Here is a 65329-nt window from a genome sequence, read left to right as displayed (position 1 = left end):
CTTTGCATTTTCCTTCACCCTTTTCTTTCCCTACCACAATGCTGTTTTCACTGAGCTCACTGAGGATACACCTGACCAGAGTTAATGTTCTTGGTCTATGTTTGTGTATGTATCTCTGCTACATTTAAGATTCTTTTTGTCAAGGTATTCCTATAGCCCTCCTTCCCTAACCCTCGGTGTTTTTTTTTTTTTTTCTTAGTTTTTCATAGTTTTTATTCTTAGTTGTATATCTTGGAAGTGAAATATATATATATATATATATATATATATACACACACACACATATGATATATATGTCACTTGGTAGTGAAATATATATATTTTCTGAAATACTTTCAGAAAACACTTGAATTTCGAACTGCACTTGGAAGGATGAGCAGAATTTTTTTAATAGAAAGCTTTTATTTAATAAATATAAATTTCATAAGTAAAACTTTTGGATTATAGCAGTTCTTACCCCATACCCACCCTCCCACCCCCACTCCCATCCCACCTTCTGTTCCCTCTCCCATCCCATTATTCATTAAGATTAATTTTCAATTATCTTTATATACAGAAGATCAATTCTAAGATTTCAACAGTTTGCACCCACACAGACACACAAAGTATAAAGTACTGTTTGAAGACAAGTTTTACTGTTAATTCTCATAGTACAATTCATTAAGGACAGAGGTCCTACATGGGGAACAAGTGCACAGTGACTCCTGTTGTTGATTTAACAATTGACACTCTTATTTATGATGTCAGTGATTACCCAAGGCTCTTGTCATGAGCTGCCAAGGCTATGGAATCCTCTTGAGTCCACAAACTCCGTTAGTATTTAGACAAGGCCATAATCAAAGTGGAAGTTCTCTCCTCCCTTCAGAGAAAGGTACCTCCTTCTTTGATGGCCCCTTCTTTCCACTGGGATCTTACAGAGATCTTTCATGTAGATCATTTTTTGCCACAGTGTCTTGGCTTTCCATGCCTGAAATTGAGCAGAATTTCAATAAAGCCAAAAGAGGAAAAAGGAACAAGAGATACAAACACATGAAAAGTACAGGCTATGTATAAGAACACAGAAATACTTAACGTTGGTAGGAGATTTTTTATCAAAAACAGATTAGGGGCCGGCGCTGTGGCTCACTTGGTTAATCCTCCGCCTGCGGTGCCAACATCCCATATGGGCGCCAGGTTCTAGTCCTGGTTGCTCCTCTTCCTCCAGGAGGTCAGTGGAGGATGGCCCAAGTGCTTGGGCCCCTGCACCCATGTGGGAGACTAGGAGGAAGCTCCTGACTCCTGGCTTCAGACCAGCACAGCACACGTCGTTGCGGCCATTTGGGGAGTGAACCTATGGAAGGAAGACCTTTCTGTCTCTCTCTCACTGTCTATAACTCTACCTGTCAAATATATATATATATATATATATATATATATATATATATATATAGCATGGTTTCAATATTGACATTTTCAGTATGTGTATTCATCTCCCTTACTTAATAAGATCAACTGAATAGCCACATATTTTCTTACCCATGGCAGTTCAAAATGCTTTATCTTCTTTCCTTTGTAGCTATATAAACTCTTTAGTTGTAAAATGGAGAGAATGCTAACATTCAGAGTTAACTCAGGTAGAACAATGGTTGACACAAGATATGTAATATCTGTTGTTAGGTAACAGTTACACAGGGTCAACTGGAAGTTGATCTTAATAAATGTCTCTCTAGCCGGTGCCGTGGCTTAACAGGCTAATCCTCCGCCTTGCGGCGCCAGCACACCGGGTTCTAGTCCCGGTCGGGGCGCTGGATTCTATCCCGGTTGCCCCTCTTCCAGGCCAGCTCTCTGCTATGGCCCAGGAAGGCAGTGGAGGATGGCCCAAGTGTTTGGGCCCTGCACCCACAAGGGAGACCAGGAGAAGCACCTGGCTCCTGGCTTCGGATCAGTGAGATGCGCCGGCCGCAGTGGCCATTGGAGAGTGAACCAACGGCAAAAAGGAAGACCTCTCTCTCTCTCTCTCACTATCCACTCTGCCTGTCAAAAAAAAAAAAAAAAAAAAAAAAGTCTCTCTAATCATAGTAGTTACTTTAGCTTCTAATTGTTTTTCTGCCTACATAAACCTTTTTAGGGGGCAAGTGTTGTGTAGTCAATCCATGATAAAACCCTGAAAATTAGATCAGAGACTAGTAACTACACATTTTGCCCTACAGCCAGCCCCTGGCCATTTTGTAAGAGGTGGCTATCTCTGACGCAGAGACATCCTCTGGTTTCTTTGTGAAGGTTCAGATGAGTAGAATTAGCCCCACAGAAGCTTAAAATTTGCCATTTTAAAGAAATTCACTAACAAAACTCTAGAGTAAGCAGTTACGTTAAGAAACTTTCACCCAAAGTATATCTCTAATGATACTTTTTAAATTGAGGTTCAGCTAATGTATCAAATAAATAAATAAATCTTTTAAAAAAACCATGCATTCTTTGGAAAGAAAAAAGAAATTAGCACTATTGTAGTTGCAGATGACAGTTATAAACTAGACACATTCCTCAGTGTCTGAGAGGAATTGGTTCCAGAATCCCCAAAGATACCCAAATCTTCAAATGCTCAAGTTCCTCCTATAAAATGGCTTATTTGCTCACAACTCATGCACATCCTCCTGTTTACCTTAAATTATCTCTAGATAGCTTATAATATCTAATAAATGTAAATGCTGTATTACATTATTGAGCATGTGTGTGTGTGAAGTTGTACATGTTCAATGCAGTCATTTTTTTTTAAAAGATTTATTTATTTGGAAGGTGTTACATAGAGGCAGAGAGAGAGAGGTCTTCCATCTGCTGGTTCACTCCCCAGATGACCACAACGGCCAGAGCTGTGTCTATCTGAAGCCAGGAGCCAGGAGCTTCTTCCAGGTCTCCCATGCGGGTGCTGGGGCCCAAGGACTTGAGCTGTCTTCTACTGCTTTCCCTGGATTGGAGGAGGAGCAGCTGGGACTCAAACTGGCACCCATATGGGATGTCAGCACTGCAGTCGGTGGCTTTACTGGCTATGTCACAGCGCTGGCCCCGCAGTCATGTTTTCTTAAACATTTTATTTGAAAGGCAGAGATCTCCCGTTTATTGGTTCACTCCCAAATGCCTGCAACAACTGGATCTTGGCAAAGCCAGAAGTTGGGAACTCAATATGGGTTTCTCACTTGGGTGGCGAAGACACAATTGCTGGAACCGTCACCTGCTGTCTCCCAGAGTGCAATTTAATAGGAAGCTAGAATCAGAAGAGGAGCCAGGACTTGAACCCAGACATTCTGATACGGGATGTGGGGCTGTGCCAGCATGCCTACGCTTTGCAAGTACTTTTGGTCTGCAGTTGGTTAAATCTGCCGATGTGAAGCCTGTGAATTCAGGGGGCTGACTGTATGACTGTGCTCATGTCGGGGAGGAAAAAAACAGGTCAAGAATATTTACTACTGGCTCTGCTCACCAAGACACGTGTACCTACGTTACACCTTAGCAATTTCTGGTTCATCCACGGGAGTGTTTAAGATAGTTTTTCATTATGCCAGTTAATCATGCAAAGTCATTATGTGAATTGGACAATAACAGTTCATTGGCCTGATAATGGGGAGGATTTGAGTTTTGAGGTCAGCAGCAGCAGAATCTTCATAAAGTAAGGAGAAGGCATTTTGACCAAAGTGTGTGGATAGATCACTCCCACTTATTCTAGTTATTTATTTTAGTCATTTGTCATGTAATTATGGTGTTTAGTGGTTGTCATTAGGATCAAAAAGTTCTGAGGGACAGTTATGAGCACGCTGTTATTTTTAAACATAATGCTTTAGCCATTTTGCTTTGTTTGTCGCTTTTGCTATGTCTAGAAAATGCTAGTCATTTATTTAATAATTATAAACCAGACAGTGACCTTATACACAGTGCCAGAGGATATAGTAGGGAGTAAAAGTAAATGTGTTTTTCTCTTTTTCTTTTTTAAAGATTTATTATTTGAAAGAGCTAGAGAGAGAGAGAGAGAGAGAGATCTTCTATCTACTAGTTCACTCCCCAGATGGCCACAACACCCAGGGCAGGACCAGGCCAAAGCCAGGAGCTTCTTCCAAGTCTCTCATGTGGGCAGGGGCCCAAGCACATGGCCATCTTCCACTGCTTTTCCTAGGCCATTAACAGGGAGGGAACTGCATGGAAAGTGGAGCAGCTGGTACACGAGACACGGTAATGGCATTGTAGGCAGCAGCTTTACCTTCTATGCCACAATGCCACCCCGATTTTTCCTTTTCTTGCCAGATCTCCTTGAAGTAGTTCTATTTGAGGTGCAAAATCAAGGCAGCCAATAAGTGTAAAGGAGATTGGGCAATAAATTGGGCTGAGTATTTGGGGCCCTTACCTCAGTGATCCTCACCAAGACTTGAGATTATCTTCATCACCAGTAGCAGCAGACTGAGGAAGCATCCTTTTGTAGTTGAGCTGGTAACACCTGGAAAATTAGCCCTATTCTGCCAGTTGCCAGGCTTAAGATAACAAATACAGACATACTCTTCTTGTGGGTCAGTGGGTGCTGTTAAACCAATGTCTTTGTTCAACATTTCTAGAAGTTTTAGGAGTTTGGAAAGTCAATACTACTGAGATGACAGAAAATAGCTTATTAACTAAGTGTCATACTGTAATAGCAATATTTAAAAATATTTTAAAGTATGTCACCAAAACCAACTTTTGTGATGAAGAAATACTTGTTGAGTAGTGAGCATTTGCTCTAGTGGTTAAGATTTTGTTTAAGACACCCATGTCTCATATCAGAGTGCCTGGGTTCAAAATCCAGCTCCAGTTCTTGACTCCAGCTTTCTGCTTATTTAGACCTTGGGAGGCAGCAGTGATGGCACACATAGTTGGATTCCTGTTATTCACATGAGAGACCTAGATTATGTTCTCAGTTCCTGGCTCCAGCCCTGACCCAACTCCAGCCACTGTAGACAGTTGGAAAGTGAACCAGTGAGTGGCAGATCTCCTTCTCTTTCTCTCTCTCAAGCAAGTCAATTTTTTAAATATTGTTGGATAAGAGGTTGGGTAATATAGAAATTGGTGATGATGGTGCTAGTATCTATTATTTAATATGAGTAAATAGATAATTGTACATTTCCCTCATTCATCTGAGATAATTATGTCATACCTTTTCTCAAATTTTCAGGGGTTTTCCTTTAAAAAATTGTTTTAGATTGATTCGAAAGAGAAAGAAAGATACAGAGATTTTCCATCTGTTGGTTTACTCCCCAGATGCCTGCAACAGTTAGGCCATGGGTTGGGCCAGGCCAAAGCTAGGAGCCAGGACTCAATCCAGGTCTTCCATATGGGTGGCAGGGATGTACCATGGGAAGAAGCTGGATCAGAAATAGGGCAGCCAGGGTTCAGGGGTGCCAATATGGGGTGCTGGCATCCCAAGCAGCAACTTGTTATACCAAACACACACCCCAGTTCCCCTTTTTGACTTTCAGTTAATCATCTTTTTTTTTTTTTTTTTTTTGACAGGCAGAGTGGACAGTGAGAGAGAGACAGAGAGAAGGGTCTTCCTTTTAGCCGTTGTTTCACCCTTAAATGGCCGCTGCGGCCGGCGCACCTCGCTGATCCGAAGGCAGGAGCCAGTGCTTCTCCTGGTCTCCCATGGGGTGCAGGGCCCAAGCACTTGGGCCATCCTCCACTGCACTCCCTGGCCACAGCAGAGAGCTGGCCTGGAAGAAGGGCAACCGGGACAGGATCAGTGCCCCGACCAGGACTAGAACCCGGTGTGCCAGCGCCGCAAGGCGGAGGATTAGCCTATTGAGCCGCGGCGCCGGCCTCAGTTAATCATCTTAATTTTTTTTTTTTTTTTTGACAGGCAGAGTGGATAGAGAGAGAGACAGAGAGAAAGGTCTTCCTTTTTGCTGTTGGTTCACTCTCCAATGGCCACTGCGGCCGGCGCATCTCACTGATCCGAAGCCAGGAGCCAGGTGCTTCTCCTGGTCTCCCTTGCGGGTGCAGGGCCCAAACACTTGGGCCATCCTCCACTGCCTTCCCGGGCCATAGCAGAGAGCTGGCCTGGAAGAGGGGCAACCGGGATAGAGTCCGGCGCCCCAACCAGGACTAGAACCCGGTGTGCCGGCGCCACAAGGCGGAGGATTAGCCTGTTAAGCCACGGCGCCGGCCCATCTTAATTCTTTCACTAAAAAGAGGCAATAAGATTAGGACCTGTGGAACCTCTCACCACATCTACTTACTATTCATATGCCCATATATAAGGAATCCTAAAAGAGTTTATGGGCAATGAATATTGTGGAAAAAAAAAAAAACAACTACATGGATTTCAAAATTTTTTCACCAAATAAACTTATGTTTTCATTTCATTTCATTTTCTATGAACTTTCCATAGGACTCTGTTACTTACCTTCTTTACTATTTCAGCTCAACTGTCTGTTTCCAGAGTAAAGGCCAGCCCCACTTATGTGTTAAATCTAAGTGCCTTCTCAATGGTGGCACTACAGCAATTCTCCCTTGTGTATCATTAGATTTTCTTTCTCCAGTGGATCTTTTCATCAGCCTGCAAACAAGCTGTCATTTTTCCCCCCGACCTAAAAATACCTTTGTTGACCCTACATACCTTTCTCTATATAGACTAACACTCAATAGCAGGATTGTGTGCACTTGCTGTTTCCAAATTCATTTCTCCATTCTCTTAAAGCCCCTTCCCATTTGCTTTCACCATTCCTCTTAATCCAGGAGGAATTCCCTCTTATTTTGCCTTTCTGTGCTGATTGGACAAAGCCCATCCATATTGGAGGGGACAGTCTACTTTGCGCAGGCTACAGATTCACAAGTTACTCTCAGCCAGAGACACCTTCACAGACACCCAGGATGTCTTAGATGTCATTGGCCAAGTGGCCAATCCAGTTGACACATAAGGCAACCATCACCATCAGACTTTAAAAACAGAAAAGATTCTGTAGAATGACACCAGTCTGTTTCTTTGAAGGATTGGCATTAGGCAGGCTACTCAGAACAATAGAGGCCACTGCTGTTTTAGATATTCAGAACCGGTAAGCCTTTAAGGACTATCTATGTTTGACATGTGGTAAGATTAAAAAACAAACAAACAAAACACTTCCTTGTATCAGTTAAAACTTTCTTATTTGGCTTTCTTCCTGAAATTTACTGAGTTTGTAACTTTAATTCCTCTAGCTCATATGTGAAAATGAGGGATGTTTTTCTTGTCTTACTTATGGAGAGTGTCAGGAATTGTTTCTGGCTTATTTCAGGTCAGTGGGCAAAGCAGTAGAAAAATCACTCCAGCTTCATCTTTGGCTCTGATCTCAGGATTAGTGACCTCTAGATATTCCCTGTTTCATTAACTAAATGGCATTCAAAATTATTTATGGGGGAAGGGTAATTGGTCTAGAAGTTAACATGGCCGCATCCCATATTGGAGTAAGTGGGTTTGAGCCCTGGCTGTGACTCCTGACTCCAGCTTCCTGCTAAGGAGGCAGTGGTGATGGCTCAAGTAATGAGGTTCCTGCCACCGCCCACACAGGAGACCCAGAATGCATTCCCATCGCCCAGCTTTGACCTGATTTAACCTCAGCCATTGCCAGCATTTGAGGAATGAAGGATAGGAGCTCTCTCTCTCTCTCTCCATGTCTCTGCCTCTCAAATAAATACATAATGATTTAGAGAGGAAAAAAATCACACTGACCTATTAGCCCACCAAGATGACAAGACCTAATTTTTTTTGTCAAATAACTTGCTTCACCAGTACTTTTTTTTTTTAAAGGTTTATTTATTTATTTGAGAGGCAGAGAGAGTTACAGGCAGAGAGAGGGAGATACAGACAGAGTGGTCTTCCATCAGCTGGTTCACTCCCTGAAATGGCCTCAATAGCTGGAGCTTCTTCCAGGTTGCCGACATGGGTGTAGGGGCCCATGCACTGGCCATCTTCCACCTGCTTCTCAGGCCATCAGCAGGGAGCTGGATTGGAAGTGGAGCGGCCAGGACTCGAATCAGCACCCACATGGGATGCTGATATTGCAGATAGAGGCTTAACCTCTCCCACACCACAGCTGCAGTCCCTGCACCAGAACTTTTACTGCACAAGTGGATCAGGGAAGGCAGAAAGACCACAGCTGCTTATGAGCGTCTACATGATTCAAAGGCACAGAAGCGCTTGACTTCTGTGATTAAACACTGGCGAACAACCTTCCAATTGCACATATGAAGCCAGTGTCTTCCATGTTGGTAGAGCCCAGCTCACGTGACATCTCTTGCTTAATTGCCCTTTAAACTGTTTTATGGCTTTATAGCAGCCTATAAAAGGCGGTTTCCAAATATGACAAGCTATGAAAGGCTGAAGGGGAGAGTTATCCAGGAGTTGTAATCTCTAAATCTGTGGCTTCTCCCCAAGAGTTCAGCCTTGTCAAGAGAGGGAGCGGAGCTGCCGCGCACCGAGCCGCCATGGGGCGATACTCTGGGAGAAGCTTCCGTTTAATCCTCATGTGCGTCCTCAGTATCCTCCTTTTTGTGATGGAGCTGGTGATCGCCAACGTAGGCAACTCCCTCTCCTTGGCCTCTGATGCTTTTGCCGTCTTTTCCCACTTCTTGTCTATGGTCATAGGTTTGATTGGAGTGAGGGCCAGCAACATAAGACGGCACAGGAAGAACACTTTCGGCTTTCTTCGGGCAGATGTGTTAGGAGCATTTGGCAACGCCACTTTTGCTGTGGCTCTGATGTTCAGCATCCTGGTGGAAGCCATCAAAAGGTACATCAATCCCCAGAAGACAGAGAAGGCCCTCCTGGTGCTTAGTGCTGGAATTGTCGGCCTGTTCTTCAATGTTCTTAATTATGTCATCTTCTTGGACTGCTGTTATTGCAAAACCTGTGGGTCCCCGGAAGACAGTGAAACAGGTAAATAGCTCATCGAATGGTGGCAGTAAATTTGATAAGAGGCCTGGCAGGTGCTATCTGAGGGGGCTCCTGTTGGCACTCTTTGGAGAGGCCCCATTCAGGGGTGGGCCTCTCATCCCCGTGACTTTACAATTGGTCTTTTGAGATTTGCCGTCAGTCAAATCTCAAATTTGTCAGTTCCATGAGCAGAGTGACAGCAGGACCTTTTCATGTTGGGGGACAGAGCTTATTCTGTAATTTTCTACTCACAGAGAATGAAAAAGTGTGTTCAGCCAGGACAGAGCCGTAGCCAGGCCCCAGGGGGAGCAATTTGTAAGAAAGTGAATGTGGCGTTGAAAAGTCTCCTGTACATGAGTCACTTTTGTTTATCCATATGTGACATGGCGGTGTTTGAGTTTTTTAAATTGACACATAATATTTGTATATGAGAATGTGCTTCAGAAAATTTGTGGAAAATAAAATTCAAAGATAAGTTTATTTTGGTGCAAAGAATTTTGAAATCCATGCATAGTTTTTTCATGATTCATATTTCCCACTCATATTTATGGGGTACAGTTTGATTATTTGATACAAGTACACAATGTATAATGATCAAATCAGGGTGATTAGCATTTCTGTCTCCACACACATTAATTATTTCTGTGTGTTGGGAAGCTTTGGACTCTTCCTTCCTAGTTGTTTAGAAATAGATCATAGATTGTTGTAGACTAGAATTACCTTACCAGCTGTAGAACACCAGAAATGATTCCTTCTATCTAATTTGTTTTATGGTGCCCCTTAGCTAACCTGTTTCTATCCCCCTCCCAGTTTCTAGTGACCATTTATTCTTTTCTTTTTATGAAATTGAAAAATAATATTCTAGTGTCTTCATAAAAGGTATTGGACTATAAGCCAACTCATAAAGAGCAAATTATCAGACAAGTGGCCAGAGTGAATACATTCAGGAATAAATCCAAGGAATGCTACATAAGACTGAGAGAGAAAAGATAAAGAAGATCATCTAGTAAATTTAGCTCTTTTTGGAATGAAAGTATTTGCACTCATTTATTGTATGCATCTGTTCTATTTAAGAAGAGGGTAAATGATTTATCTGCGAATCTTCAGAGACACTTAAGGGCAGTGCCAAATTTACTAAATCATCTGTCACAAGATCAGATTAAATCTTGGAAGACAACAAAATAATCTAAAATATGCTTTTTTATTAGATTGAATCATGTTTTTAAAATTTATTGCCACAAGAGTTTGGCAGGGACCAGTGAGCACTTACTGCCACCCAGTATGTGTTAGCAGGAAGCTGGATTGGAAGAAGAACTGGGACTAGAACACAGGCCACTCTGATATGGGCTGTGGATGTCTCAAGCAGAGGCTTAACTGCTACACAACACCTATCTCTCACATAAATTTTATGTTTGAATTTTTAAAAAGTTATTTTTTGATACTAAATTTTCCATAACATTTAAATACTACAACCCTTGGTTGTCTTGTACTGGGACATATACCTGGCTGTACATTGGCCTTTATTTTATGCTAATGGTATTATTATGCAGTCCACTTTTCCAGTATGATGGCACTTGCTCCATGTTGTATCTTTTGTCTAGGGTAATCAGGCTTGCATTTATATAATTTATAAATGATAAATTTATATATGAAATATTTGCTTATTTTAATTTTTAAAATATGTATTTATTTATTTGAAAGGCAGAGTTAGAGAGAGAGAGAGAGAGTGAGAGAGAGAGAGATCTTCCATCTGCTGGTTCACTCCCCAAATGGCCACAACAGCCATAGCTGGGCCAATCCAAAGCCAGGAGCCAGGAGCTTCTTCTCTGTCTCCCACGTGGGTGCTGGGACCCACGTACTTGGGCCATCTTCTACTGCTTTCCTAAGCACATTAGCAGGGAGCTGGGTTGGAAGTGGAGCATCCAGGACTCAGACTAGTGTCCATGTGGGATGCTGGAGCCACAAGCAGTGACTACCTGCTGTGCCACTGCGGTGACACCTACTTTTAATTTTTTGACAGTATGCCTTTCCTTAGGATTTAAAGGTCATCTTACTTTGATTCCAAACTGTATGCATGCTTGCTCTCTCTCTTTCTCTCTGCTACTCAGCTCCCCCTTTGATATTATATTTCCCCAGCTACCTGGTGAAGGATAGTAACAACACAGCAGTCAGCATCTGTTCCTTGCTGTGGATGGTTTTGACAGACCGCAGATCAGTTGCTTTCACAAGCTTCTAGTAAAATGCAGTGCTTTAGCCTAATGAGGGCCTTGCCCATAGAGAACAAGTTAAGTTTCTCTTTCTTTTAGAGGAAATTTTACCTAGAGCTTGTCTACGTTTAGACAAGGCTCTGAGAATTTTGTGGGGGCGGGGAGCAGCATTGTTGTGCAGTGGGTTAAGCCACTGCCTGTGATCCTGGCATCTCAAATGGGTGCCAATTTGAGTCCCAGCCGCTCCAGTTTCAATCCAGCTCCCTGCTAATGTGCCTGGGAAAGCAGAGGAAGACGGTACAAGTCCTAGGGCTCCTACACCCATATGGGAGACCCTATAAGAAGCTCTGGCTCCTGGCTTCGCTCTGCCCAGCCTGGCCATTAAGGCCATTTGGAGAGTGACCAGTGGATGGAAGACACATACTCTCCCTAACTCTTCCTTTCAAATAAATAAAATAAATCTTAAAAATCCCATAATTTTAAGAGAAGCAAGAGGGAATTTCCTGTTTCTCCCCCAGTTAGCAAACACTCTGGAGTGAATACAATATAAGAAATGCAGGATTCCTTTCAACCTGGAATGGGAAGTTTTTCTAGGCAAAAGTTATTTGAGTTTTATTCCTCATTCAGAGACAGGATTGAACTGATGGGGAATTTGTAATAATTATTATATAATTTTAAAAGCATGATGCTATATTCTGAGAAACTATTACTTGTCAGTTTATCTGAATTTGACATTACCATTGTTTTCCAAGCACCAGCCCAGGTTTTAAACATTAACTTTCACATGAATATTCAGTGATAAGAACACACACACAGATCACAGTACCTGTCCCTTAGTATACACTTAACTAATTCTCTTTTTTGTCTTCCGTGTATTCCTGACAGTTTGCTATGGTCTTACCTCTTGTTGCCCAGCAAGGGTTCTGGATCTGACAGGGAGTGAATAGAAAGAGTAAAGGAAGATTGAAAAATAAGTGTCAGTTCACATTTGTAAAATCAAACTCCACTGCAGGGAAAGAATAAAGAGATCAGCTTCTTGTTCTCTGCCATTTTCTTTTAACGTGCGAAGGCTGTTCAGTTAGATAGCTGAGTTAAGTATTTTGTTTAAACAAGTGTTTGTTGACATCTGTGAGAGTGCAGAGAGGAAAATTCACACACCACCCCATATACGTTTGGGGAATTGATGTTTTGTCAGATAATTAGCCAGAAGGAATACTCACTATTTCCATTTTTCATAAAACAGATTTGGAGTCAAATCCACAATCATACAGGTAGTTAACGTTAGAGTACAAAAAATTACAGCACTTGGCTGGCGCCACAGCTCACTAGGCTAATCCTCCGCCTGTGGCGCTGATACTCTGGGTTCTAGTCTTGGTTGGGGCGCCGGATTCTGTCCCGGTTGCTCCTCTTCCAGTCCAGCTCTCAGCTGTGGCCTGGGAGTGCGGTGGAGGATGGCCCAAGTGCTTGGGCGCCTGCACCCGCATGGGAGACTGGGAGGAAGCACCGCTCCTGGCTTCGGATTGGCGCAGCACACCAGCCATGGCAGCCATTTGGGGGGGGTGAACCAACGGAAGGAAGACCTTTCTCTCTGTCTCTCTCTCTCACTGTCCACTCTGCCTGTCAAAACAAAAACAAAAACAGCACTGAGTCCAGCCCTTTAATTAAATATTCTGCTCCATATTGCCAACAGAAAGAAAAAAAGTCACAGACAGTAGAAAGAACAAAAGAACACATAAAAAAGTACAAACCTGTATGCTATACCATAAATGAATCCTAATTTCAGTATCTGGGTTACCTCTAAGACAATTCTAAATCTTGTAAATGTCAGCTTCTTCATCTGTAAAGTGGGTAGTCTCTATCTCAATGGATGTTATAATCATGAATGTATAGATTCGTTGTACAGTGCTTATCATAGGGCTTGGCATGACTAAACACTCTATACATGGAGACAACAGTGGTAGCAGTTAGTAGTGATTGGCCAAGAGCTGAAGAGACAAGGAGTCGACATTAGTAGGATCCCTCTGTGGACAAGTCCCTTGTCCTATTCACAACCTCAGACTGCAGCAACCATACCCTTTGTCAACACTCCTGTAATTGTTTGCTGTTAGTCCTACTGTGACCAAGATAGATGCATGACTGTTCCTAGAAGCCACACAGAATGTGTGTCTCAATGATCAGTTAGTAGCATTCCTAGGTGAGTGAACCCAAAGAAGACTAATAACTGAAAAATGCATGTTCTAGAACTTCCCTCAGTTACTGCATCTGACCCTGGAAAAGATACTTAGCCATCTTAACCTCATCTCAGGTATCATCTCATCTGTTTTAAAAACAACACTATGCTTTTCTTCAGTTAACAATACTTTCATGAGGCTATGTTTTTCAAAGGGTTCTCATAAATGCTACCTTTGTCCTCACTGATAGAATTTTAGAAAGGCATTAATTATGTTTTTAAACTGTTACAGTGACATAAACTGAATGGCAATGCAATGTCAATATGTCACTCATTAAAATGATACAAATATGTCCCATATACTAGACTTATGAAATGTAAATACTTATAATATGTAAATATTTCCCAGTTACAAATTAAATATTTTATGGTTAACCCCACAAATATGATGGGAAAACCAGAGCTTTCCATTTCCATACCTCTCTTCTGCCATAAGACAGTTTGTCTTTTTTTTTTTTAAGATTTATTTTACTTATTTGAAAGGCAGAATGACAGGGAGAGATGGAGAGAAAGAGAATGAGAGAAAGAGAGGGTGGGAAGAAGGGGGAGAGAGAAAGAGAGAGAGAGAGAGAGGTCTTCCATTCACTGGTTCACTCTCCAAATGGCCTCAACAGCTGGGGCTGGGTGAGGCCAAAGCCAGGAATCTGGAACTACATCTGTGGCTTCCCACATGGGTGAAGGGGGCCAAGGACTTGCGCCATCTTCTGTTACTTTCCCAGGCACATTAGCAGGGAGCTGGATAGGATGAGGAGCTGCCAGGACTTGAATTAATGTTCCAGTGTGGGATGTTGACACCCTAAGCAGTAGCTTAAGCTGCTCTTCTACAATAGTGGCCCTGACACTTTGCCTTTTAAAATGTTTCTCTATGGCCAGCGCCGTGGCTCAACAGGCTAATCCTCTGCCTTGTGGCGCCAGCACACCGGGTTCTAGTCCTGGTTGGGGTGCCAGATTCTATCCCCGTTGCCCCGGCCGCAGCGGCCATTGGAGGGTGAACCAATGGCAAAAAGGAAGACCTTTGTCTCTCTCACTATCCACTCTGCCTGTCAAAAAAATTTTTTTTCTCTATAGTACTGTCTAGTGAGTAATGATATCCCTATGTTTCTTACTGGGAAACAATTTTGTAGAAAGATGGATTTTGTAGAAAGCTTAGTATTTTGGATTTGTAATTTGCCATATGCTTATAAAATGTAAAGATTATATTTGTCATTTCTCTCTTGCTCTTTTCATAGAAATGGTAGTCATGGTAGCATTTCAAAAACATTGTATATAATACTGTCTTTGATGACTTTAACATATACCACTTTTGCCATCATTTTTTATGAGGCAATAATATCTAGAGCCTCCTTTCCCTTAGAATGTCTTCCAAAGTCCATGTCCTGGTATTTATTGTCTGCACCTGAAAGATATCTTTTTTTTTTTTTTAAGATTTATTTATTTATTTGAAAGGCAGAGTTACAGAGAGAGAGGGAGAAACAGAAATATCTTCCAACCACTGGTTCACTCCCCAAATAGACAACAGTGGGGCTGGGCCAGGCCAAATCCTGGAGCCCGGAGCTTCTTCTAGGTCTCCAACATGGGTGCGGGGGCCTAAGTACTTGAGCCGTCCTCTGCTGCATTCCTAGGCACTTTAGCAGAGAGCTGGATAGGAAGCAGAGCAGCTGCAACTGCCTATATGGGATGCTGGCACTGCAGGCGGTGGTTTAACCCACTGTACCACAACACTGGCCCCATGAAATATATCTTAAGAGAAAAGTCTGAGGAAGTAATTTCTGATGAAGTTATGTGTGATATTGTATTTGCCATGACAAATATGTCATCCTTGTACGAAATAGAAAAGAGAGGATCCTTAACTCCGGTCAATGAAAAGTAGCAGCTGGTTCTTTAGAAGGAAAATAGAGTTCAGGTTGAAGGAGGAACTGGCTGGGTGAGCCGTCTGTTTTCTGTAGAATTCTTTGCTTGAAGAAACTACCTTGAGATTTTGCAGGAGAGAAAAAGAGGAGAACGAGCAACTAGGTCTACATTTGCTGAGCAGAGTCAATTGACAACAGTGTTTTGTTTGGTTGTTTGTTTCACCTATTTATCAATCAGTGTAGTAAACTCCAATAAATCAACACGACTGCATGCATTTAGAGGAGCAATGTTTCCTGGTAAAGTGAAAAATTGTGCAGATGGCTTCTGGAAGACTTCATTCTAAGCAGCTTCGCAGTGAGACATTTCATTCAGAAGTCTGGACCTTTCTTCTCCAGGTTGCTGTAATCCAAATTCACTGATTAGAACTTGTATTGATCATTAGGACCCAGTTTGTTTCAGGGTTCTAGGTTATTCTTTCTGTCCCAAATGACACCTGGATTGAACACTGCAAAGGTGCATGACATGGTCTGGCGTTGGACATCGTGTTTTAAGCCCCCACAGTGATGCTGGCATCCCTTATGGGTGCCAACTTGTGTCCCCACTTCTCCACTTACAATAGAGCTCCTTGCTAATGGCCTGGGAAAGCAGTGGGAGATGGCCCAAGTGCTTGGGCTACTGTACACATGTAGGAGATCTGGATGAAGTTCCTGGCTCCTGCCTTTGGCCTGGCCCAGGCCTGGCTGTTGCAGCCATTAGGGGAGTAGATCAGCAAATGGAAGATCTCTCTCTCTGTCTCTCCTTCTCTCTGTAACTCTGCCTTTCAAATAACTAAATAAATCTCAAACAAAAACGAGATGCGTGACATACAGTGCTGCTCCAGTACCTCCTGCTCAAATATGGAAAGGGGTATCAGGCTTGGGTGTTTCTTAACCTGACCAGTGATCTGGAGTTCATTTGTAGCAGAGGTCTTGGGTCTGAAATGAGAGACAAACTAATGTTCCAGGCCTGAGAACAGGCAGTCTCTACATCCAGACTATGTGGATGTCCAGAGTAACCCGGGACCTCTTTGACAACATCGTTGAGGCTTCTGGGAGCCAATAAATAATTTTCACTTATGAGTCTAGAACAAGGTGAGAAATAAGGGATAAAGGATAGTGATAAAATATAGTAGCTCAGTTTTTAATAAAAGCTAGATTGGAGAATGTAGCTCGGGCTTCACAGTAGGCTTCCTAGTACTTATCTCAGGAATAAACATACCCTTCCTCTTACAGGCAGAACAGTAATGGAGAAACAGAGAAGGGCCTGGGAACAGGGAGAGGTTACATTCTCTATGGGCAGGCAGGTTTTTTTTTTTTTCTTTTAGATTAAAATTATTTATTAGACTCAAGGGCCTCCAGCCAGAGTGGAATGGAGGGAGGCACATCCAAGAGAGGAGAAACCCAAAAGGCATTCAGTTATGAGGTGGGGTAAAAAAAACGAAACAAGACCTCATTTACAATTCTCCATCCTGACCGGCCTGCTAAGGGTGGGGTCGATAACTTGTTTTCTCAATTCTGGAGGAGCTCCCTTGCTATTCTCACGGTAAATTTGGAGATTCCAAAGGAAGGAGGGGGGCCTGTTAGTACTTGCTAAAGATAAAATTTTGGGGAAGGAAGCAAGTATTTTACACCCCAAATTCCACTGGGATCCCCTGACTAGACTATGATTAACTCATCTGACTCCTCACATTCCTTCCTCCCGGATGAAAACCCTAACATCTGTTAGGGGGAACTGGGCAGATGATCTCTCTGGCTGCTTCATGCTGCAAAGGGGCGACTTTGGGAAGGGGAATCGAGACAGGGTTGCAGCAGGAGGTGGCGTCTCAGCAGGAGGAGGCTTCTCCAGGGGGATGCGGTGCCAGCGTGCAGAAACTGCTTCCAGGTTTCATGTTTCATGTGCATGGCCACCTAGAATTTTACTTTTTAAAAAAATTTTTAATTTTAATTTTTTTTTTTTTTAAATTTTTGACAGGCAGAGTGGATAGTGAGAGAGAGACAGACAGAGAGAAAGGTCTTCCTTTGCTGTTGGTTCACCCTCCAATGGCTGCCGCGGCCGGCGCATCACGCTGATCCGAAGGCAGGAGCCAGGTGCTTCTCCTGGTCTCCCATGGGGTGCAGGGCCCAAGCACTTGGGCCATCCTTCACTGCACTCCCAGGCCATAGTAGAGAGCTGGCCTGGAAGAGGGGCAACCGGGACAGAATCCGGCGCCCCGACCGGGACTAGAACCTGGTGTGCCGGCGCCGCTAGGCAGAGGATTAGCCTGTTGAGCCACGGCGCCAGCCGAATTTTACTTTTTTAAGCTCATAGAAAATTAACCTAACAAACAGTTTAAATTAACAGGATCTAAAATCACAGGATATAAACAGAGGACAGAGGCATTATTAGAGGCCCTAAGAAAAATGTCTAAACCAGGAGCAAGTTTTTTCATTGAAAGGCAAATACAAACTAACAGAAAGGGCTTGAAAAACAATCAGGTGGGCTCGAGGTGTTGTCAGTTATGAGGCTCAGACCTATCCATATCTCTTTACGTGTGGTACATCATAAGGGATGCACCCTGTTGACTTCCATTACCTAGCTGGCCTGGGAAGAGAACTGGCTTGAAAGAAGGTAGGTGGCATTTCTAAAAGGAAGACATTTATTAATTAATTTACAATTCTGCCTGCCTGGGCAGGCAGTTTGAAGGAGTGTTCTCTCTCCCCCTTTTTTGCTCTGCCTTTAAATAATTTTTTTTTTTAAAGCCACAGGCTGTGATAGAATTTTTTTAAAAGAATATCTTGATGCTATCATTTATGTCATTTCATAATCTGTTGTGAACAGTCTTGAAATTTTGTGGGGCTTCCAAGCTAATTTTTTTAAAAAGATTTTATGTATTTATTTGAGAGGTAAACTTACAGAAAGAGGGAAAGACAGAGAGAAAGGTCTTCCATCTGCTGATTCACTCCCCGAATGGCTGCAAGGGCTGGAGCTGAGCTAGGCTGAAGTCAGGATGCATAAACTCCTTCTAGATCTCCACATAAGTTGCAGGGGCCCAAGCACTCACACTGTTTGCTGCTGCCTTACCAGGTGTATTAGTATGGAGCTGGATTGGAAGCAGAGCAGCTGAGACTTGAACTAGCACTCTGAAATGGGATGCTGATGTTGTAAGCATTAATTTAACCTCCTGTCAGCAATATAAAAATATCCCACATATGAATCCTCTCCTAATATTAAGATATTAAGCAAAAATTAAAATTCAAAATTAAATATCTTTGACCCTGTGAGTTAATATCCAAAGGAATCAAAATCCCTAATTATTAACTTACAGGATAGACCAAAAGTGAAGTCAAAATAAAACCATAAAATCCCAAATTTTTCTGCATGTTAAGGATGGTCTCAATTTGAGTATGGTCTGATGCCTGGTAGAGTTAAGCTTCTATCAACAGATTCAGCCTGGATTGTTTTCCAGTAGAATGGATGTCATCCCTTCAGGACAACAAAAATTGTACAAGTTTGGCATAAACACTTTCATATTCTCTACCTTATAAAAATCTCCTCTTTGTGTTGATGTTCATCAGGTTTTCTGTAAAATTTCAATGTGTAAATTTCTTCTAGGAATCATTGTCATTGTATCTTTTTTAAGTTCCCAAAGATTTTCAGATACAAGCCCTTCTAGTTTTCCCCATTCCTTCTGTTTTCTCCTTCTGCAATGCTAATTAGATAGTGTTAGAGCTTATTCTCATCTCTGTTTTGTAACTTCTTTTCCCATATTTTCCACATAGAAAAATATATTGTAATCTAGTTTTTTTTTTAAAAGATTTATTTATTTGAAAGGCAGAGTTACAGACAGAGAGTTGGGGTGGGGGTGGGGGGAGAGATCTTCCATCCTCTAGTTCACTTCCTAAATGGCTGCAACAGCTGGAGCTGGGCTGATCTGAAGCCAGGAGCAAGTAGCTTCTTCCAGGTCTCCCACACAGGTGCAGCGGCCCAAGGGCTTGAGCCATCTTCTGCTGCTTTCCCAGGCACATTAGCAGGGAGCTGGATTGGAAGTGGAGTGGCCAGGTCACGAACTGGTGGCCACATGATGCAGGCCCCCACATCACAGCTCCAACCCCTCTAGGTTGTTCTTTCACTTATTTCTTTCACTTATTTTTCTTTTTAGCTTGGTGTTCATAACTTGCCCATTAGGTTTTTTGAAATTCTATATTGAAATACCTTTAGATTCATAGCAAGTTGCAAAATAAAACAAAGGTGGGGCTGGTGTTACGGTGCAGTGGGTTGATCCTCTGCCTGCGGAGACGGCATCCCATATGGGCGCTGGTTTGCATTCTGGCTGCTCCTCTTGCAGTTCAGCTCTCTGCTGTGGCCTAGGAAAGCAGTTGAGGATGGCCCAGGTGCTTGGGCCCCTGCACCCACGTAGGAGATCTGGGAGAAGCTCCTGGCTCCTGGCTTCAGGTCGGCACAGCTCAGGCCACTAAGGCCATTTGGGGAGTGAAACAGTGGAAGGAAGACCTTTCTCTCTGTTTCCTCTCCCTCTCACTGTGGCTCTATCTCTCAAATAAATAAATAAAATATAATTATGTACACATGGGCTGGCACTGTGGTATAGCGGGTAAAGCTGCCACCTACAGTGTTGGCATCCCATATGGGTGCTCATTTGAGTCCTGGCTGCTTCACTTCCAATTCAGCCCTCTGCTATGGCCTGGGACAGCAGTGGAAGATGGCCCAAGTCCTTGGGCACCTGCACCTGCGTGGGAGACCCAGAGGAAGCTCCTGGCTCCTGGCTTCAGATTGGCACAGCTCCGACTGTTGCGGCCAACTAGGGAGTGAACCAATGGATGGAAGACCTCTCTCTCTCTCTCTCTGCATCTCCTTCTCTCTCTGTGTAACTCCAACTTTCAAATAAATAAATAAATAAATAAATAAATAAACCTTTAAAACAATATGTACACCAAGTAAGCAAATGCACTATAAAAATAATACAAAGGTGTCCCATGTACCCATTATCCAGTTTGCTCCAATGGGACTATAGTACCATATCAAAGAAACTGATGCTCATACAATGTATACATATAGCTCTATGCCATTTAATCACCGATTTTGATTTGTGTAACCACTGCCAAAATCAAGATATATCACCACAAAGACATCTCTCGTATTCCCTTTTGTAGTCATATTATCCTTCAGCTCCATGCCATACATCTGTTTAATTAATGTGATTGAAATGGAATATTTATGTGCAATTTTTGAAACTGTTTTTTTTCTTTCAGCAAAATGATTTAAAGATCCATCCAATTGTTGCATATGTCAATAGTTAGCTTCTTTTTATTGCATGACATGGATGTAGTTGGGTAATTTTTTAGCCACTCTGCTAATAAATTAATTAGTGTATTGGACCACTTAAATTTAATACAATTATTGTAGTTAGGGCTTGAGTCTGCCATTTAATTTTTAAATTTTCTACTTGTTCCTCCTATTTTTCATTCTTCTGTTGTCCTTTTCCTGCCTTTCTTGAACACTATTTAGAATTCTATTCTGATTTTCTTCTTGTGTTAATAGTTACTCTAGGTACTATATTACACATACATAACTTATCACAGACTACTTGTGACAGTATGTTATCAGTTTGAGTTAAATGTAGAAACCTCACCTTCTTTATATTCCTTTATCTTTTCTCCTTTATAATTGTTTTGATCACACAGGTCTTTGAGACTCTGTTTTATTTTTTATCTTTTTCTATTTTCTCTTTTGTTCAGAATACTTTCTACTAGTCTGTCTTCAAGTTCACTAACTCTTTCCTCTATCTATTTTGCTACTGAGCCCATCCATTGAGTTTTTATTTTTATTTTTTTAGAATATTTATTTATTTAGTTAGTTAGTTATAAGTCGGGGTTTACACAAAGAGAGGAGAGGCAGAGAGAAAGAGAGAGAGAGAGAGAGAGAGAGAGAGAGAGAGAGGGAGAGAGGTCTTCCAATCACTGGTTCACTCCCCAACGGCTGGAGCTGCGTTGATCCGAAGCCAGGAGCCAGGAGCCAGGAGCCAGGAGCTTCTTCCGGGTCTCCCATGCAGATGCAGGGGCCCAAAGACTTGGGCCATTTTCTACTGCTTTCCCAGGCCATAGCAGAGAGCTTGAATGGAAGTGGCACAGCCAGGTCTCAAACTGGTCTCAAATCCCATATGGGATGCCAGCGCTTCAAACCAGGGCGTTAACCTGCTGTGCCACAATGCCGGCCCCAAGATTCATTTTTTTTTTATTTGATCACATTTTTGTTTTTTTATTTTTATTTTTAAACTTTTATTTAATGAATATAAATTTCCAAAGTACAGCTTATGGATTACAATGCCTTTTCCCCCCCACCAATAACTTCCCTCCCACCCACAATCCTCCCCTCTTCCACTTCCTCTCCCCTTCCATTCACATCAAGATTCATTCATTCATTCATTCATTCATTTCAATTCTCTTTATATACAGAAGATCAATTTAGTATATATTAAGAAAATATTTCAACAGTTTGCACCCACACCGAAACACAAAGTGTAAAATACTGTTTGAGTACTAGTTACAGCATTAAATCACGATGTACAGCACATTAAGGACAGAGATACTACATGAGGAGTAAATGCACAGTGATTCCTGTTGTTGACTTAACAAATTGACACTCTTGTTTATGGCATGAGTAATCACCCTAGGCTCTTGTCATGAGTTGCCAAGGCTATGGAGGCCTTTTTGAATTCGCCGACTCTAATCATATTTAGACAAGGTCATAGTCAAAGTGGAAGTTCTCTCCTCCCTTCAGAGAAAAATACCTCCTTCTTTGATGACTTGTTCTTTCCACTGGGATCTCACAGAGATCTTTCATTTAGGTCATTTTTTTTTTTTTTTGCCAGAGTGTCCCAAGATTCATTTTTAATTATCTTTATATACAGGAGATCAACTCTATACTAAGTAAAGATTTCAACAGTTTGCACCCACACAGACATACAAAGTATAAAGTACTGTTTGAAGACAAGTTTTACTGTTAATTCTCATAGTACAACTCATTAAGGACAGAGGTCCTACATGCACAGTGACTCCTGTTGTTGATTTAACAATTGACACTCTTATTTATGATGTCAATGATCACCCGAGGCTCTTGTCATCAGCCGCCAAGGCTATGGAAGCCTCTTGAATCCACAAAAGAACCAGAATCTCACTCAGGGTCTCCCACATGGATGGCAAGGACCCTACCTTTTTTTTTTTTTTTTTTTTTAATTTATTTGACAGGTAGAGTTATAGACAGTGAGAGAGAGAGACAGAGAGAAAGGTCTTCCTTCCATTGGTTCACTCCCCAAATGGCCACAACAGCCGGTGCTGTGCTGGTCCGAAGCCAGGAGCCAGGTGCTTCTCCTGGTCTCCCACGCGAGTGCAGGGGCCCAAGCACTTGGGCCATCCCCCACTGCCCTCCTGGGCCACAGCAGAGAGCTGGACTGGAAGAGGAGCCAGCAGGACTAGAACTCGGCGCCCAAATGGGATGCCGGTGCTGCAGGTGGAGGATCAACCAAGTGAGCCACGGCGCTGGCCCCCAGGACCCTTCTTGAGTCATCACCACTGCCTCCCTGGCTCTGCATTAGCAACAAACCAGAGCCAAGAGCCAGGAGCCAGGCCTGGATATTGAATCTAGTTATCGGCCGGCGCCGTGGCTTAACAGGCTAATCCTCCGCCTTGCGGCGCCAGCACACCGGGTTCTAGTCCCAGTTGGGGCACTGGATTCTGTCCCGGTTGCCCCTCTTCCAGGCAAGCTCTCTGCTATGGCCCGGGAGTGCAGTGGAGGATGGCCCAAGTCCTTGGGCCCTGCACCCGCATGGGAGACCAGGAGAAGCACCTGGCTCCTGGCTTTAGATCAGTGAGATGCGCCTGCCACGGCGGCCATTGGAGAGTGAACCAATGGCAAAAAGGAAGACCTTCCTCTCTGTCTGTCTCTCTCTCACTATCCACTCAGCCTGTCAAAAAAAAAAAAAAAAAAAAAAAAAAAAAGAAGAAGAAGAAGAATCTAGTTATCATATTCTGATATGGGACATGGGCATCTTAACCAGTGTCTCAGATGCAATGCCGAACAGCTGTCCCTCTGAAGCCATTTGGAATTTTTGACCCTTGACTTCTTGTACCTGCTCCTATTTTATGCTGCTCCAGATGTCTTTCCGATGCTTTTGAATGCTGCAAGTATATGAGACTACTACTTCTGTTCTGAAGCTTGAAACGGGATCCTGGAGTTTCATTTCCTTCTGTGTTCTCTGGGAGATTGTTGGGTTGTTAATAGTTTAATCAAGTCCTTTTAAGGTAATCCTTCTTCTCTACCACATGTATGGCTGGTGTTTTTTGTTGAACTTTCTTCCTTTGACTTTGTACATTGTTTTCTGGGTCAGACATTTGTTTTTCAAACAGATTTTTTTTTCTTATCACACAGAGAGAAATGAAGTCAGTGTTTTATAAGTCTGCCAAAAGCAAACACATCTTGTCAACTCTCACCTCTCTCAGTTGGATAATCTCACTCGAAAGGCATTTTCCAACCAAACCGAAGATCTCCCCCAGGCCTGGACTCAAACTGTCATTGTCCTGTCTCAGTCCCTCTCAGGATGTCACATCCTCCTTGTGCCTGTCCTTAGAGTCCTGATTGGGTTTCTTAACCTTTTTGTTTAGAGAATGGGAAACCTCTGTCCAACAATAAGTTTTATTTTGCATCTCATCTAATAATACCCTAAATATTCTATGCTAGTGTTCCTGAGCCTCTCCTCTTGAGTATTTCCAAATTTTATAAACACTTCATATGGCTGTTCCACAAGCCTTCACACAGCGGTTCTATCTTCCAGTTACTGTATAACAGCCACCTCAAATGTAATGCATAAAGCAATAATCATTTGTTATACTGAGAGATCCTGTGGGTTAGAACTTGGAAAGGCCACAGTGGGAAGATCGAGTTTCCTTTCATGATGTCTGAGGCTTCTGCCAAGAAGACTCAGAGGCTGGGGTGACTTGATGACTGGGGTTGACTTGATGGCCCAGGTGATTTCATGACTGGGAGTGATTTGGTGGCCAGTGGCTACAGTCACTTGAAGGCTCATTTACTCTCACATATCTGGCACCTGGCTGGAAGGTCTCAACATCCTAGGACTTCTGATTAGATCACTACATGACCTCTCTGTGTGGCTTGTATGTGATTCACACACATGATCTCATACTGGTGTAGCCGTAGGGCATCACACGTGAGTGAGTCTTCCATCACTGCCTTTCCCGACTCAGCCTCAGAGTCCATGGATTGCAAGTAAGTGACAAGATGGAAGGAATGTCAAGGCAGAGGCCTCCCCTCCAGATGGAAGGAATGTCAAGGTCATATAGAACATATGGAATAGGAGCTATGGTAGTGGTTGTTTTGGAAAAACAATAACAAAAATCACCTGCACAGTTTGCCCTCTGGGCACCATATCACATCACTTTCATATGCAAATACACTAACCTTTCACCCATACTCTTAATATCCCATTCCACATGGCATCATCTCCATGTCCAGGATCTCATCATTTTTCTTTAAAGATTTATTTCATTTATTTGAAAGGCAGAGTTACATAGAGGAAGAGACAGAGAGGTCTTCCATCCACTGATTCATTCCCCAAATGGATGAATGGCTGGAGCGAGCTGGGCCAGTCCAAAGCTGGAAGCCAGGAGTTTCTTCCAGGTGTCCCATGTGAGTGCAGGGGCCCAAGCACTTGGGCCATCTTCCACTGCATTCCCAGGTGCATTAGCAGGGTTGGGAGTGGAGCAGCCAGGACTCCATATGGAATGCTGGCACTACAGGTGGCAGCTTAACCCTCTACACCACAACACCTGCCCCCAGGATCTTGTCATTTTAACTGGGCCCTCAGGTGTTGTTCCTTAAGTACCTTCCCAATGACTTGAGGATCTGTGAACTAAAGAAACAAATGATCTTCCCTCCACACATCCAACATACAATGATGAGACAGGTGTGGGATAACTACTCTGCCCCACGATTATGTTTATTTTGGATAACATTCACAGCTTCAAGAGGATGACTTTTAACAGCTGCCTTAGTTTGGTTTCCTCCTGTACTGGGGGAGGTACATTCCAGATTCCTTTGGCCAGCTGAAACCTTTTTGCCTCTGAAAGCATTCTTGGGTTCCCAGTCCCTAATTCCCCTTTTAAGAGTATTTTGATAAATGTGCATTTCCTTTTCTTTTTTTGCATCTTTGTAGCTTCAGGAAAACTCGCTTTTCCTCTAGCTCTCATTTTCTTTGCACAGTAAGATCGAAGCATATAACAAAACCCAATATTAAAAACCCACATGCATGGCAGCACTGTGGTGTAGTAGGTTAAGCATCTGCCTGTGGTGCAGGCATCCCATATGGGTGCAGGTTCAAGTCCTGACTGCTCCACTTCTGATTCAGCTCCCTGCTGGTGGCCTTGGAAAGCAGTAGAAGATGGACCTTTGCATTCATGTAGGAGACCCAGAGGAAACTCTTGGCTCTTGGCTTCGGATCAGCCCAGCTCTGGCTGTTGTGACCATTTGGAGAGTGAAACAGTAGATGGAAGACCTCTCCGTTTGTCTCTCCCTCTCTCTGTCTATAACTGCCTCGCAACTAAATAAACCTTAAAAAAAAAAAACAAAAAAAAAAAACACACCTCACATGAAGAGGTGAGCCATGTAGTTAAGATGCTAGTTAAGATAACCACTTCCCACATGGGTGCACCTGAATTCAATTCTTAGCTCCATCTCCTAATCCAGCTTCCTGCTAATGCAGATTGTGGGAAGCAGCAGGTGATGGTTCAAGTAATGATGTCCCTGCCATCCACTCAGAAGAGAATTGGATTGAATTCCCAGCTCTAGGTTTTGGCCTGGTCCAGTTCCAGCAATTGTAGGTATTTGGAGAGTACTAGTAGATGGGAACTCTCTCTCTCTTCTCTCTGTGTCTCTTTACGGATCTCTGCCTCTCAAATAAAAGTAAGTAAATAACCAGAAACAACTCCTGTTACACAAAGGCCTGTTAAAATAGCTCTTTTTCTGTAGGCAGTAAGCTGCTGGGTCTCCTGCTGAGGTCAAAATAGTGCCTGGTTCCCCCTCACAAGAGCATTTAAACCGATAGCGCTTGCCATGGCGTCACTGAAAGCTTAATCTCCATATTACTTTGGCCTCTAGATATTCATTTTTATCTTTCTCAAAGTTCCTGATACCTCAGCATTACGCTAGGGCTTGTGGAACTCATAATACCCCTTTCTTATGTTCCTAGGTTTGGAAGCAGGATAGATAAGGTATAGATGGCAGTTGAGCATTAAATTTCAACTTTCTTAAAGATATTGAAGGATGTGGCTAGGTGTGTAGTAGCAAAGACTTTCCTAATAGCTCACCCAAGAAGTAAATTCACCCACCGAGTCCTAGATCTCCCTCCACAGGGCAGAGCCTACAGGTCTCTGTGGGATGGCAAATGTGAAAAAGAAATCCCAGGAGATATTGGCAGAGCATGTTACACTGTTTCTTCCAAGTTTACTAATCTGAGAAGTGATCCCATCTCTGGGAAAAGTCAGAAAAGTGGCAGAAAAAGAGGCCAAGAGTTCTGTTCCTGAGGAGGTGGCCTAGTGGAAATGTGAATCTTTGGTAATAGAGGGTCCTTTTAACACAAGCAAAACTGTGAGCTGGGTAGTTCCAATGTGAACCATGTAGGCCACTTACCAGGGTGACTTATTTATCTCAATGGAAAGAAGCATGTTTGTTAAGGAAGTTCTGAGGCAACAGAGCTAATCTGAAGTCACCAGATACTTATACCTCGGGTCACTCACCCTATCCCTTCCTTATCCGAGTAGCAGACTTGGATATATGTACCCCACCCAAAGAGTCATAATGAAGAGCAAAGGTCCAGCATGGGAACTATATGGAGATACTACATAGATAGTGTTAAAAAAAATGGAATCAGCCAAAAGGCAGTTGAAAAACTACATGGGAAAGTAAAAATTACCTCAGGAAAGAGAAGAAATTTTGAGATAAAATGATTAACATGAACTGCCAGAGTGCAGAAAGGAAAGAAACCAAAGATGACAAAACATTACAGAAATGAAACCCATAGGGAAAGTAGTGAGACATATAATATGCACTATTGAAAACAATCAATGGTACTGAAAGCAGACTGGTGAAATTGACCAAAGCATTTAAAGCAAAAAGAAGAAAGAACAACAAATAGTGGACTCACAGCATATACACAGTAGGTGTTTACTAAGGTAGAAGGCAGACAAATGTGCCAGAAAAATAAAGACATAATAGAAGACCTTGTCTGAATAAAATGAAGATAAAAGTCTGCATATCAGAGGGAAAACTGATATCAAACAAGTAATGTAGGTATATGTAGAAGTTTCTGTCCCAAGGGTAAGGAAAGAATCCCAAAAGTAAACAGACAGAGGAAAACCTGTCCTCTACAAAAGAACAAGTATCAGGCCAGGTTCTGATTTTCCCACGTATGCTGCCAAGATATGATGAATAGATGTCTAGACATAGACATCATCAGAGAAGACATAAACTACAATCCTAAGTTCTAAACTGCATTTTGTTTATTTGTAAATGGCAATATGAAGACATTATCAAATATAGAATGGTGTTTTAAAAAGTTTGTGGAAAATGAAATTAAAAATGTTTATTATGGTGCAAAAACCTTTTGAATTCTACATATAGTTTTTTTCATATTACATGTTGCCCATAAACTTTTAAAGGCCCTTCCTATATGTAGGTAAAACTCAGGAATCCTTGGAAAAAAGGACAAGATGAAATCCAGTCAACCAAACTGAATAAAAATGAACTCATAGATATGAAAACCATGTGTGAAAATAGATGGTGGTCACCAGGCTTACTTAAATATAGAACTATAGCTAAACCACTAAACCACTTTTATAACTATAGATATAGAATAGAATGTAAATATTTTAGATACTATTGAGAACATCTGAATTGAGGAATAAGCTTAAATCATCCCCACAAAATGTTTTTTTTTTTTTTTTGACAGGCAGAGTTAGACAGTGTGAGAGAGAGACAGAAAGGTCTTCCTTCTGTTGATTCACTCCCCAAATCCAAAGCCAGGAGCCAGGTCTCCCATGCGGGTGCAGGGCCCAAGCACTTGGGCCATCCTCCACTGCACTCCCTGGCCACAGCAGAGAGCTGGCCTGGAAGAGGGGCAACTGGGACAGGATCGGTGCCCCGACCGGGACTAGAACCCGTCTTTTTCTTTTTTTAAAGATTTATTTATTTATTTGAAAGTCAGAGTTACACAGAAAAGAGGAGGAGGAGGAGGAGGAGGAGAGAGAGAGAAAAAAAATCTTCCATCTGCTGGTTCACTCCCAGTTGGCTGCAAAAGCTGGAGCTGCATCAATCCAAAGCCAGGAGCCAGGAGCTTCTTCCAGGTCTCCCACTAGGGGGCAGAGGCACAAGGACTTGGGCCATCTTGTACTGCCCAGGCCATTGCAGAGAGCTGGATTGGAAGTGGAGTAGCCGGGACTCGAACTGGTGCCCATATGGAATGCTGGCACTGCAGGCAGTGGCTTTACCTGTTACACCACAGTGCCAGCCAGGTCTTTGTCATACCCTGATCCGTTCTTCCCTCCCTCCCTCTCTACAACTCTCTCTCCATTTCACCCTGCCTCCCTTACTTCCTTCTTTCTCTCTCTCTCTTGCTTTCATTCATCCTTTTTTTTTTTTTTACTCCTTCTATTCCTTATAGATTTTAAGATCTGCAAGAACAGTGTTCTTTTCTGACTTGTTCTTTGCCATATTCTTCTTTTGAAACACTGCCTAGAATAGGATTTGACCAAATAGCTTTCACTTCCTTGCTTGATCTTTCAATGGCTTGCTAGTCCCCTAAGATAAAGTTCCAGTTCTCTCTTTTTTAAAATATTTATTTAAGAGTGAAGGAGGTAGGGAAGGAAGGCGAAAGAGAGAAGGAGAGGGAAAGAGTGAGAGGAGAGAGAGAGAGAGAGAGAAACTCCTAGCTCTTTCACTCCCTAAATGCCCACAAGAACTGGAGTTGGGTTGGAGCCCGGAACACAATCTGGATCTCCCACATGGGTGACAGGAACCCAGTTTCTTGAGCCATCACTGTTGGCCCCCAGGGTCTGCATTGGCAGGAAGCCAGAGTCAGGAGTTGGAGCCAAGAATTGAACACAGCTCCCAACTATCCAATTCTTTACCCTTCTTATGAGATTCTCACTCGTCCATTTCTTGCTTACCTGAAGCCTCATCTACTTTGACTCTATCAACTCAAATTCCATTCTCTAGTCCTGGTGAATTTGCATTTATACCACTCGCTATCACCTCCAGGACTTGGTTCATGCCATTCTCTCCTCCTGAAGCATTCCATGCCCACTGACAGCTCTGTGTCCACTCTCCTCATGCCATAGGTTTCCATCACCACTTCTTTAGGGAGGCCTTCCCTGACACCCAACCCTAGGCAGATGCTTCCTCTTTGTGGTCCTATCATGCCCTCACGTTCCCTGTCACAATGCCTCTCCTTTCAGGGTAGTCAAGTGTTAGCATCCCTGCAGGAGACAGAGTCCATAACTGTTTCTTTCAGTGCTCTATCCAAGTTGACGTATAGTGGGTACTTGATACATGCCTGGTGAATGAACCATTGAATGAATGTCTATGAGACAATTTCCGAAATCTGCCTCCTCCTCTTCACTCTGTGCTAATGATGACATTGCACTGAGTAACCCACAACCTACCCCTGCAGACAGCCTCAACTCTTCCTCTCCCCCAACTTCCAGTCTAGCACATCCATTCCATTTCTAAGCACTGTAACTTCTCTCTATAATGTCCTCTGGTCTGCCCTCTTCTGTTCATTTTCACTAACAGAGGCTGTTCCCATCTCTTGTCAGCATTGTTGCAAAGCTGCTTTTGCTGGTTGCCACCTTTTTAAAAAATTTTATCTATTTATTTACTTATTTTAATTTTTAAAAGGCTTATTTATTTATTTGAAAGTCAGAGTTACACAGAGAGAGAAGAGGCAGAGAAAGAGAGAGAGTCTTCCATCTGATGGTTCACTCCCCAGTTGGCTGCAACGGCCAGAGCTGCCAGGAGCTCCTGAAACCAGGAGCCAGGAGCTTCTTCTGGGTCTCCCACATGGGTGCAGGGGCCCAAGGACTTGGGCCATCTTCCATTGCTTTCCCAGGGCACAGCAGAGAGCTGGATCAGAAGTGGAGCAGCCAGGTCTTGAACCGGCACCCACATGGGATGCCAGTGCTTCAGGCCAGGGCGTTAACCTGCTGCCCCGTAGCACCGGCCATTTATTTATTTATTTACTTATTTTAGGCAGAGTTATGGATAGAGAGAGGGAAAGACAGAGAGAGAGGTCTTCCATCTGCTGGTTTGCTCCCCAGATGGCTGCAACAACCAGGAGCCAGGAGCTTCTTCTGGCTTTCCTTGCAGGTACAGGAGCTCAAGCACCTGGGCCATCCTCTACCACATTCCCAGGCCATCAGCAGGGAGCTGGATTGGAACTCCAACCAGTGCCCCTAAGTGGTGCCAGTACCGCAGGCAGATGCTTAATTTGGTACACCACAGTGCCAGCCCCTGGTTGCCCCCTTTCTTCAATTGTGTCCCCTCAACTCATCCTTTGTGCTGGTGCCAGTCTCATCTTTCTTGAAACATAGATCCAATCATGGCATTCTTATTATTATGATCCTTTTGTGGCTTCTCTTAAGTTCCAAAATCCTTAGAAAGGCATGGAAAGCCCTTCCAAGATGTGGCCCCTGAGTGTTCATAAATGTTACACATATTCCAAGGCATTCAACTCATATTTATCATATCTTAACTATTACAGTAACTATCAAGATGAATAGAATGTACTTGTTTATTGTTCCCTCAAAGGGTCTGTGAACAAGAACACTGGCATTTACCTCTGTGTTCCCCAGCACCCAACACATAGCAGGTACCCTCAAATATTTGTTGAATTGAACTCATTGAGGCAGGGGAGGAAGAAATAGGCTATTTGGTTTAACTTGCATGTATTTGCTCTTATTTATTCAGTGATAATGTTGGGTGTTATTATATCATAACATCATTTGAAGACTGCAAACTGTACCTCTTTTTTTTTACTCTCCACAGTAAGTAGATGAAATATAAGACTCATTCATTCTTTCAGTTTTTCCTTCTTCCAGACCTGATTATTGAGTACCTGAGTGTGTCTAGCACAGTTTCAGGAGCTAAGAAGATAATGGAAAGAGAACTAAACAGAACAGTGACATCAGGCTGGTCATTCAGATGCAGTGGTCAGGGAAGGCTTCAAGAGGGAGAACTATTCAAACATGGAGAACAGGGAAAACATTTCAAACTGAGGGAACAGCAAGGGCAACTACTGTCAGAGGGATGAGTTAGACATTTGAGAAATAGGCAGAAGACAGGTGGTGAGCAAGAGGGAAGGTGAGAGACTTGAGGTTGGAGAGGTAGGCTGACCCACTTTTAACTCATTGGCCAATTGTGTCAGTTTCAGTTAATCTGTGTGAGACTAAAACTCCCGGAATATTAGTAACTTAAACATAATGGAATTTATTTTCTTTTGTGTAAACAGTGTTTGGAAGTAAAGCATCCTTGGGCTGGTATATGGCTTTTTTTTTTTTTTTTTGACCGGTAGAGTTCTAGACAGTGAGACAGAGAGACAGAGAGAAAGGTCTTCCTTCTGTTGGTTCACTCCCCAAATGGCCGCCACGGCCAGCACTGCACCGATCTGAAGCCAGGAGCCAGGTGCTTCTTCCTGATCCACTGTCATCCTGGGCCACAGCAGAGAGCTGGACCGGAAGAGGAGCAATAGAGACTAGAACCGGCGCCCATATGTGATGCTGGTGTCGTAGGTGGAGGATTAACCTAGTGTGCCACGGTGCCAGCCCCTGGTATATGGCTTTAAGGTCATGAGGTTTTCCCTCATCAACCACCCCAAAGTGTTTTTGCCTACTCTAGAATGTGGTCCCTATCTTATAGTCTAAGATATTTGTTAGAGCTCCAGCCATCACATTTACATTCCAGGAAGCAGGATGGAGAAGAAGGCAAAGCACAGCATGTCTTCTCCACTTAAGGAAATCCCTGAAAGTATCCCATGGCATTTCCTTTTACAACTTCTAGGCCTAAACTGAGTCAGATGGCCACAATGTGTTTAAGAGAAGATAAGTGAAGACAGAAATTGTAATATTTAGTTGAGAAAAAAAAAAGTGAGGAGAATACTCAGTAATGTACTATACTAAAAATCAGTGTTCAGTTGCTAAAAGAGAAAATGGATACAGGTAGTTCATGAAAAATCTGTGGTGCAACAAGGTAAGACGTTTGGGTTTTGTGGAATAGAGGAGGGTTTTAAACAGACGAGTTGCATGATCAGACATACATTTAAGTTTTACTTTTAAGATTTATCTATTTGAAAAGCTGATGGCCCAAGTACTTGTGAGAGATCTGGATGGAGTTCCTAACTCCTGGATTTGGGCTGACCCAGCCACAGCTGTTAGGGACATTTGGGGAGTGAACCAATGGATGGAAGAGCTCTCTTTCTCTCTCTTTCCACATCACTCTGCTTTTCCCTGGGGACAGAGTATCTTCCTGGAAGGAAGCAAAGAGCAGGTTTCAGGCAGTCTTCAACCTTAGCTGACGTATTTCAGCTACTGGTGGCTACAAATGTAGTGCTTGCTTTCTAGGTCTCATGTAGATTGTGGGTCCCTGGCTTCCTGATTATAATAATGTCTTTTATTTGTCTAGGTGTTTGTACCTTCATTATCTTATTTGATGTTTAAAATAATGACATGTACTAAGTAGTATGAGTTTCTTATTCACATTTTACAGACTGGGAAACTAAGGCTCAGAAATTTAATGTACAATAACTTTGTGTAACAGATCGAGACTCTTATCTCCTCCAGACCTCCTGTCAGTTCAACACAACCTCTCAATTTTTGAAGATAACATCTCTCTGAAACATAGCTACCCTAACTCTCTCTAGGCTTCTGCCTAATTAGTCTTCTAACTAACAGATAATAAGTTGCAATGAACGAAGAGGTATAGCAATGGTAACTGAGAGGTTTTGGATTGAGATTTGTAAAAGATTTTATATTAAATATCTTTATATTTGTGAAATATGTTGATAATCAATAGCTAATTAGTTCTAAGATAATTAAGCTTATTGGACTATCTGGATCAAAAAGGAAATACATGATCTTATTAGAAATAGGATGCTCATTTTTAAATAACTGTGAAAGGAATCCTACATTGTTACTCCCTAGAGGTCAATAACAGTTCTGGAAATGAAGTTAGAAGTTTATGGAAAGAGCCACCACTTGTCAGTACTTGTATACTGAAGATAGCACGCAAGGTCCTTTGCACATGGTCCTTCAGTTGACATTCACAAGCACTGTGTGTGGGAGTGATAGCTCTATCTTTAGAATATAGATGAGGACACAGAGGCTCAGAGAAGGTAAATGACTTGCCCACTTGCTAATCACTGATGGAGCCAGAATTGGATCTGTGTTGCTCCAAAACCTGTGTCCAGCTTTTTGTTAATACTTTTTGAGCTTTCCTTAAGAAACTGGCACTAAGTTAATCAATTTACATACATTTTCTCATTTAAGTCTCATAACTACTCTAGAAGGTAGATACCATCATTATCCTTACTGCACAGTTGAGGAAAGAAAAGCCATAAGGAACTTTTCCCAGGACACATGAGCACTGGTGAGCAGCAGAGCTTTAGTTTAGTCCCCTTGTCTTACTCTAGAACTCAAATTAGTAACTGCTATGCCACTCTGCTTTCCACACTTTCCTAAAAAGACTGCAAAATTTAAAATCACCCAGAGGCTAGTATTTTCTCAATAAGCAGGTTGTATTCATATGATGTTACAGGAGGTATTTTGTTCTTACCACTTCTAGGTACAGTGCTAGGAATTGACATACCCTTTGTCACAAGAACAGATGGAATTGTAGAGAAGTCGTGGAAGTATCTTTAGGGAAGGACACTTGGCAAGTTGATGGGCACAGCCTTAAATCACATTACAGCTGCTTCTTTCTCTGTCAGTGCTGCTATTTCTTTTATCCACAACTTGTTTAAGATGGTGTTGACCACTAGCTACTGTATATTGTCTTTTTCCTCATCTCCAGATTCTAGCATTAACAAAAAAGGATGTGAAGTCAAGAATCTCTTAAATTTAATGTGAAATATATAAAAAATCTTCAAAACGTTGATGGGAAATGTATATTATGAACAAAATATGCAGGGGCTTACAGTTTTTCTGCACCAAAATAAACTTGTCATTTAACTCCATTTTTCCATTAACTCTTTGAAATGTCTTCATATTCTGAAAAATGTTGAGGAGCAAATGTATGCTTTTACGGCACAAAATGTACCTCTGTACACAGTGCTACAAATGTACATAAATGCCATATAAATTCACCAGAGAAGAACTGACTTTGTACATGAGATTCCTCGGCTACCTCAGGAAGGGGTTTCCTTTTGTTCAAGTCATCTCAGTGTTTATGTGCTGCATTTTCTGGGCTGAGCTAAGACGAGAAATCGCCAACTTCTGATGATGTATATCAAACTTGGAAGCTGTTGCTATTGGGAAAGAACTTCCTTTTCTTCTGAGTAAGAATGTGGTGCTTTGGACAAGATGTCCATTCTCTTCCCTAAAAGGAATATTGTCTCTTGTCATTAGAACCAAAACATGAAACAAAAGCAGCTACTTTCTCAATTACTAAAACACAAAACAAAACAACCTATAATCTTCTGGGTCAAATCCCAGTGTACAAAGAATATTTTAGCATCATAATCTCTGAATTTATGACTTGTAAAATATCAAGTTTGGCACCAATAAAAAATGAGCTAAAAAAAATCCCTTGTTTAGAACAAAAGCATTAAATATAATCAACTATCTCCCTGCTAATGTACTTAGGGAAGCAGTGGCAGATGGCTCAAGTACTTGAGGGCTTGCCACTCCTCTGGGAGACCTGGATAAAAATCCTGGCTCCTGGCTTCCACCTGGCCCAATATCTGGCTGTTGCAGCCATTGGGGAGTGAACCAACAGATGGAAGATATCTCTTTCTCTTTCTCACTGTTGCTCTACCTTTCAAAGAATAATCTTAAGAAACATTCAATTAAAGAAAGATAAACTTACTCTAATGTGGGGATAAAGAATATAAGGTGTAGGGTTTGATGCCTACATCATATGACATGTCTTTCACTTACTGATTGTGTAATCTTGGGCAAGTTACTTTAAATGGGTTTCAGGTTCTTTATTTATAAAATTATACTTATTTTTATGGGTTTATTGAAAGGATGAAATGAGATAATGCCTATAAAGCACTCAGCATAGGGCTAGGCCCAATAAGAGTTCAATCAACAAAAGCTATTGAAATGCCATAATTTTTATAAGGTATGAAATGCAACTTAAATTTCTGTCAGTCACTTAGAGCATATCTATATCTGTATTTCTATTTACCTTTCATTCATGCATTTTGTTGCCACCATCTGGCAATATTTATCTTTTCTGAAAGTCAGGCGACCTCAGACACTTGCTGCTCCTCCCTGGACTTCCTTATGTCTGGCTTTCTAGCTCTATAGGCTGTACGCCCGAGGCAGTCATACAGTTCTTGTTATCTGCCTTTGGTTAGGACAAGGACTGGGCATTAGGCAACAGTGATATATTTTTGCTGATTTCAGGCTTTTCCTTTCATTTGTGAATGACAAAGAAACACAATTAGCAAGGGATACATTAGCCCCACTGGGTGAGTCTCAAAAGGTCTCCCTCTCTTACTTTGATTGCTTTGCTTGCTGTCATATGTTAAATGTTTCAGAAGTTCTTCAGTTTAGGGATAGCATTAGCCAGAACCTGGGGAGGGTACAGGATTCATGTATATCTCTTGTGTATTAGAGTGTGATCTATGTTGTTCAGTAGTAGTGATTCTATTACAATGTGTTGTAGTACTAACAGTAATATAAATGGTAATAATAGTAGCTAACATTGATGGTACCAGGCATGGTTATAAGCACTTTCCACATATTAACTCATTTAATCCTCACTATATTATTATTATTCCCATTTTACAGTAGTGAAAGCAGGCCCAGGTGATCAAGGAACTTGTCCAATTCCAGAGAGTTTCAAAACTTTCATCCAGTCTCTATCTTCTTACTTCTACATTATTATAATTTTTATATTAATTTTTAGAGAATACTTTAAATGATCACTTCTTCAAGTTCTCAGTGTAGGAGTTTTCCCTGGGGATGGAAAGGGAAAGTGTAATAAGCTCCCCTCGCATGGAGCTCATCTGGTCTAAGGCAGGACCTGTGGATCACTGGTGCTTTAGCACAGATGTTCAGGGTCCTCAGAGGTTGTTAAAAGGGGTTCTGCTTTACAAGGCTCAGGCAACGAACAGGGCTAGAAATGGGAATATTCTGCTTCTGGGTTCTGTGGCTTTTTTTTGAGTGGGATATTTTATTCATTTCCAAGCCAAGAACAGATTGTGTGTGTGTATGTGTTTAAGAATGGTTAAAGTTCAGGGGTCAGAGATGAGGGAGAGAGACTAGAAATGACCAGATTAATCATTTTAATCCCTGAGCCTCCACATCGTTTAAAAAAAAATATTTGAGTATAAAACCCGTGAGGAGCCCCCATCAGCATCCTGAACCGACCCACGGCCAAAACTCCTCTTCAATGCTGTGGTCACCAGCTTCTTCCATTGTCCTGGAACCAGTTCCCTTCTGGATAATTTTCACTTGGAACAAAGCCTTTGTCAACAGGAGAGTCTTTACTTGAAATAAACCTTCACGGAGGTCAGTCAAGTGGACCAAGAGGGTGAGGGCGTGCTGTCAGGGGCACAGTGGTGAGAGCAGAATATGCTGTCCAGTGGAGACCAAGACTTTTACACGGAGAGGGCCAGCCTGGCTGCTCTGGTGGCCAAGTGACTTGTGACTGTTGTAGCCTTGGTGTGCTGGGCTGGAGCGCCAGGCTCCCCAGTGTGACCCGCACTAAGGCTGGAAGGTTGCCTGCACTTCACATGCTGAAGGAGCCCGGGAAGGTAGAGATCCGGAAGAAGGGGAACCGGAAAGATGCTGTGCCTCGAGGGGACAATGGAACCAGTCCACCAGTCTGGGAGGAAGCGGAGAGGATGCACCCGCTTTGCCACGGGTGGCAGTGGAGTGCAAGCTCCGAGAGGGATGAGCTAATGCTGTACACGATGACAAGCAGGAAGCTCCTGCAGGGGCAGGGTTGGCCCTTTAGTGCTTTGGGGCGGTGCGCCGGGTTAATAGGAGATCGGCACGGTAGCCAGTGTAAAGGTGTCCACGTCCGCCACAGCGAGCACACCCACGGCTGTCAGGGGTGCTGGTCATTGCGCGGGGTCATTGAGGGAACGCCTTGCGCTCGTGGCTGCGTGCAGGCGGCTCTACAAGCACTGCAGGGCATCCAGACTCGCCCCTGGGCCTTGCAGCTCGCCGACCGAGGGACATTGGCCCTTGGCCACCGGCCAAGTCAGGCCGGGGCCACGGGGTAGAGGAAGGGCCGCGGAGGTGGCGCGAGGGTGCCTCAGATACCACCGCAGCCGCGGCCACTCCCTTAGACTTTGGCCTCGCGAAGACTGGGGGCGCTGTGCCTCCGCCTCATAAAAAGCGCAGGGCAGGGCCGGCGCGCCAAGCCGGGGAGGCTGTGCCGGGCCCCTGGAGTACGCGCCAGCCCGCGCCCCAACCTGTTGCTGCGGCTGTGGCTGCGCTGCGGGCGCGCCCGGGTCCCGCTGGCCGACGGCCGCCGCGATGGGCCGCTACTCTGGCAAGACGTGCCGGCTACTCTTTATGCTCGTGCTCACCGTGGGCTTCTTTGTGGCCGAGCTGGTGTCGGGCTACCTGGGCAACTCCATCGCGCTGCTGTCCGACTCCTTCAACATGCTCTCCGACTTGATCTCGCTGTGTGTGGGCCTGGGCTCCGGCTACATCGCCCGGCGCCAGCGCCGGGGCCTCGGCGCCACTTACGGCTACGCGCGCGCCGAGGTGGTGGGCGCGCTGAGCAACGCCGTCTTCCTCACCGCGCTCTGCTTCACCATCTTCGTGGAGGCCGTGCTGCGCCTCGCCCGGCCCGAGCGTATCGATGACCCAAAGCTGGTGCTCATCGTCGGCGCCCTGGGACTGGCGGTCAACGTGGTGGGGCTGCTCATCTTCCAGGACTGCGCCTCCTGGTTCGCCTGCTGCGTCCGGAGGCGCCGGGGCCGCCCGCGGCCGCCGCTAGCCGAGGGTGTCACTCGCGATGCTTTAGGGGGGCCCCAGGGCGCCGAGGGCCCACGACACGCGGCGACCCCAACAGCCCCCAGCTTGGACTCGGCTCTGACTCTCCGGGGGGCCTCGGTCGACAGGAAGCAGGAGAAAGGGGCGACCGTGTTCTCCAACGTAGCAGGTGCCTTTCGGCTGCATCCTTGGGACCGCTATCCCCTTGCTTCCTCCCTCCTCCCACAGCCTGGTCCATTCCTCTTCACTCCACACCCTTCCTCCCCAGCTCACCCCCGCCCCTTTCACCCCCGCCCGGGCCGTGCCCCGTGTTTTTTTTTTTTTTTCTTTTTTTTCCCCATCTATTTCATTTGCAAGATGCTTTCCCTTTTTCCGGCTCACTGAACCTATTTCTTACGATTTTCCTTTTTTCCCTCCTCGTTCCCCAGCTCTCCCAGGCTCTGTCCCTTCCTGTCTCTCTGTGTGACATTGATTTTCTTGGAGCGCAGCCTTATTATTGGGCAACAGAGAGCAGCCCCTAGCCTCCCCTGCCCCCCACTTATTAGTTGCTCTCTGGACTTTTGCTTCTCTCCCTCCCCCCTTGCCCATCCTCTGTAGCCTTGGGTTTGACCGGTTTTGAGGGTGAGGGTGGACTCCCATTTGCCTTTTTGATGTTCTAATTTGAAAGGTAGTGTGAATGGAGTTCAAAGGTGGGTCTCAAGGCCTGGGGAGTGTGTGTGTGTGCAGGGTAAGGCCCCCCCCATTAACTAGGAGGCATTTAAAATAACCGCACTTCATCTTGAGTTCATTGGTTCTTTTTGTTTGTAGAACTTATACACAACACAAGGTTTCTTCTTTGAATGCAGGTGATGGCCTGAATACCCAGAATGAGCCTGAGGAGACTGTGAAAAAGGAAAAAAAGTCCGAAGCCCTGAATATCAGAGGTAGGATTCACTTTGGACCAACGTGACATGCTCTTCAGTGCAGTGCTGGAGTCTTATTATTATTATTTTTTCTCTGCAAAAGGCAATGGTGGGTTTGAAAGCAGGCCAGTTACATGCACAGACTATGACCTTAGTCTCTTGCCTAATCACTGTATTGATTCAGGAGAAACTAACTGGTAATGATTTATCTTTGCTCCATGTAGACCTACGCTCATGCTGCGGGCACCAGAGACCAGATATCAGTGCTGGGTTACTACTTTACTTGATTTTGTCCAAACACAGTTTTGCAAACATTCAGTGCAGCCTATTTTAATTGAGTGTGAGTTTGATAAAGGTGGGAAAAGTATAGGTGGGCTGCTGCCTGAAGTTCTGCCCTTTGTGGGCAACTGCTTTAGAAAGCAGATCGCCCAGTCTGCAGAGGAAAAACCTGGTGAGAACTCTTGTGAACAAAAATAATTTCTTGATTTTCATTACTGTTTCTCTTATTTTAATGGGAATAAAGAAAAAAAGAGTTTTAAGAAGCATACTCTATCTTCTAGTGTAAATACAGTGAAAAACACAATCCAAAATTTTCATCAGTGTGTTTTGTAGATTCAAGCATGAACATATGAACAATTTAACATCAGAGCATCAGGAAGACAGTTAGCTCTTTTAATTTCAGTATAAACATAAATAGATGAATAGTAATCCTGACATAACTTGGAAATAAGTCCTCTTTGATGAAATATTTCTTTATAATTCTTGTTTTTTTTTTTTTTTCCATTTAGAAAGCTCTCATTTTTTAAAATAACCACTTATATATGCCAGGTTATTTAGTCAACAAATTCAACATCTTTGATGATTTTTTTTCAAGTACTGGGATATTTATCAATTTTTAACTCATGTCAAATGACTAATTCATATTATATGCCAGATTTTTTTGTTTTGTTTTTAGTTTTGCTTGGTTTTTGTCTAAGCTCAGTGAAGGCCAAGTGCAGAGGTTTCCTGACTTTGCAAAGCTACCTTGTGAGGACTGTGAGTAATCAGGTGACTAGGTTGTCTACTGAGTGGTGATCTTTGTCTTGCAAATAATCTGCTTGATTTATCTTTCTGAATCACAGATGTGGTCACATCAGAGTCTGTTCAGAAACCTTTACTGCATCCAGAATAAGGTTTAAACACTGCAGGCATTCAAGGATGTGATGCTCTGGTGCCAACCCTCCTTTCTAGACATTTCTGCCCTTCTCTTCACCTCTTCACTGCCTTATCTCACCCCCCCCCCCCCCCCGGCACTTCACCATTTTCTAACCCACACCCCTACCCCCGCCTTTTAGTGCTCCGGTAGAGTGGGGCTAGAAGTGCTTATTTAAAGTTTTATTTATTTGTTTAGTTAGTTGAGAGACAAAGAAACAGAGAAAGAAAGGCAGAAACAGAGAGCTCCCATCTGCTGGTTTACTCCTCAGCTGTCAGGAGCTGGGAACTTAATCCAGGTGTCCCATGTGGGTGGCAGGAACCCAAGTACTTGAGCCATCACCTGCTGCTTCCCAGAGTATGCATTAGCAAGAAGCTGGAATCAAGAATTGAGCCAGGACTCAAACTCTGACACTGATATGAGTTGTGGGCATTTCAAGTGGCATCTTAACTGCTAAGCCAAACAGCTGTCCTGGTAAGAAGTACTTACACTCCATAATCAGGCAGATCTGGTGAGAATTCTGTCTTTGCCTTTTACTAGTTGGATGATGATCTCTTTGGACTTCACTGTCCTCACCTATATCATGGAGATATATTAGTACCAGCATCACTGTGTTGCAATGAGGGATTGAAAGGGTGCTTGAAGCAGCGCAGAAAACCCACTCAACACATGGGTGCCCATTATTACCATCAATCAATCCTTAGAAGATTTTCAGACATTGTTTCACACACTCTTGGGAACTAGCCATTGAGGGAGATGGGGCAGATAGTACTGTGAGCCCCGCTTCACCGATGACAATCTGGCTGCTCAGAGAAGCTGACTTTCACAAGGCCCACTGCCCATAGGAACAGTGCCAGGTTCTGAGATTCCAACTTCAGTGCCCCAGCCCCTGTGCTTGGCAGGCAGGACCTCTACTTGCAGCTCCTCGGAGTCCTCTCTGCTGGAGCACCTTCTCCCGTGACTGCTGCTTGTAATCCATCTTCCCTCCAGAGTTCTGCCCAAACTTCCCACCTCTCAGGAAGCCTTCACTGCGATTACTTATCATAGAGGACACTTTTTTCTCCTCCAGAAGGTTATTGATGCATTTATCTCAGAATCTGGGACTGTGCTCCCCAGGGGCAATGATCTTGCCTTCTTCATCTTTGTATAGGAGGTGAGAAAACACATCACATCATCAAATCTCAAGGATTTAGGGTTATCCTGTGGTTAAGAACATGGGTAAGATACCCACATCTCATATCAAAGAGCCTGGGTTTGATACCCGACTCCAACTCCTGATTCCAGTTTCCTGCTCATGTAGACCCTGGGAGGCAACAGTGATGGCTCACGTTTCTGTCACCCAAATTGGAGACCTGGATTGAGTTTCTGACTCCTGGCTTCATCCCCAACCACTGTGAACCTTTGGAGATTAGACCCAGCATATAGGCACTTCATCTATCTGTCTCTCTTCATTTCTCTCTCTGCCTTAAAACAACAACAACAACAACAACAAAACTCAATGGGCTGATGCTTTCAATGGTTTTTCAAACTAAATGTCATGACAGTTTTACTACAATCAATGTTGTAAAGTATGATCAGCATTTAGAAAATTAAGTTGAATGAAATAGAATGGACAATAATAATAATTCATATGTAGGAGCAGGTTTTGCTTTCTCATGAATCATTTGTTTTCATTTGGATGCTGGGATGCAAAGCTAAATTCTTACTGTAGATTAAGGTGAGAGCAAGTTTGAAAGCTACTATTTATTTACCTCTTTGGCGTGGGTAGTACTTCTCACAAGGAAAACCCGAAATTGGAATTTAGGATTTATATGAGGCAGGATATACAGTGCTTCTCTAGGCAGACTTCCCAGACTTCTATCCCCACTCTTAATACTTTATAGCTGTGTGATCTGGGACAAATTACTTAGGTGTTCTGTGCCTCAGTTTCCTAATTTGTAAAATGGAGAGAGTAACCATTTCATAAAGTCCTTAAAAAGAATTAACACATAAATAAGCTCAAAATAATGCCTGGTGCATACATGTTGGCTAGTATTATAACTATTATTATTATTATTAGATCAAAAAATGAGTTATTCCATGTCATACAAATTATGACTTGACCAGACAATACTGTCTTATTGAGAACCTACGTTGTGTGCCTCCAGTGCTATAAAACAAGGAAATACAGAGTATGATCCTGACCCTCATGTTACTTTTGTATCAGTGGAGGAAAGGAGGCTAACATGCATGCAATGGGATAACAGACTGTCTCAGGTTGTGAAAATGCTGTCAAGGGTTTGTAGGCAAAATGAAGTTTTCCTGTCTGTATGGTAGCATTTTGTGATGTCCTGAAGAAAGTGAATTCCTGCTGCAGGAACAAGATGTGTAGGACCACTTTGGGGAAAGTTTTGTTTCCTCCCTCTGACTCAGGACGGGAACTAGGGAATGAGAAAGACTCTTGGGGGTGGCCGGCGCCGCGGCTCACTAGGCTAATCCTCCGCCTTGCAGCGCCGGCACACCGGCACACCGGGTTCTAGTCCCGGTCAGGGCACCGATCCTGTCCCGGTTGCCCCTCTTCCAGGCCAGCTCTCTGCCATGGCCAGGGAGTGCAGTGGAGGATGGCTCAAGTCCTTGGGCCCTGCACCCCATGGGAGACCAGGAGAAGCACCTGGCTCCTGCCATCGGATCAGCGCGGTGCGCCGGCCGCAGCGCGCCTACCGCGGCGGCCATTGGAGGGTGAACCAACGGCAAAAGGAAGACCTTTCTCTCTGTCTCTCTCTCACTGTCCACTCTGCCTGTCAATATATATATATATATATATATATATATATATATATATATGAAAGACTCTTGGGGTTTGGGTGGGGAGAATGAGGCATAGAATTAGAAAATGGAAAGGTTTATTGTAAATGTTGAATTAGGATCCTGTTAGCCTTAGTAAATACTCAGCCAAAAGGAAATGCAGATTTTTTTTATTCCTGTGTATTTTGGGGGGACATTGTCATGAATTACATTTAGTGTATGTACAGAAGCTGTTTTGCCTATGATGTTATTCAGAATTCTGCATGTGCTACCAAGAGGAGGAATTAACCCAAAATACCCTGCAAGGGATACTGTTTAGTCTGGGCCATGAGTGACTTGTTAGTAATTTGGATTATTATTAATTCTGTGGAGTGGGTCTGTGAGATACATGCAGAGACAAAGAAGACCTTTCTTTTTTTCCCAAAGAAACCTTTTATTTAAGGAATACAAACTTCATGCATTTCATAAATACAACTTTAGGAATACAGTGATTCTTCCCACCGTACCCACCCTCTCACCCACACTCCCATCCCTCTTCCTCCTCCCTCTAGTAATCCAACTCTTAATTTTTACTAAGATCTATTTTAAATTAACTTTATACACAGCAGATTAACTCTATATTAAGAGTTCAACAAATTGTATGAAAGAAAAAAAAAACTGTTCCTCAACAGTCGAGACAAGGCTGTTCAAAGTCATTGCATCTTGAAGTTGATTTCACTTTTTCTTTAAAATAATTCTTTTTTTTTTTGAGAAACTTAATTAACTTTAAAGAATAACCCAAGAATAATTGATACATCTTTTGTGAGCACTTAGACATAAATAAAACTTATGAGACATAAGAATATCCTTCACTTAAAACACTAAAATGAAGTAAATCTTTAAGAACAGGTTTTACTATTAACTCTTATAATGCAACTCTGAGGACAGAGGTCCTGCATGGGAAGTAAGTACACAGTGACTCCTGTTGTTAATTTAACAATTAACACTCTTATGTATGTTAGTGATCACTCGAGGCTCTTGACATAAGATGCCTAGGTTATGGAAACCTTTTGAATCCACAAACTCTTTCAGTATTTAGACAAGGCCATAAGCAAAGTAGAAGTTCTCTCCTCCCTTCAGAGAAAAGTGCATCCTTCTTTGATGTCCACTTCTTTCCACTGGGATCTCACCCACAGAGGTCCTTCATGTAGGACACTTTTTGCCACAATGAGGAGACCTTTCTTTCTTTTTTTTTTTTTTAAAGATTTATTTATTTATTTGAAAGTCAGAGTTACACAGAGAAAGGAGAGGCAGAGAGAGAGAGAGAGAGAGAGAGAGAGATAGGTCTTCCATTCGCTGGTTCACTCCCCAGTTGGCTGCAATGGCCAGAGCTGCGCCCATCTGAAGCCAGAAGCCAGGAGCCAGGAGCCAGGAGCTTCTTCTGGGTCTCCCATTCAGGTGCAGGGGCTCAAGGACTTGGGCCATCTTCTACTGCTTTCCCAGGCCATAGCAGAGAGCTGGATTGGAAATGGAGCAGCCAGGACTAGAACCAGCGCCCATATGGGATGCTTCAGGCCAGGGCATTAACCCACTGCGCCACAGCACCAGTCCCGAGACCTTTCTTAATTTGACACTTTCTCCTAGAGCAGTGCTTTGGGAACTGCTCTACGCAAGCCAGTCACCTGGGGGGCTTAAAGTGCAGATTCAGTAGACCTAAAGGGGAGCCTGAGAATTTGTATTTCAAGTTCCTGCATGATGCTGATGCTACTGTAAACACTGTTTTGAACAGCAAGATTCTGATTTGCTTTCTGTAAAATACTTTGTATTTATATTTTATAATCTTTCTGACCACCTAATTTACCAAATTCTAGCTTATCTATCAGTTATTTAGATAGCCAGATCTTCTTTGCTAGGATTCCATGTTTTCTTTATCTTAATATCATCAGAAACAATTCCCTTAATTAAAAGAATTCATTATTTTTATTATTATATGCAGGTTTTAAATCTCATTTTGTTGTAACAAATGGCTCTGTATGCAGTGAAAACTTTGCAGAGTCCCTGTGCTTGAGGCTCTCATAAATCAAATGCCATTGAAATGTGCACAGGCTTAGTGAAAAGTAGGCAAAGGCCTATAGGAATGGAGAAAATACTATTTTTTCATTTGGATCCATTGTGCTATTTAAAAAGAAAACAAGTAGCAACAGGTATTCATATATGTGGAAATCTGAGTCACTGAGTATAGGGACTCCCAGACCTGGGTATGTGCTTTAGCGGTCTTTCTTTCTTCTTGGCAGGTGTTCTTTTGCACGTGATGGGAGATGCCCTAGGGTCTGTGATTGTGGTCATCACAGCCATCATATTCTATGTACGTCCCCTGCAACCTGAGGTCCCGTGTAACTGGCAGTGCTACATTGATCCCAGCCTGACTGTTGTCATGGTCATCATCATTTTGTCATCTGCCTTCCCATTGATCAAGGAGACCGCTGCCATTCTGCTGCAGATGGTCCCCAAAGGAGTGAACATGGAGGAGCTGAGTAAGTAGATTGGAACTATTCAGCTAGAACCACTGTCGAGTTAATGCCATTCAGGCCAAAAGGCCAGCATTATTTCAGAGCAGTGTTTGATTTAGGTATTCTGAAGTACTTTAAAAACCACTGGATGATACAGACCTCCACTATATGTTTTGTTGCCTAGTAAGATGACTCATAGCTCCAAGAACCAAAGACCCTTTGCAACTCATGATTCTTTGACTCATTTGCAATTTAAAAAAATGTTCAAGTTGTTATTTGAAAGGAGACAGAGAGTGAGTGAACTCCTGTCTTGGTTCACTTCCCAATGCCTGCAACATCAGGGACATTGCAAAGTAGAAGCCAGGAGCCAGCAACTCCATCCAGGTCTCCCATGTGGTTTGCAGAAACTCAACTTTTGAGCCTTCATCACTTCCTCCCAAGGTCTTCATCAGCAGGATGCTGGAGTCAGGTGCTGCAGCCTGGAATTAAAGCCAGATACTCTAATATGGGATGCAGTGTCTTAACTGCTAGGCTAAACATCTGCCCACCTTCATCTGCAAATATTTGAGAATATAATTCTTGGGCAGTGCCTATTCCTGGGCTATTTCCCTGAATGTCTAAGATTTATTTTGACTCAAAGAAGACCACTTCTGTTGAGAGCCTGAATTTTCTTTTTTTTTCTTTTCTGAAGACATGAATCATTAATATTCTATATCCTGCTTTCTAATTATCTGAATTATATATACCCAAATTAGATTTAAATGGATCTTAATTCTTTATGTGGTGATAGTTACACTGTCTCCTAAAAAAGGGTAATTTTCCTTTCTCTCTGTCTCTCTCTCTCACTATCCACTCTGCCTGTCAAAAAAAAAAAAAAAGATAATTTTCAAGGGGATTATGCTACGTAGGACATAGCCCTGCCAGCACTGTGTTCAGTAACACACACTACTACCAATGTGAAGTCATTGCCAACAGTTGCTGCACCTGGATCTCTTGATGGTCTTTTGGGGCCTCTTCTTCTGACAACATTGATCAGTTTACTGTCTCTGAGAGTCAGTGAGATGTGGTCAACTTTCTGGCTGCTTTAAAGAAACCAGCTTCCATTTTTTGAACTCCTTTTATTTGCCCAGTGCTGCAGGCAAAGGAGGTAGGGAGAGCGCAGGAGACTTAGGAACAGGCACATAGCATTGCTTTTGTCTTCCCAGTAGCTAGGTTGTCTTCCAGGTGAGGAAACAAAATAAACATATACCAAAATATTTGTGATTTATGCTTTATATGCCTTTTAATAAAGTTACAAATAAATAAAGTTACAGACACATCACTGACCCTCCAGAGCTGCAGGTTATACATTTGTGGAATCAACCAATGTGGGTTTAAAATATTTTAGAACATTGTATCTGTACCGAACATTGATGACAATATCTTGTCATTACTCACTAAGCAATATAGTACAACAACTATTTATATAGTCGTTATTTTGTATTAGGTATTGAAATAGTCTAGAAGAGATGATTTAAAGCCTTGTATAGGTTATATGCAAATTCTATACCATTTATATAAGAAACTCCAGCAACTACAGATTTTGGAACCTAAGTGAGGTCCTAGAACCAATCTTCCAGGAATACTGGACTACTGCATTTAAAAACATTTTTAAAAATAGAAAATAATAGGCTGGAGTTGAGGCACAGCGGATTAAGCTGCCACTTACAATGCTGGCATCCTTTATCAGAGTGCTGATTCTAGTCCTGATTACTTAACTTCTGATCCAGCTCTCTGCAAATATGCCTGGGAAGGCAGCAGAAAATGGCTTGAGTACTTGGGCCTCTGCCATTGTGTGGGAAACTCTGTTGGAATTTCAGGCTCCTGGCTTTGGCTTAGACCAGCCCTGGCTATTGTACACATCTGGGGAGTGAACCAACAGTTGGAAGATTCTCTCTCTCTCTCTCTCTTTTTCTTTTTTCCCTCCTTCTCTCTCCCTCTCTCCATTGCTCTACCTTTCAAATAAGAAAATAAATCTTTAAAAAAATAGTAATAACAACAGAAACACTTTTATGGTGGCTTTTTACATGTTAGGTCCTATTTTAAATGCTTTACTCATACAAACACCTTTAACTCTTTAAATAATCCTATGAAGTACTATTATTATCAATCCTAATTTATAGATAAGGAAACTGAAGCTGAAAGGGGCCAGGTAAATTTTCTAATGCTCTGTAGGTTTTAAGTCACTAGAAAGGGATTCTAACTCTAGCTGGCTGCAGTGTCTTTGCTCATGATCACTACTCAGTACCATCTCTCCAATACGTACTCACTTTAGGAAGTATGGAGAATCCAGAAGAGTCTAAACAAGAAAACCAAAATCTCCCCTAATTCCACCACAGAAGTTCCCACTCTTAAACTTTTTTTCTGTATACGTTGTAAAAAAGAAAAAGATCTCACTATATATACAGCTTAGCTATTTGCTTTTTGACTTAAAAATATCTTATGTAGGGTAGGCATTTAGCCTAGTGGTTTAGATGTCCACATCCCATATCAAAGTGCCTGGGTTCGATGCCCAGCTTAAGCTCTGGACTTCAGCTTTCTGCTGACATAGACTCTGGGAGGCAGCAGTGGGTGGCTCAAGTGATTGAGTTCCTGTCACCCACGTGGGAGATGTGAATTTGAGATTCTGATTCTTGACTTCCACCCAGCTCTGTCCCACCCATTGTGGGCATTTGAAGAGTGAACCAGAAGATAAGAGTGTTCTCTTTTTCTCTTTTTATGTCTCCCAAATAAATCAATTGAAAATGGTCTCATATCCTTAAATATCTAACTTATTTCTTTTAGCAGCCCAATCATATACTCTAACATACTTGGTTTAACTCTTCTCTTGTGGTTTCAATTTTTTAGTAATACAAAGACAATTTCTCAAGCCATTATTGTGTGTAAATATTTGGCTATTCCCTTTAGGTTTAATTTCTACTACTGGAGTTGCTGGTAAAGTTATTTGATCCACATTGCCAAATTATCCCTTTTTAAAAAAGATATTCCAGTTTGTACTCCTACCAGTAAAAGTGTCCATCCCTTGTGTACTCAACAACCCTGAACATTTTTTCTTGTTGTTTAACTTATTTTCTTGAAGTACTTTTTATGGGTAACAGTGTGTGGAATGGGAATTCAGACAGGAGAAAAGAAATTTTGGGGAGTATACTCATATGCGTACGACTGGTTTAGCTTCCTGTTATTTTAGTGAGCATGTTTTCCTTTTGGTGAGAATACTGGAAGGAACCATACCCGTCCTGCAGTTCTGGGTTTGAATGATGGCACTCACCTTGGCTACCGATCGTTTTTCTCTATTCTAGTGAGTAAACTCTCTGCTGTGCCTGGAATCAGCAGTGTGCACGAAGTGCACATCTGGGAACTTGTAAGTGGAAAGATCATTGCCACCCTGCACATCAAGTATCAGAAAGATAAGGGTTATGAGGACACCAGCACAAACATTCGAGAAATCTTCCACAATGCAGGTATCCACAATGTGACCATCCAGTTTGAAGATGTGGATTTGAAGGATGCCTTGGAGCAGAAGGACTTACTGTTGCTCTGCAGCTCACCCTGCATCTCCAAGCACTGTGCTAAGAAGCTGTGCTGTCCCCCCGGGGCACTGCCTCTGGCCCATGTCAATGGCTGTGCTGAGCAGAATGGTGGTCCCCCTCTGGAGACGTACAGAATTAGAAGAGACCAAGCAGAAGTGGCTATTGATGTGTCTTTGGATGGCTATCTGAGCAACCACGGACAAGCTCCTAACAAAACTCAGGAGGACCAACTCTATGAAAACAGCACACATTTTTAATCTGGTACTCACATAATCGGACTCTGTAGACAAAGCACTCTGGGATCTTAACCAGCTTGGCTGTGCAAAGAGCTTTGTGGGTTGTGGGGTCAGACCAAACTCAGACTATGTGCTCTCCATGTTCCATAGAGATTGGCTGTTTGGGGTAGGAGCTTTAAGTATCTGTTAACTTTTATGTGACTGATGACTGTTTTACTCTGAGTATCTCATGCTGCTCTTTAAAAGGCAGTTTTAGGTTGAATATGACTTTTCTAAACCAAACTGCTCTAGTGTGTCTATAAAGGACATCAAAGGCTAGGACTCAATCACTGTGGATGCAGGATTCAAAATAGTTTTTGTTTTTAAACTCATTAGAACTTCTAGCTGACTCCCAAGAGAGCTTAGAGCCTAGGTACACTGTAAAAACTGAAGTGCCATGATAGGTGTATTTTCCCCATTCCTCTCGAAGATTATAAAAGAGGAAAGTTAAGTATTTCTGGCATGGCCGAAATTTTTTTTTTCTTTGATTCATTTTTGAATAAATGTAAAATTTCTACCTGTTTAGGTGGAAAATGTTCTCAGAACATTAAGGGAGGCAGCACTTAGTGGAGTGGGGGCGGAAAATTGGTGTTAGACCATCTCTTCATTTTGTGAAGTGAGAGAAAGCTAGGTGTTTACTTTCTGCTGTGAACTGAACCATAGCTGTGGGTGTTTCACAGGTTCAGATGTGTAAATATGTGTACATCTTTTTCACTTAGAAGTTTTGGACTATTTCTACTTCCTTCCAAGTGACACAAATGCTTACTTACTGTCTTTTAGAGTCCGTCTACTTGGGACTGTTTCATTGCTTTGATGATGATTTACTTATTTGTCCAAATTTCCTTTGAGTCGTCTTGTATTTGATCACATTGATCTAGATAGCATCTACCAGGGGAAAATGTGGATAGAATATATGACATTTTCTTCCAGATAAATAAGCTAGATAGGCTTCTCATTAATTAGACATATTTTAAATATTTATTATATTTGCCAACTAGTAGCTCGATGGCAAAGTTGATGTCTGAGGAAGAAAATGAAAATTTTTAGTTGCTGCTTTCAATGTGTTTTGATGAGCTTAGCATTTTCTTTTATGTCTGTAATACAGATAAGTTTATTATAATCTGATTCTGACCTATAACCAAACTACGTTAGTAGTAGAGAAGCATCTGTCATGTATTTAACACATTGTTTAGGCATCAGTATTTAAATCAAAGCAGGCTCATAGGTATAAGAACATAGGAAGTACCACCGGGGAAATGGTATCTTTGATAATTTGCAAAATTGACTGGAAACAATCTTGTCTTAGGCTGTAATATTTGAGTCCTGAACAGAATCTGCCCAGGATACATCAGAAATACTGCATTGATAACAGAGCATCCTCATTGAGCATAAGCATCACTTGAAAAATTTATCTTAGCCTTAAATATGAAGGCTGAAATACATAAGCAGCTGTGATTACTAGAATAGAAAATTCTTTATTTGAAAATCCATTATCTGAGAGCAAACTGGCCATGGATTAGGTAAATAGAAAAATGCCTAAAAATGTTCTTATGTCTTGAAATTTACTGAGCTAGGTTATATGCACTTTATAAGGTAAAACAGGGGTAAAAAGTAAGGAGGACAACATTTCAATTTTTTGTGTTAAAAGTATGGCATGTACTAACACAAACCAGAAGATTCTGGAAGAAACTCACTGTAGTCATATGTGGGCCAAGTTTTCCTGCAGAAATATTACTTGAGATGCCTTATTCTGAGCAAAAGAAGAAATCTCACCTCTTGTTCCAAACTTGAAGGTCTAATTTGATTTCACATCATTCTTCTTTTATTGAAAGGGAGAAGTTGTAATTTCAGAGTTTTTGTGCAGCTGGCTAAAGGAATGCCTTTGGTTTGCATCCACACAATGTTCTTTAATTAATCTCTTAAGTATTTTTTTTTTCTGGAAAGGAAAAGCCATTTAATTCCAATATAATTAAATCTAACCTCAGAACAGGAATCTTGATTGGTGCTTAAAAATATATTGAAAGATGGACTACAGTCCATGCAGAATGATACCTTCTTAAGACAGTTTGGCTGAGTACATTTAACAGTGTCCAAACAAGCTGAGTAAGTGCAATATTTTTGTGCATTTGCCATCCCCAGCACCATGATGCCCACTGCTAGGGTATTTTTACTTGGGTTTTACTCTCTCTTTAGTTGTCCTGCCTTTTAATTCTCCCAAGGAAGTTGTGAGAGTTCTTTTTCCCCCTTTGAATCAGCCCTGCTGATTGGGAATAGCATCTGGCCAATAGCAGATTTGAAATAAGACTGTTTTTCTTTGAGATTAGAAAAATACTGCTACCCAATTGGTATTCCTGTATGTTTAGTTTAGTTTCAGAAAACTCTTCTTTTTTTTTTTTAAACCAGTAAATAATTTTTAAAAAGTCAGTTACATCCTTCTGTGTGTCAGGTCAGGAGCAGTTTTCCTGTATGTTAATAAGGCCTTCTACCATTCCAGCACTTTCCACCGCCCACCTGCCCTTCAATTTCTATAGGAAGAGTCCTTTTGACATTATTTCAAAACCAGCTATAGGAAGTATTATGTCTGTTTCATTTTCCAACTTCCAATTTTGTTTTTGAAAATAAAAGTTGATTTTTTTTTCATATTGGGCCATTATGAATATCTACAAGGCTACCGGTCTTCTTGGTTGACAGAAAAAAAAAAATCCTTCTAACTTTTTGATAAACTATCAATTAAAAAAAACCCATTACTTGAGCAAGAATTAAAACTATCCCCCAAATACAGTGGTTTATTTTTTGGTTTATTTATTTTTTTGCCACCGACTGAGCATACAAGTATGGCAGTAGAACAGGACCCCTGAAGTTCAATAGGAATACATGCTTTGACTGTCAAGTGATTAACGGTAAATCATTGAGATGGATCTTGGATTGTAATATAAGGCAGCTGCCCTGTGTAGGTAGTGAGAGATTTTGTTGTGTGTAAACAAGGCTTTCTCAATCTTGAGAAATCTCTCTCAAGGTTTCTCACTTCTGACACTTTGAACTGGATCATTTTGACGTGAGGCAGGCTGAGTATCATGGGACGTTTAACAGTATCCTGGCTTCTATCAATATCATAGTCACAAGTGTCTCCAGGCATTGCCACACATTCCCTGGGGCAACATTACCCCTAGTGCAGAACCCCTAGCTAGAACCAACGGTAGTTTAGGGATGTTGTTGATGACAACCCCTCCACAGCCCAATAGTCCTTCTAATATTATGCATTCTGTATAAGTCATTCTATTAAAACAATATTTTTAAAGACCAGATAAAATAATGTATAAAAATTACAATTATCTCTACATAGGACATTTTGTCATTTAGAGAAAAAATAAAATTTAGAAAAAAGCCTTTCCAAATCTTGTTACACAGATAAATCATTATGATAGAGAAGGAAATGAAGGAAAAAATATTTGCTCTCACTATCCTGTAAAATGATGATCTCTTCAAGTCATGAGTAGCCCAATTTGATGAGTCCATTACTACATGAGAATGGATAATACCTGCAAAATTGTTTTTGGGGATTAAGATGTTTAGTTTTCCTTTATGTTTAAAATGGTCACTTTAAAACTTGATGATGTTTCTTGTTACTAGTTCCTGGTAAGCAGCTCATGATAGTGCTAATGACAAGTTCAGACATTAAAAAAATTCTTTATTGTTTATAACTAACTTAATCCATTGCTAAATTAGATCCATTGTCTTCAAGAGGGCACAATACATTCCCTAATCCTTAAAGATCTTTTAAGGCATTTTTGTACTCTTGCAGTTAAAGACTACAATAAAGACTATTTTAGGATGAGTATTACATGAGGATCACATGCCCTGATTTGGATTGGATTTCAAATCTAGATTAATGATCGTTGACTGTATGGCTCTTCTGTAACTCTACATTTTACCTGACAAAGAGTTGCCTTTTTGTGCTTCGGAGTGTATTTATATCTGAGAGGCCACAGGCTGGAATGAGGTTTTTGAACCTACAAACCTGTGTCCAGTGGAACCTGCATCCGACCATAATCCTCAATGAAATCTAAATGTTCTTTTGAGTTTGGAGTTGAGCTGATGCAAAGGAGTCTTTTTCTGGCACTTCTCATCTTAGGTATTTTATTCCAGACTCTTTTGTTTACAAGGAACTATCTTGAATATTTGCTAGATAATCAACCAACACCTCTCTGTAGAAAGCCAGGTCAGAGAACTTGAACCTGCTCTGAATGCTAATGAGAACAATTTGGAAAGGATGATTTTTAAGAGAAAGTTATCCCTTCCTGGAGGTCTGAAGTTATGTTACAGTATTGTGGAGTTTTGTTGCTTAAAATCCTTTTGCCTTCCAAGGTGGTTTTGCCAAAGTGTAGTAAGTGTAATCTTCACGTTTGGGGGAATTGTTAAAATTTAAGATATAAAATTAAAATAACTCATTACTGATTGCTCGTGAGTCCCCCAATGGTGTATGTGCATTTGCATACCTTTAAAAAGAAAGATGTTCCATGGTGCTGTAAATACAAACTTTTTAACAAATAAATATGACCAAGATATATTGGTGTAAATTAAATAGATAACCCAAAGTACCTGGACTCTTTTTGTGTTTGTCACTTGCTCTGCTAAATCTATTACTCAGTGACACCACTGACTGGTTTTAATGATTCAGGCAGGGACCCAAGCAGCACTTGAGCCATTTTCTGCTGGCTTCCAAATCTAGGTTACAGGAAAGTGCTCAACAGAGATTTTACTACAAAAGTGGGTATATGCTATGAAGTATATACTGTGACGTTTAAGGTTTAAACATTCTGGTTCTGGGATCTGTTTGATTTCAAATCAAACATGTTAGGTCATTGGTCTTTTGATGTGCTTTGTCAAAGAATAAAAAAGATGTTCTCAGTCCTCACTTTTGCCATCTTTAAAATGGAGAAAATAATAGGGTCTGCCTAATGAGATTGTTGTGAGGAATGAAGGAGAGAGCCCTTGTTGGAGCGCTTAGCACAGGGCCTAGGTCTATAAATGCTCTGTGAATGCTGGATATTTTTATTTTGTTTTTAATTTAAAAATTTATTGAATTTATTGAATTTATTTGAGAGGCAGAGGGGAGAAAGAGAGGGAGAGAGAGAGATCGAGATCCTGTCTACTGGCTCAGTATCCAAATGCTGGTAGTAGCCAAAGCCAAGAGCTCACTCTAGGTCTCTAAGGTGAGTGGCAGGGACCCAAGCACTCGTGCCATCAACTGCTGCTTTCCAGGTTATGCATTAGCAAGAAGCTGGAATCTGGAGTGGAGCTGGGCATTCAACCCAGGCACTCTGTCATGTGATGTGGGCATCCCGGGAGGCATCTAAACCACCAGTCCAAACACTCACCCTGAAATCTGGATCTTTTTAAGGTTTGTTTACTTATTTGAGAAGCAGAGTTACAGAGAGAAAAAGGGAGAGAGAGAGAGAGAGCGCGAGAGCGAGATCTTCCATCTGCTGGTTCATTCCCACAGGTTACCATTTTTAAAAATGATATGTATTGGCTGGCGCCACAGCTCAATAGGCTAATCCTCCACCTGCAGCACCGGCACTCCGGATTCTAGTCCTGGTTGGAGCGCCGGATTCTGTCCCGGTTGCCCCTATTCCAGTCCAGCTCTCTGCTATGGCCCGGGAGTGCAGTGGAGGATGGCCCAAGTCCTTGGGCCCTGCACCCGTATGGGAGACCAGGAGAAGCACCTGGTTTCTGGCTTTGGAGACTGAGTTTGATATTCCATTTGCTGGTTCATGTTCATGCCTCAGATGGCTGGATCAGGCAGAAGCCAGGAGACAGGAACTCCATCTGGGTCTGCCATGTAGGTGGCAGAAGTCCAAATACTTAAGCAATCATGTGCTGCCTACCAGGTATTCCTAGATAGGATGTCGGATTGGAAGTGGAGTAGCCAAGACATGAACCAGGCACTCAACGATGTGGGTATCCGAAGTGGTGGTTCAACCTGTTGCATCACAATGCTGGCCCTCCAGTTAGACTTTAAACTCTCTGAGGGTAGAAGATATTTTACACAACTTCACCACCAAACAGTACAGATCTGACCACATATTAGAAATATTCCAAGGGATCTTGTTTCTAGGAAGGCAAAATAAATGCAATGTTGAAGTTTTTCAAGGAAATGCCAGGGCTCAGTTCAACAGGACCTTACCTTCCAGCTACACAAAGGTGGCTTCTTAAACAGTTACCTCACAGCCTGAGTGTTACTGAATTCAGACATCCTAGACAGAGGCAGCGAAAGCGGCTTCTAAATCTGGGTGAATGTCCGCTTCTGTTAATGCGCTCCAGCCAAAGGCCTGCAGGAATGCACCTGTGATTGAGCAAGAGGGACTTAAAGCTTGAATCAAAGGGGAGACCACGAGGGCCCAGGGGGCACTTCAGCACTAGGGTGTTTCTTTTTTTTTAAATTTTATTTATTTGAGAGGTAGAGTTACAGACAGTGAGAGGGAGAGACAGAGAAAAAGGTCTTCCATCTGCCGGTTCACTCCTCAAATGGCCGCAACGGTTGGAGCTGTGCAGATCCGAAGCCAGGAGCCGGGAGCTGGGAGCCGGGGGCTTCTTCCAGTCTCCCACACAGGTGCAGGGGCCCAAGGACTTGGGCCATCTTCTACTGCTTTCCCAGGCCAGGCCATAGCAGAGAGCTGGATTGGAAGAGGAGCAGCTGGGACTAGAACTGGCCAGTGTCGCAGGCGGAGGATTAGTCCACTGTGCCACAGCGCCGGCCCCAGCACTAGGGTGTTTCTAATGACCAGTTACAGGCTTTGGGCTCATGTTAGGTGATTTTGCAGAGGATTCAGGAGGTGGGATTTGCTCTGGATTAGAAACTATCAGTGCATGGGCATAATTCTATGACTAGGTATCATAATAAATTCCATCTATAAAGTGAGGATTTAAATGAGGCGCAAGTTTTAACTGGAAGCAGCACTCATTTTACCCAAGGTAGAGTCTGGTGTTTTCATGGTTTGCACAGGGCCCTTGCTTTTGTCTGTGCTTAGACAAGATAACAGAATGGTTTGGTTTCTTGCCTCACTTTGTCACAGTCACAATGGCCTCTTGGGTGGTGCTGGTACTCTGAGAGATTGTGTCTAACAGGACAATGCTGTGGCTTAGCTGTGATGGTCAATACCTAGGCTTTGCAAGGATGTCAGTTTCAGATGCCTGAGGTCTGCTTTTCTTTTTATTATATTTTCGTACTTAATATACTTGTTGGTACATTTTAATGAAGCAGGCTATGAGCATTTAAATCCTGGTTAAAAGGCCACTTAATAGCTAGCTGTGCGGCCTTGGGTCAGTTACTTTATCCTTTAGAATATCAGTATCCTCTACACTTTGTAGTTGACATATGAAATCTACCCCCAGGATGCTGTGGAAAGTAATGAGATAATACATGTTCCCAGAAAATTGTCTGTGATTTTGAGTTATTAGGGGCTAATGCTGTGGCATATGTGGTAAAGCCACTGCTTGAGATGCTGGCATCCCATATGGGCACTGGTTCAAGTCCCAGATTCTCCACTTCTGACCTGCTAATGTGCCTGGCAAAGCAGCAGAAGATGGGCCAAGTGCTTGGGCCCCTGCACCCATGTAGGAGACTTGGAAGCAGCTTCAGGTTCCTGGCTTCTGATGGGCCCCAGCTTCAGCTGTTGTGGCTATCTGGGGAGTGAACCAGTGGATGGAATCATTCTCTCTCTCTCTCTCCCTCTCTCTGTCCTTCAAATAAATAAATATATCTTAAAAAAAAATGGTTAGTATTTTTGTGGAGTTCCTTTGTAGGGTTTTGCCTTTGAAGCTGTCTGATTTTAGAACATGGATAAAATGTGTATTCTAATTTTGCCTCATTTTATTTCCTTGCATAGCGGCCATTTAGGGAGTGAACCAGCGGAAGGAAGACCTTTCTCTCTCTCACTGTCTAAATCTGCCTGTCAAAAAAAAAAAAAAAAAGGTTTAAATGTCATGATTAGAAGATCTGCCAAAGGCCTAAGGTTATTTCTTTCTTAGAGAATACTCTCATGTCACTGCAGCCACCATGACTGCTGCTGCCACTGTGATGGCATCAAAAAGGAGACAGGGAGAGTCCAGTTACTGTGTGCATTACAGAGCTTGTGAGTGGCAACTATCATCCAAATACTTAGGAACCCTGCTGTCTACTCATCAGTAAATGTTTGCTCACCACATGAATGCAGGAATGTAAATGTCAAAGTGTATATCACCTTTCACTTCTCAGCCCATCAGGCAGGTATTTTCCTAGTCTTTTCACACTAACCTTCAAAAGGGCTGTACTGTGTAGGTTACTGAGTCATGCTCAGCACTCCAATGGAAAGAATGTTCACAGTAAGATAGCGCTGGCTCCCAAGAAAGTCAATGGTGTGCAGGTGGAGCAAATCTCCTATCTCTTTTTACTGCCTTGGACTTAGGCGACCACACCCACATCCACTTAAGCCATCACATTTGAAACAGATGTTTAAGGCCCCAGTGCTCATTTGATAAAAAAGTGTCCTTTCTTCTTTATACTTTTTGCTCCCAGTGCCCCTAATGAATATATGGTTTTTACATAATATTACATTTTTTAATTTGAAAGGCAGAGTGACAGAGAGCGAGAGCGAGAGAGAGAGAGGTTGAGAAAGAGACATCTTCCATCTGCTGGTTCACTTCCAAATGGCTGCAATGGCCAGGGGTGGGCCAGGCTGAAGCCAGAATCCAGGAACCCCATCCTCATCTCCTACATGAGGGACAGGGATCCAAGTGCTTGGACTGTCCTCTGCCATCTTCCCAGGTACATAGGCAGGAAGCTGGATTGGAAGATGAGTACCTGGGACTCAAACTGGCACTGTGATATGGGATCACAGCATCGCGAGCAGCAACTTAACCTGCTAGTCCACTACACTGACCTGTTATTAAAATAGTGCTCATTTCACAAATGTTCAACTCTGAATTCTAGTTGCACTTATTGCTTCTACTAAATCATTTAATATTTGATGGTATGTTTCATCTCTTCAAATAAACAGCATGTTTCTTGAGGACAGGCTACATTCAAATAATAATAGTAACACTGAGTTAGCACCTCCATACACCAGACCCTTAACTTGTAAATATGATCTCATTTAATCTCTATAAAACCTCTTGCAAAGTCACTTCCCTCTTTTACTAATGAAGAAAATAAAGTGCAGAGAGTTTACATGATTTCCTCAACTCAGTAGTAGTGCAGCTGGGATTAGAACCCAGTTCTCTAATTCCAATGCCTTTTCACTCTGCTCCTACTTCAGAGGCCACAGAAGTACCTAGAACAGAGATGTACATACAATAATGGTTGTTTAATGAAAACTTGTTGACCCAAGTGTTGGGGAGAACAATCCTCCCTCTAGATTCATATGCTAGTCAGCATACCCACACAAGTCTCCTCAAAGACCAAGCCTATAAGACATGACCTGACCACTTGTGACTGCTGTCTCTGCACCAACAGTTCTTGTCTTTGCAGTATTAGCAAGTGAATTATCTTAGGCATACTGGCCTTGAGACCCTCATAACATGGAAGGAGAAAGCTGATGGGGAGAAGGTAGAGTGGTTTCTGGGAACAGAATCATGTTGAAGAAAAGGGTGAAGCTCTGTAAGCCAGAGGGAATAACATCTATGATGAAGTGATATTGAAATATGGGGTACCTATCAATTACTCCCTATCTAAAGTTGTTTATTAGAAGTCATAAATGCCTTGTCATAAAAGACGGCCTGTATTCTGAACTGCCAGCAAGCAAAAGCTCTGGACTTTTTAATGTTTTTGAGTAAGCTATGCCTTAAGGACAACCACACCTCAAGGCAACCTCATCCAGGCCTTTGGAAAGCAAGTCACGTATTCATAAGCATGTTGTGTTGTGCAGGATAGACCTTCTCTTTTATCTTTCTCTTTATGAGAATCTGTAAGTATTTTCAGATACATAGGAAATTTGTTCTTGACTATAAGTTTTTGCTTCACTAAATTCTGAGATAGGGGTAGGCATTTGACTTAGTGGTTAAGATGCCAGTTAGGACACCTGTGCCTGTATCAGAGTAGCTGGTCTTGATTCCTGGCTCCAGGTCAGTATTCCACCTTCATGCTAGTGAAGAGCCTGGGAAAGAGTGGTGGAGGCTGAAGTGATTGGGTTTTCTCTACCCAGGAGACCTGGATTGAGTTCCTAGCTCCCAGCTTAGCCTGGCCCAGTTTCTACCTTTATGATCATTTGTAGGGTGACCCAGAGAAGGGGAGCTCTTTCTGTTTGTTTCTCTCTCTGCTCAAAGTAAAAAAATCAACATAAGAAGTTTACTTCTGGGGCTCACTTTGTGTGTGTAGATGGTTGAGCTGCCATCTGTTGTGCATATATCCCATATGGGTGCTGGTTTGAGTCCTGGCTGCTCCACTTCCCAACCAGCTCCCTGCTAATGTGCCTAGGAAGGCAGTGAGCAGAGGATGGCCTATGTCCTTGGGCCCTTGCACCCATGTTGGAGACCTGGAGGAAGCTCCTGGTTCCTGGCTTCAGCCTGGCCCAGCCCTGGCCATTGCAACATCTGGGGAGTGAACCAGCAGATGGAAGATATCTCTCTCTCTCCCTCTATTTCTCTCTCCCTCTCACTCTGTAATTCTGACTTTCAAATAAATAAATAAATAAACACATAAATAAATTTAAAAAATCAATCTACTTTTGTATGTCTTGTCAACATTTGGGAGAATCTGGATTCTAAATCATGCAAATTGCAAGTCAATTCCTATGGGGATAATTTGGGAAAAGAAGAAACAAGAGATAAGGAATAGAGAAAGGAAATAATAGAGCAAAATTAGCAAGGACATTGTAGGAAAGATAAAAGCAAGTGAAGGAAATTAAGCCCTGGCCTTGGAACTGCACAGATACTGGTGTGCTTGACAGGAGTCCAGATGAGGTGAGGACAGGGGCTTTGGAGAAGGCCGAGGCAAAAGAAGCCTGGTTGTTGGGCCTGGGGAGTGCTGAGAGCCCGGAGTTAAGCACTTTGTTTATTAACAGGCAGAAATGCTCGACATTGGGCTCAGAGGAAAAAGAACATTGCAGCGTGAGGATTAGAAGTTTAAGATGTTTCCAACTGAACAAACAAGCTTGTTTTCAAAACTGGGGAAATCCTAAACACTTTATATTAGGCAAGTGATACTGTGGAATAATAATAGAGCACCTTTACTACTTATTTACAATGTATAGCAATTATTACTATTGTCTATACTTTGCATTTTCTTTGTAGGTCTGTTTTAGTGGAAACACAGTACTCATTAGATGTATCCTTTCCACCTTTCCCCTCAGTTCAAATTTGATAAGTAAGCTTTCAAATTTTTCCCCAACTGGAATGTTTTTCTAATTGGGAGAAACCCAACCCCAATATTTGCGGAGAGTGTTCTTTGAATGATTAGCAATAACATCAAAATGATTAAAAACCAACAAAAAGTAGGCTTGGATACATAAATACAAGTGACATGTCAGTTTCATTTAAAAAACATTTTGAACATGGCAGCTCTCATTTTTAAATGAAAAAGTAGTTTGGGCTGAGCTGAAACATGAACTGCAACCAAATGTGTTGCTCAGTGACTTCAATACCCATTTCCCATTCCCCTTTCTCTCGCTTGTCTCTAATCTAGAGTCTGCAAATGCTGACTGCTTGCTTTTCCTGCCTCCCTTGCAGCCTGAGTTGCCCATATGGCAGTTTTGGCTGTTGACTAGTATGTGCAGTTCCTTTGGGTTGGGGTGGTGAGAGTTCTAGGAAGGTTTTTGTTTTTCACAAGTAGGAGAGAGATGATGATACTTCAAAAAGTTCATGGAAAATGGAACTCTTCAAATAGTGAACATTCTGGTCTGGGGCCATATTCCCAAAGCATGATTGACAAATGGGAAGTTATTTTATATGATACAGGAATGAACACCTTTTATTTACATCTTATGTATTAGTTTTTTTTTTTTTTTTGACAGGCAGAGTGGACAGTGAGAGAGAGAGACGAGAAAGGTCTTCCTTTGCTGTTGGTTCACCCTCCAATGGCCGTCGCGGCTGGTGCGTTGCAGCTGACTCACCACGCTGATCCGATGGCAGGAGCCAGGTGCTTCTCCTGGTCTCCCATGGGGTGCAGGGCCCAAGCACTTGGACCATCTTCCACTGCACTCCCGGGCCATAGCAGAGAGCTGGCCTGGAAGAGGGGCAACCGGGACAGAATCCGGCGCCCCAATCGGGACTAGAACCCGGTGTGCTGGCGCCACAAGGTGGAGGATTAGCCTTGTGAGCCGTGGCGCCGGCCATGTATTAGTTTTAATGTTTATTGAAATATAGCTATCATATCACATCAAACTTGTAATCTCACTGTTGTATAATAAAAATCCTTCACCATTTTAATATATTCACTCACATTTAATATATTCACTTATATTGCAGAAATCCTGATTTTAGGAAAAGACTAAAATCATGCTAATGAAGACTGGTTGAGTACTTACTACTGTGCTTTACATATATTAATTCACTTACTCCTCAAAACAACCATACAAAGGAGGTGCTATTGTCTGTCTCCATTTTAAACATAAGGACCCTGGAAGATTACCTACCCAAGGTAAGAAAGCTAGTGAGAGGCAACAATAGAACTGGATCTTAGATAGTTTGACTTCAGAACTATTGTCTATCCACTAAATTATACTCCATGTAAGAAAAAAAAATAATGCGCAGGGTGCAAGATGTTTGCACAAATCATGAAGATAGTATTTGAATGACTGAACTTTGGTAAGAACTTATATAATGGAAAGAACACGGCATTTGGAGTCAGATAAACCTCAAATTATGGATCTATTAGTAATCAGTTATGTGTTTCTGGACACATCATGTAACTTCTATTAAAACAATGGAGAAAATGTAAAGGGCTCATCCTTTTGTAAGTTTAACATGTAAATTCCCTACCTTTTCTGTGAATCTAAGATTTGTCATCTGTAACCATCAAAATCAGTGCATGTTAGGAGGATTAGAAAGAGTAGCAATTCTGAATACATAGCAGGTGTCTATATAAAATACACGTTAATGTCTTACATTTTGCTGGTCTCTCATGATTGGTGCAATGGCATTTAAGATCTCCAACTGCTTTAAAAACAGCTCTTTCTCTGTCTCCAGGTATTCGCCAGTGACCAACACAGGGTGAGTCTGGTGAATTTCACTGATTCCAGACCCCACATTGGGTTCAAAGTACAGAGTACCCATAGCCAGGAAGAGGCATGTTCTGTGAGTGGAGCTAGGCTGATGGGAAAGGGTTGTATCTTCATTAACAACAGAGGAGAGAGAGAGAGAGAGAGAGAGAGAGAGAATGAAACTTCAGAGTCCATTTTAGTTCTATGAGTCCATGTGTGGTAGCTTCAGAATTGGTTTGCTCAATCTCAGTTATCATAAAATAAGGGTCTGCACTTGTAAGATGTGATTCTGGGTGGGGACAGCTGAGATTCAAAGTGGAAAATGCCTCCCTCATTCTAGTGGTAAAATATTTCCAGATTTTACAACTTTGAACCCATTATCCCATAAAGAATAATACAAATGATTGCAGACTATTTACCCTAGTGATTACAATGGCACTAGTTGAAGATACGGCTGTTTCGTTCTTCACAAATGATTAAACCAAAGGGCAACTGGCATTTTAAAAGAAAGGGAAGATGGATTTACTAGGCATTTCTCAAATAGTCTGATGCTGTGGAACAATAACTGAAAGTTAAATTTCATGCATTTGGATTGAAGGAGTTTTTATAAATATTTCTCCTCCTTTCATGAATGTGTGCTCCACTTTTTCATTTTTATTTGTTTTAAAAAATGATGCTACATTCTCCTTGACTTCTTTTGTAGGGATAAGGAGAATTTAGATTCAGAACTCTATATTTAAATCCCTGACCTTCCACTTAAGATGGCTGCATGAGTGCGTATTCATGAAACCATTCTGGATTTGAGTTTCTTATCAATACTATGAAAAAATGAAACCTTCCCCTCCTGCGTTACAGGCTGTCATGTAGGATAATGTATGTGAAAGTGTTTTGAATATTGAAGTGCTATAAAAGGCAATATATCGTAAGGTCATATGTCTTCTAAACAAATGCTTGGTCATTCTCCTCTTACAATTTTCTTTCTTTTTTAAAATTAATTTAAACAAAACAGTTTTCATATATACAGTTTTGCTTTTTTAAAGATTTATTCATTATTCGAAAGTTAGAGTTACACAGAGAGAGGAGAGGTAGAGAGAGAGAGAGAGAGAGAGAGAGAGGTCTTCTGTCCTCTGGTTCACTCCCTAGATGGCTGCAATGGCTGGAGCTGTGCTGATCCAAAGCCAGGAGCCAGGAGCTTCCTCCAGGTCTCCTACATGAGTGCAGGGGCCCAAGGACTTGGGTCACCCTCCACTGCCCTCCTGGGCCACAGCAGAGAGCTAGATCAGAAGTGGAGCAGCCAGGACTCAAACAGATGCCCATATGGGATACTGGTGCTTCAGGCCAGGATGTTAACCCACTGCGCCACAATGCCAACCCCTAGATACAGTTCTAAGAAGATATCTACACTTCCCTCTCTCTCTCCACCCTTTTCTCCATTCCTCAATCACCCTCCTTCCTTCTTTCCTTTTTTCCCTTTTAAGTTTTACAATTACATACATTTAATTTACTTTATAATCACAGGCTTAATGCATCACCAACCACAGTGTTCAACAAGTAAAAAGTAGAAAGATCACTGCTTCACAGAAATATGGAAAGGGCTATAAACAACATCCAAATAATAAGATGACAATTTTATTCTTATACATTATGTTTTTTTTGTATTCTATACTTACTATATGTCAAAGAAAACATGATATTTCTCTTTTGGGGACTTGCTTATTTTACCAAGCACAATGGTCTTCACTTGCATCAATTTTGTTGCAAAAGACAGGATTTCATTCTTTTTTTAAAAAAAGATTTATTTGTCTATTTCTATAAACATGGGGGTACAAATAACTCTTTCATATGTTGATTTCATTTCCTTTGGATAAACTCCCAGGAGTGGGATGGCTGGGTTATGTGGTGGATCTATTTTTAGATTTCTGAGGAATCTCCATACTGTCTTTTTTTTTTAATTCTTTTTTTTTTTGACAGGCAGAGTGGACAGTGAGAGAGAGAGACAGAGAGAAAGGTCTTCCTTTGCCGTTGGTTCACCCTCCAATGGCCACTGCGGCCGGTGCACTGCGCTGATCTGAAGGCAGGAGCAAGGTGCTTCTCCTGGTCTCCCATGCGGGTGCAGGGCCCAAGTACTTGGGCCATCCTCCACTGCACTCCCTGGCTATAGTAGAGAGCTGGCCTGGAAGAGGGGCAACCGGGACAGAATCTGGCGCCCCGACTGGGACTAGAACCCGGTGTGCTGGCGCCGCAAGGCAGAGGATTAGCCTATTGAGCCGCGGCGCCGGCACCATACTGTCTTCCATAATGGATTAGTAGTTTTTTTTTTTAAACCACATCCTCACCAGCATTTCTTATTTTTTGTTTTTGGATGAAAGCCATTCTAACCAGCATGAGGAAAAACCTCATTGTGGTTTTGATTAGCATTTCTCTGATGGCTAGAGATCCTGAACATTTCTTTCTCATGTCTGTTGGCCATTTGTATTTCATCA

At 42.3% G+C, this 65329-nt stretch overlaps 1 protein-coding gene across 2 annotated transcripts; it reads left to right on the top strand.

Annotated features, from left to right (window-relative positions):
• Window positions 1-8454: 8454 nt before the first annotated feature.
• On the top strand, window positions 8455-54564 carry SLC30A10 (solute carrier family 30 member 10). Of its 2 annotated transcripts, none has more exons than XM_062210360.1 (4): window positions 8455-8905; window positions 39306-39383; window positions 45612-45851; window positions 49166-54564. In XM_062210360.1, exons 1-4 carry the CDS (start codon window positions 8455-8457, stop codon window positions 49651-49653), a joined length of 1257 nt encoding a protein of 418 aa, XP_062066344.1. In that variant the 3' UTR covers window positions 49654-54564. The 2 variants fall into 2 exon arrangements, with proteins under 2 accessions (XP_062066344.1, XP_062066343.1); XM_062210359.1 differs by lacking the exon at window positions 8455-8905 and adding an exon at window positions 37725-38629.
• Window positions 54565-65329: the final 10765 nt, after the last annotated feature.

Source organism: Lepus europaeus, chromosome 14 (assembly GCF_033115175.1).
Source record: "Lepus europaeus isolate LE1 chromosome 14, mLepTim1.pri, whole genome shotgun sequence".
Classification (NCBI taxonomy): domain Eukaryota; kingdom Metazoa; phylum Chordata; class Mammalia; order Lagomorpha; family Leporidae; genus Lepus; species Lepus europaeus.
Note: the sequence above shows the minus strand (reverse complement) of the source record. Positions and strands in the feature narration are given on the sequence as shown.

What these genes read in the sequence shown, in the direction of transcription:
- SLC30A10 (XM_062210359.1), top strand. Translation starts at nt 37,996, where the DNA reads ATGGGCCGCTACTCTGGCAAGACGTGCCGGCTACTCTTTATGCTCGTG. An exon ending in CGTGTTCTCCAACGTAGCAG is followed by an intron (nt 38,630 to 39,305) that starts GTGCCTTTCGGC and finishes CTTTGAATGCAG; the next exon opens with GTGATGGCCTGAATACCCAG. An exon ending in AGTGAACATGGAGGAGCTGA is followed by an intron (nt 45,852 to 49,165) that starts GTAAGTAGATTG and finishes TCTCTATTCTAG; the next exon opens with TGAGTAAACTCTCTGCTGTG.